The 51,390-nt window shown below is 52.3% G+C and overlaps 2 protein-coding genes across 2 annotated transcripts; one reads left to right on the forward strand and one right to left on the reverse strand.

Moving 5' to 3' along the window:
• Positions 1-825: 825 nt before the first annotated feature.
• On the forward strand, positions 826-12,678 carry GSS (glutathione synthetase). The gene is made up of 13 exons (XM_054644309.2): positions 826-934; positions 1,551-1,686; positions 2,796-2,941; positions 4,160-4,235; positions 5,041-5,180; positions 5,288-5,404; positions 5,624-5,704; positions 5,982-6,059; positions 7,551-7,617; positions 8,215-8,409; positions 9,195-9,276; positions 9,614-9,803; positions 11,066-12,678. Exons 2-13 carry the CDS (start codon positions 1,558-1,560, stop codon positions 11,187-11,189), a joined length of 1,425 nt encoding a protein of 474 aa, XP_054500284.2. The 5' UTR covers positions 826-934; positions 1,551-1,557; the 3' UTR covers positions 11,190-12,678.
• Positions 12,679-13,108: 430 nt separating this feature from the next.
• On the reverse strand, positions 13,109-45,261 carry ACSS2 (acyl-CoA synthetase short chain family member 2). Its single transcript, XM_054644606.2, has 18 exons — positions 45,081-45,261; positions 44,686-44,881; positions 28,068-28,159; positions 26,853-26,956; positions 26,500-26,572; positions 25,633-25,708; positions 24,639-24,753; positions 21,283-21,420; positions 20,868-21,038; positions 19,948-20,081; positions 19,580-19,712; positions 19,104-19,160; positions 18,759-18,839; positions 18,140-18,248; positions 17,931-17,999; positions 16,173-16,349; positions 15,364-15,438; positions 13,109-14,853 (listed from the first exon to the last, which is right to left on the reverse strand). Exons 1-18 carry the CDS (start codon positions 45,202-45,204, stop codon positions 14,726-14,728), a joined length of 2,052 nt encoding a protein of 683 aa, XP_054500581.2. The 5' UTR covers positions 45,205-45,261; the 3' UTR covers positions 13,109-14,725.
• Between the last annotated feature and the right edge of the window lie 6,129 nt (positions 45,262-51,390).

The raw sequence follows: 51,390 nt of genomic DNA on the forward strand, positions 1-51,390 counted from the left end.
CAAGCCCTGCTGCTAGGAAATGAATGTCCTGTAAGTACATGAAAGGGTTCTGAGACCTGCTCTCTCCCAGGCATCCCCAGGTGAAGAGGCCCAAAGAGCCCCAGCCTCGGCTCTGTGTGACACGAGGGCAGAGAGCACAAACCCGCAGTCACAGGGCCAGAAAAACCTCAGCACTGTGCCCCGGGGCACCCAGAACACTGCTGAGAACCTGGGAGCATCTCCCTGCATGGCACATGGCCGGGACATCCCCTGGGGACACCGGGGAGCACGGCACAGCTCCATGGGCACTGCAGGGGCCGTCTGGGGCTGCACCGCGAGCCCTCGGCCAGCCCTTCCCAGGGCAGTGCAGCAGAGGCACCTGCGTGAGGAACAGGGCAAGAAAAAGATAACGATATTCCAAATTCCTTTCCCTTCCTCAGGCAGGTCTGCAGTTCCTGCCCTCCCCAGGCTGCCATGGGTGAATTCAGCTCTCATGAGGGCAGCAATGGCGGTGAAGGTGAATTACGGGACCGCTGATGATGGAAGGGGCCTCTACGAACACAGGGCCAACCCCTTCCATGGCTCTGGGCTCCCAGCAGCTCTGGCCCCGAGCAGCCCCTGCACGCAGCAGTCGGATTTCACGAGCTGCAGCCTCAGCAGCTTCGTCGCCCTCATGATGTCGCGATATGACGTCACACCGCCGTGACACAGTCCGGCGCGTGCGCGCTGCGCGCTCTCGATGCACCTCCTCCTCCTCCCGCCCCCGCTGCGCGGCATCGCACACGAGGGGCGCTTTCACCATGCTGATTGGTTAATTGAGCTGCCAATCTGCGTGAGGGGCGGAGCGAGGGGCGCGGCCCGTCCAATCACGGGGCGGTCCGCAGCGCCCGCACCGAGCGGCCGGAGCGGGTCTGGGTCCGGGCGGCGGAACCAGGAGCGCCGGGAAGGACCGGGGGTCAGTGAGGGGCTGGGACGGACAGCGGGCTCAGGGGACAGCGATGTGCCGGGGGCTGAGGCTCAGGAAGCGGGGAGCGGGAGCCAGGAAGGGCCGGGGGTCGCGGACCAGGGTCGGGGGTCAGGGCGCACTGACGGTCTGGGGACAGGGAGCCGGCGAGGGGACAGGGGCTGGGGCTCAGGGTACAGGGGCTGGGGACAACCAGGGGCCGAGAGTCAGAGCACAGGGACTGGGGACAGCCGGGGCTCCGGGCACAGGGGCCGGGGACAGAGAGTGGGGCTCAGGGGACAGCCGGGTCCGGCTCAGAGCACAGGGGCTGGGGACAGCCGGGGGTCCGGGCACAGGGGCCGGGGACAGCCGGGGGCCGGGCTCAGGGCACAGGGGCTGGGGACAGCCGGGGGTCCGGGCACAGGGGCTGGGGACAGCCGGGTCCGGCTCAGGGCACAGGGGCCGGAGACAGCCGGGTCCGGCTCAGGGCACAGGGGCCGGGGACAGCCGGGGGCCGGGCTCAGGGCACAGGGGCTGGGGACAGCCGGGGGTCCGGGCTCAGGGGCCGGGGACAGCCGGGCCCGGCTCAGGCTGCAGGCCGGGAGGTGACGCTGTGCCGTGCCCGCAGCGCTGCCATGGCCGCGGCCTGGCAGGACGTGGTGCGGGACGCGGCGGCCGTGCGGGAGGCGGCGGCGGTGGCGGTGGACGCGGCGCTGCTGGCGGGGGTGCTGATGCGGACCGGGGAGCAGCCCAACGCCTCGGATGTGAGTGCACTGCGCAGGGAGGAGCCGCTCTGTGCCGGGGTTCCTGAGCCCTTGGCAAGGAGCGGCTCCCCAGGGGACAGCCTTCACTGGGGTGCAGCTCACAGCCCATCGCGGTGATGGCACAGCTCCCCAAGGGACAGCCTTCACTGGGGTGCAGCTCACAGCCCACCCCGGTGATGGCACAGCTCCCCAAGGGACAGCTCTGCCATACAGATTCCCTTTTCCAAGGAGAGGGATAGATCTGGGAAGGTTTAGGAAGTTGCCTCTTGTGGTGCTGGGAGTTGATCCTTTTCCCAGCCTCTCACCACCCATATGAACCTTTGAACCAGAGGAGAGTCTCACAGAGGGGCCTCTTTTGGCATGTTCCCAGCTACAGTCAGCCTTTGTCCCATAGCTGGGGTGAGGTGACAGGGGTGGAGGTGGCTGATGTGTGGGGTTTACTGGCTGATGGCTGGGAGGGCTCAGCCTGATGGAGCAGAATGCCATGAGGGGTCTCTGAGGAAGAAGTGCCCCTGTGCAGGAGGAGTGGGGCACCATTGGGGAAGGGTCCTTGAGGAGCCTGGGGGCAAGCAGGCAGCTGGCAGGGGTACAAGGAGGGAGGTGTTCACCACAGCACTGCTCCTTGGTGTCAGGTCAGGGCTCTGGGTGATCTCAAAGGGTGAGAGGAAGAGGGAGCCTGGGAGGGGAGGCCAAACACACTGCCAGTGTCCCTTATTTCATGTGAAAATCCAGGTGAATTGGAAACTTCTCTGTGGTGTAATATATGGACTGTGAGTGTGACCCCATGCGTGAGATGTGGGATGAGCCAGGGCTCTGGAGCAGGAATCAAAGGAAGTAACTGACAGCCAGAACTCAGGACTGGCAAATTAACTTTTTCTCTGCCCCTGAGAAGTTCTGGAGACAGTGCTGTCCACTGGAGCAGCAGTGCCCTGCTGGTGGTTCATAAGGCAGAACCCTCAGAAATGAGCAGTCAGCAGGGTTGAGGCCATCCATATGCCTGCCCTGCAGGGCTGGGGGTGCCTTCAGCCTTCAGCCAAGCAGAGGAAGCACCTCCTTAGCCCCTCTTGAGCTGCCCAGACCTGACTGCTGTGCTGCATCCCTGCCTGCAGGTGGTGAATTATGCCCCCTTCACGCTGCTCCCATCTGCGGTGCCACGGGCCTTGTTTGAACAAGCCTATGCTGTCCAGCAGGATTTCAACCTGCTGGTGGATGCTGTCAGTCAAAACAGAGAATTCCTGGAGCAAACTCTGGCCAGGTAACGTTTTTGCATGTTGCATTTTAATGAAATATTTTAAATGTAAAGCTTTATCACCCTTGTGGCATCCCTGCCTTTCTGAGTCCCAGAAAATGGGACATCTGCCCAAGACCTGATTCCCTGCTATCATCTTCAACTTTTTCAGGCTTGTGAATTCATACTTGTGAGCTTTTTAGCCCCTGGGCCTTAAATGCAAATCACTGGAGTCTTTGAGTCCTGATTTTAGGAGTCTCTTTTAGTCTTATTCTGCACCTGCCTGTGTCTGTCCAGTAGCCACGAGCTCTGCTGCAGCAGTGATGACAAGGAGGTGTCTGTTCTGTTTCCACACCCTCCCTCAGTCACCCCCTGCCCTCTTTCCCAGCCACAAGCTCTGGCTGCAGGAGGGCTGTCCAGCTCTGGCTCCTGGCTTCTGCTGAGTTGATCTGTGGCTGTTGCCCTGGGCTGGAGTGACCATCCCTGACTTTGTCACTCGTGACTGTGGGGCTGATGCTTCCACAAATCCCTCTTCCCTTCCCACTGCCTGTTCTGTGCTGCCTGTGCATGTTCTGCTGCCCCTGGCACTGGGACAGAGCAGAGGAGGCTGTTTTCCAGCATCCTTTTGTTCTGTTAAATCCTCACCCTTTGGAGCTGTTCCAGAGCTGCCTGCAGCCAGAGCTTGTGGGAACATGTTTGTAGCTGTGGTTAAAGAATGCAGCACCTGAGGCTTGTCTGTGCTAAAGTGCTTGCCCTGTGCCAGGGCAGCTCCCTGGAGGTGCTGTTCAGGATTTGGGGCCCTGAGGAAAAGCCAGATCTGCTCTAGCAGGGCCACAGTGTGTGGGATTTGGAGCCTGACAGGACAGAGGGATTGCATGAAGCTTCTCTGAACTGTGTGTGCAGGCCTAGAGAGACCTGTGGTTTCTGCCTGAACCTACAGAACTCTGTCCCATCTCTGCCCTGCCAGTGAGTCACCTCTGCACAGGGGGGCCTTTTGTGGAGAAGCTGTGCTTGGCAAGCTGGATTTGTGTTGTGGTTTTGCACTGAGCATTCATGGGGAGGTGTTTCACAGTGCTACAGCACTTGGCTGAGCCCCAGTTCAAACCCTAGAGATCCCCAGAGGACATGGTACTGCCCTTTGTGCTGGAGAATGCCCCTGCTAAGGGCTTTTTCTGCAGAAGAATTAATTTTCTTGTCCCTCTGTGCCAGCAGCAGGAGGCTGACATGGTCTGTGTTTCTCTCTAGCACCATCAAGGTCGATGACTTCACAGCTCGACTCTTCAGAATCTACAAGCAGGTTTTGGAGGAAGGCTTGGCTCAGGTACATGGGCAGGGGATCCCAGTGGTCTGTGCCCCTTGGCATTGTGGTGGGGATGCCTGGGCTCTGGCTGCAAGCTTTGGCACTGTGGACTCTGAGCTGTGCCAGGCTGGTCACTCCCTGCCCTGCAATGTCTTGTCACAGCTGCTGAGCTCAGGACCTTGCCCTGTTGAACAGCTGAGCTCTTTGGTTGGTGCTGCTGGAAACAGCCTGGCCTGGAGAGGGAGGAGTTCATGGGGTTTGTCTGTCCTCTGGGGTTTGTCTGTCCTCTGGGAGCCTCAGGGTGTGCAGGGATGTGTGTCCTCTTGGGACCTGCACTGGCCAGGCCACCCTGCAGATGCTCCTTTACTTTCAGGAGTGTTGGGAGCTACTCTGGAGCTCTGAGAGGGCTGTGGGCAGGGAGCAGAGCACCCAGGTGTGTGACCTGCATGGTGTGTATCAAACTGAGGATGACAGGACAAGAGGGAATGGATTCAAACTGACACTGAATTGGTTTAAATGAGATATTAGGAGATTTACTGTGCAGGTGGTGAGGTGCTGGCACACATTGCCCAGAGAAGCTGTGGCTGTCCCATCCCTGAAAATATTCAAGTCCAGGTTGGACAGGGCTTGGAGCAACTTGCTCTAGTGGAAGGTGTCCCTGCCAGCTGCAGGGGCTGGGGTGAGGTGGTGTTTAAAATCCCTTCCAACCCAACCCATTCTGGGATTCTCTGACCAGATCTGCCCTGGGAGGGTTCTGAAGCAAGGCCATCAAGGGATTTGCAGCTAAAGGCAACAGGAGACCCCAGCTCCCCTCCCTGTGTTGCAGACTGTGGTTTTGGGCATCAACCGCTCAGATTACATGTTTGACTGTGGGCTGGAAGGCACAGCAGCTCTGAGGCAGATAGAAATAAACACCATTGCTGCCAGCTTTGGGGGCCTCACCTCCCGCACTGCTGATGTCCACAGGTAAGGAGCACCTCCCACTGCAGCACTGCATGGCCCCTGTGCTCTCCAGGCTGCTCCCTTGCTCCTGCTGGGCATGGACGTAGCATTTACAGCTTTGTGTTCCACAGGTTGGTGTTGAAAGTGCTGGGAAAGAGTGAGGAGGCATCACAGCTGCTGCCCAACAACCCAGCAAAGGGGCTGGCCTTGGGAATTGCCAAAGCCTGGGAGCTCTACGGGTCCCAAAGGTAAGGAGCAGTGCAGGGAGCCTGAATCACAGAGATGGAAAGCTGTCCAGTTCAGGTGGAGTGATCTCAAAGGGTGAGAGGAAGAGGGAGCCTGGGAGGAGATACCAAACACACTGCCAGTGTCCCTTGTTTCATGTAAAAATCCAGGAAAGCTGGTGATGCAGCTAGGAGCATGTGGAGTGTTTGTGGGTTTAATGATGTCCTTGGTATCTCTTCCAGGGCTGTGGTGATGTTTCTGGTGGAGGAAGTCCAGAGGAATATTTTTGATCAGCGTTGTGTAGAAAATGAACTTTGGAACAGGTAAAGTTTGAATTTTCCTGGGATGGGAAAGGAAGGAGGAGATGGTTCAGTTTCTGGTATGGAAAGCTGAGCAAACAGCTGGCAGATCATAGGAAATGTAGGATGGCTTCCTAAAGAGGGAGTTTTTGGGATTTGTAGGATTTCTATGTTTTCTCTGGCTCCATAGCACAAAACCTGAGACCATTTGTGAAGGAACCTATAGATCCATGAACTCCAGCCCTGATCTGCAGCTCAGGTGCCTGTGGCCAGCCTGGTGACTCTGGCACTGCTCTTGCAGGAATATCCGTGTGGTGCGGAAGCGGTTCCGGGACGTGTTTGAGCAGGGCTCCCTGGATGCCAGCAGGAGGCTGTATATGTGAGTATGAGCCAAGGTGCGCACTCCTGCCGGCTCCTGGGCTCATGGGAGCCTGCAGCCAAGGCTGCCTGGAAGAAATGACTGAGCAAGCAGTTCTCTTCCCTGCTCCAGGCCTCCTCTTGGAGCTGAGATGGCTTTGTGTTCACAGTGGTGAGATTTTGCAGGCACATATCCATGCCTTAGAGCTGCAGTCATAATCTCCCTCCTTCAGGCTTCATCTTTCATTGCCCTGGGGCATCTCTACCTCCTCCACAAAGGTCTGCTTTGAGCAGCCCTGGCTCTCTGTTGAGAGCCATGTCCTGTTTGCTGTTCACATGCTGCTCTGCCAGGGGGAGCTGGGCTGGGTTGTTACTGCAGGAGGAGGAAGCATTCCATGTCCTTTGGGGATCTCTTGGGTTTGAACTCTCTGTGTCTTGCCTGCTCCCTGTGGAGACCAGGATGGGAGGATCACAGACTCCCAGCTGGTCCCAAGTGTGACGTTTGTCCTATTTCCAGGTAATGTGATGGGAGCTGTATGAACCTAACACGTGGTTTCATGACAATGATTTTTCTGTAGTGAGGCTGATTTTTCAACCTTTGAGGTCTGTGCTGTGTTTAATTAATGAATGTATTGTCGTGGCTGGATAGTTGAGGGGAAAGTGTGTCCCTTGTTCTTCCTCCTGAGCATCCTCCCCTGTCACTGCTAGATGCCTCCTGTTTGCCTGCCAGCCGCTCCCAGACCAAGTGCACAGTTTTGAGGCCAAAGCTTGGGCATGTGGTGCTACAGCTGTGCTGCCAGCCCAGCCCTGGCAGGCTGGTTTGGTGCCTCTCAGGTTGTTGAGTTGATGTCCTACCTTGAATTGCCAGAGAAGAAGAACTTTGTTCCTTCCAGCTTCAAGAATCACAGAGCTGTTAAGGCTCTGAGATCAAGTCCAGCCTGCAACCCAGCACCACTGAACACATCCCCAAGTGCCACAACCTCACATCTTCAGGTCCCTCCACTGCCCTGAGCCACCTGTCCTAGTGCTTGACCACCTTTTCAATGAAGAGATTTTCCCTCATCTCCAGTCTAAACCTCCCATGGTGCAACCTGAGGACATTTCCTCTTGTCCTGTCCCTGTTCCCTGGGAGCAGAGCCCGACCCCCCCTGGCTGTCCCCTCCTGTCAGGAGCTGTGCAGAGCCACAAGGTCCCCCCTGAGCCTCCTTTGCTCCAGGCTGAGTCTCCCAGGCCAGCATGGGGTTAAAAGCTGTTAAAAATGAGGTGCTTACCTCTCTGCAGAGCTGGGTGTCAGAATGATTGAGCCCTTGGTTAGAGCAGAAGCTGGGTGTCAGCTCCCTGACAGGCTGAGCTGTGGTTCAGTGGAGAGGAGCTTGCAGTGTTCAGCTTGCTGTGGCAGAGCCAGGCAGGAGCAGGAAGGTCAGAGGCCAAGGAGAAGGGGCAGGGGGCTGTGATCCCCCCCTTGGTGCTGGGACCTGGCTCTGTCTGTGAGTACTTGTGGTTTCCATTGCAGGGACGGCCAGGAGGTTGCAGTGGTGTATTACAGAGAGGGCTACGTGCCCCAGGTCTACGATGAGCAGGTCAGTACCCACCCCCCTGCCCCAGCAGCCACCAGCTGGGCACTGCCCAGGGAGCTCCAAATAACCCCAGGGGCAGCTACCCTGGCTGGAGTGGGGTCAGTCCTGCCTGCTGTGGCTGAGAGCATTGGGAGGCTGTGACTCCAAAGAGCAGGTGGGTGACCCTGCAGAAAAATGGGTGGCTTTCTTCTCCCGGGGGTCATCCCTTAGTGCAGCACTGAATTGTTTCTGTACAATAGGGGTTAACAGGGATGAGCACTTGCCTAAAGTTTTCAGACTTGGTCTACAGATCACTCAGTGCTCTCCTAGCATGATCAGGCTGCAGGTAATAATAGCATAGAGCACATCTTGCTGGTGTCTCGAGGTGGCAGCACTGGACAAGCTGGGGAAGGTGCTCACAGTGAATTAATTTCACTGTACCACCCAGAGGTGGCGGGAAATTCATGCCTGCTTTTCTCTGGAGTGCTACTCCCACCCCCTATCCCTGCCAGCAGGCAGGGAGGAGACAAACCATATGTTGAGAGCTGCACAGAAAAGAGCAGAGCAAACCTTTTGTGTGTTGTTTCCCCTCCCGGCGTGGCTGCTCCTGCTCTGCCTCAGAACTGGGAGGCGCGGCTGCTGCTGGAGCGCTCCCGGGCAGTGAAGTGCCCCGACATTGCCACGCAGCTGGCAGGCACCAAGAAGGTGCAGCAGGAGCTCAGCAGGCAGGGGACGCTGGAGAAGCTGCTGCCAGGCCACCCTGAGGCCATTGCTCGGATTAGAGCCACCTTTGCAGGACTCTACTCCCTGGATGAGGTGAGTGGGAGCGGGGCTGGGGCAGGGAGGGACACGCACTCCTGTGCTCTTAGCAAAGCCCTCTCTTCTTCTCAAGCAGGGGAAATTGGGGAATTTGTTGGTGCTTCTGCTCTGAGGGATCTGCTGAGGAGCCCCTGCTGCTCCCTGATGTTTTGCTGTTCACAGAATCATTTAGGTTGGAAGAGCCCTCCAAGATCAGAGTCCAACCTTTGACCAAACACCACATTATCAACTAGACCATGGCACTGAGTGCCACATCCCATCATGCCTTGAAACACCTCTGTCACGGACATATTTTATGAAAAATCCTTTTGCTAGGATTTTTTCTGCTGAGAGGCTGAAAGGCCTCAGAAATGAAATGTAAACAATGGTTATCTGCTGCTGTGGAATGCAACAGGTGCATCTTTGATTGGTCTCATGTGGTTGTTTTTTAATTAATGGCCAATCACAGTCCAGCTGTCTCAGACTCTCTGGTCAGTCACAAGATTTTATTATTATTCTATTCCTTTCTATTCCCTTCAAGCCTTCTGATGAAATCCTTTCTTCTATTCTTTTAGTATAGTTTTAATATATCATTTTCTTTTAATATATATCATAAAATAATATATCAGCCTTCTGAAACATGGAGTCAAGATTCTCATCTCTTCCCTTGTCCTGGGACCCCTGTGAGCACCACCACACCCCTCCAGGGGTGGTGACTCCATCCAGCTCATTCCCATGTGAAACCACCCTGTCCATGAAGAAATGATTCCTGGTGTCCACCTGTTTCCATCCTTTCCTGCCAGGGTGAAGAAGGTGACAGAATGGCTGCCACAGCCATCGCTGACCCCGACCGCTTCGTGCTGAAGCCTCAGCGTGAAGGTGGAGGTATGAGCTGGGCTCTGGAGGTGTGAGCTGGGCCCCTGGGGGTTTCCATTCTGGTTTGTGCTGTATTTAGGACAAGCAGGAGCTCTGTGCCAGCTCCTGGTCTTGTGCTGAGGGATAAAGGGTGGCTTGTGGCTATTCATAGCCATGGGGACTAGTCCTGCCACTAAGGCAGTTCTGCCCCTGGAGGAGCTCCCAAGGCCCTGGTACTGGATGTAGAGAGCCCAGGCAGCACCTGGGGAGACAAAGGCTGGGTTATTTGGGCTGCCAGGGCCACAGAGCTGGGGCCAGGGGCTTCTGCTGTCCTGGAAGGCCTTGATGTGCTGGTTTTGTTTGCCAGGTAACAACCTCTATGGTGAAGAGCTCAGGGAGGTCCTGGAGAAGATCAAAGACAGCCCTGAGAGAACCTCCTACATCTTGATGGATAAGATCAAACCCCAGCCAGCACTGAATTACCTGCTGAGGGCTCACAGTCCCCTCCAAGTGTCTGAGTGCATCTCTGAGCTTGGGATCTTTGGTGTCTATGTCAGGTGAGCAGTGTGCTTGTGTTCCAGGGCAGTTCCCTGCTCCTGATGTGGAGCAGGAGCATTTTGCCCTCTGTGCAGCCCAAGCACAGTCACAGCACAGATGTCTGAGGACATGCAGGTGCAGGGAACAGATGTGACCATTCAGTCTGTGCCCCTGGGAGCAGCTCTGAGCATGTGAGCTGCTGCTCTGAACCTGCTGCCAGATGAGCTGTTGGAAAACCACAGGGCTGGTGCTGGCAGTCACTGGTGCAATGGGATCATGGGTTCCATGTGTTTCATCCCTGATTTCTGGGGGCACTTCTTGGGTTCTGAATGCAGCCCCATGTGTGGCTTTTCAGAAGCCCTGGTGACCTCTGAATACCTGAAGGCCTAATGTCTGTTCAACTCTAATAAGAGCTGGTTTTGTTTAAAACCCTCTTAGTTCACGTTTCCATAGGGTACAAATGAAAGTCCTTTTCACACAGCTTTGGGAACAAAGGTGCTCTGGCAGCATTCAGCCCTTGGCAGTGCCCATTTGCAGAGTGGCCAGTGCAGCCACCACTGCAGGGCCCCCATGTTAGCCCTGGGCCTCTGCCCTGCCCTGTGTGCTGACAGGGAACAGCCAGAGAACAGCCAGGAGCTCAGTGCTGGGCAGGGGCTCAGTGCTCAGTGCTGGGCAGGGGCTCAGTGCTCAGTGCTGGGCAGGGGCTCAGTGCTCAGTGCTGGGCAGGGGCTCAGTGCTCTGTGCTGGGCAGGGGCTCTGTGCTGTGCAGGGCTCAGTGTCCCTCTCTCTGTGCTCAGTGTCCCTCTCTCTGCAGTGTCAGTGTCCCTCTCTCTGTGCTCAGTGTCCCTCTCTCTGCAGTGTCAGTGTCCCTCTCTCTGTGCTCAGTGTCCCTCTCTCAGTGCTCAGTGTCCCTCTCTGTGCTCAGTGTCCCTCTCTGTGCTGTGTCCCTCTCTCTCTGCTCAGTGCTCTGCAGTGTCAGTGTCCCTCTCTCTGTGCTCAGTGTCCCTTTCTGTGCTCAGTGTCCCTCTCTCTGTGTGCTCAGTGTCCCTCTCTCTGTGCTCAGTGTCCCTCTCTGTGTGCTCAGTGTCCCTCTCAGTGCTCAGTGTCCCTCTCTCAGTGCTCAGTGTCCCTCTCTCAGTGCTCAGTGTCCCTCTCAGTGCTCAGTGTCCCTCTCTGTGTGCTCAGTGTCCCTCTCTGTGTGCTCAGTGTCCCTCTCTCAGTGCTCAGTGTCCCTCTCAGTGCTCAGTGTCCCTCTCTGTGCTCAGTGTCCCTCTCTCTGCAGGCAGGGCAGGGAGCTGGTGCTGAACCAGGCCGCGGGGCACCTGCTGCGCACCAAGGCCATCGAGCACGCGGACGGCGGCGTGGCAGCCGGGGTGGCCGTGCTGGACACGCCGTACCTGGTGTGAGGAGCCACAGCCCAGCCTCCTCTCTCTGCTGCCTCAAGAGCTGATCTGCCCCAGGGATTCCTCCTCAGGGTGCTTGCCAAGGTGTGGCTGCTGAGGCTGTGAGGAGGGACTGTGTGGTGCAGCTGCTCAGAGGTCCTGGCTGCCAGCCCCAGCTGCTTCTGGTGGTTCCCCCTGCAGGAAGGATTCCCTTGCTCTGCCTGCTCAGGGACCCTGCCCTGGGCACAGCCCGGCTGTGACTCCCAGGACTGCAGGGTTCTGGGGGCAGGGGGATGCAGAGCAAAGGGTCAAGGTGCCACTACAGGCCTTGGTGCTGCTCCCACTTCTGAGCTCCTTACACTGCATGGTTTCTGGAGACATACACAGCCTAAGGAATGAGAGGAGAAAGGTGGATGGGCAAGTATCAGCCTTTATCTTTATGTGCCTCAGTGCTCTCCAGCTTAAAGAGGAGAGCCCAGCTCCACTCCCCATGGCCCCTCCAGCCCTCCTTCCCATGCTGCTGCTGTCCTGATTTCTGTTTTCCTCTGTGTCTGAGGATCCTCTGGGTTCCTGCACCAGGCACAGCTGCCCTGGGTAATTTACCCAAGGGCCTCTTGCTTTTGCTTTGCCCAACTCCTGTTTTATTGGACTGGGCTCCTCTGTGCCACACAGGGCAGGCAGCAGTGCAAGGTCCAGGGCAGACTCCCACTGCCTCCTGCAGCCCTTTCCAACAGATCTCCACAGGCTGGTGTAAGATTCCCTCAGAGATGGAGACAGCTCCCAAGGCAGCAGAGAATTGGAGCCTTGTGTGTGTTGATAAATCCCAAAGCAGCCTGGGTTTGGGCCAGTGCATCCCACTGCAAATCAAACCCTGAGCATCTTCCTGCCAGGGAGCCCCAGCCTTGGGAATGCCCCTGCTGAGACTGGGAGCTCTGTGGTGAGGAAGCAAAGGAATTGCAGGGGAGGCTGGGCAGCACAGCCCCAGCTCCCAGCACCTTACTCTGGGACCAGCACCAGCAAAGGGGGAGACTTGGCTCCCTCCAGGTTTTATGGATCAGTGGGAACAGCACAGCAGTGGAGGAGTGTGGGCTCTCCTGCTCAAGGTCTTCTGCCTCTTTCTCCAGCCCCTTCTCCTCCTCAGCCCTAAAAGCTGCACCTTTCTGGCAGCAAAGAGCTCAGGCAGCCTCAGCCCAGCCCTGTCAGTTACACAGAACCAGCACAGAGGCAGAATTCCTGCAGAATGGGATGTGCTGAGTGGCAGAACCAGCACAAAAGCAGAATTCCTGCAGAGTGGATGTGCTGAGTAACAGAAGCAGCACAAAAGCAGAATTCCTGCAGACTGGGTGTGCTGAGTGCCAGCCCTGCTGGCTCTTTGCTGCTGCAGCATCAATCACCAATCGGTCACCTGGGAAACTGCTCCATTCTCCAAGTGTGACTGAAACTGGGCTTCCTGGGTGTTTTGTTGGGGGATTGATTACCCCAAGCCAGAGATTAAAAGGAATGTGCAATCTGACTGCTGTTTGTGCCATGTTTGTCCGAGCCCAGGGGCACACCTGGCCAGGTGTGCAGAGAGCCATGGCTGTGCCTTGAAGGGGTGCCTGGGGTGGAGGTGAGGCAGCCCTGAGCTGTGCTGACAGCCCTGAGCCTCCTCACCCAGCTCTCTGCTGCATGAGGGGGTGGGTCCCATGTGGGTGTCACACTATCCTGTGCTTTCCATAAGCAGCACTGGCTGGAGAGCAGGGAGAAACTGAGGCACGGGCTGCAGCCCTGGAGCCAGCACAGCCAGCCACAGTGAATCCCAGTCCATGGAAAAACACCATGCTGGCAGGAACCTGCCCCTGCCCATCCCAAAATGCAGTCCTGGTTTCTGGCAAGGCCACTCCAACTGCACTGAGCACCCTGGACTCAGCACACAAGCACCACCCACACATACTCCAAGCCTGTTTCCATTTTGTTTTCTTGAATTTTATTCCATTCTGCATTAAATTCTTGCTGTTTTCCAGCCAAAATGACATAGCTGACAAAGAGTAGTAACAGGAGGAACGATGATGTAGGAATCCTTGTCACCAAGGTGGCACAATCCAGTGGTACAGAGCTGTGGGGGCACATGGGACACAGGCAGGCACCGAGGTTACAGGTGACACAGGTGCTGTGCCAGTGAGAGCAGCAGGTAACAAGTGAGATTTGGGACTTGGCCAACAGTGCAGCAGAGCACCCCAACACCTGCCCTGAGCAGCCTGACCCAGAGGCAGCTGCTCCTCCTTTCCAGCCCCAGGTCAGCTCAGGTTGCAGGTAATCCCTGGTCACTGGCACTCCCCAAAACAGCTGTTGCAGCAAGTTTTAAAGCCCAGCTCTCCTTTGGTTTAAGTGCAAAATCAAAGAGTTCACATGCAGGTTTCATAGACATTGCAAAGGAGGTATGAGCCCCAGCTCAGCCCTGGCTGGAGTTAAAGGACCTTCACTGGAGGAAGGATGGCTTTGGCAGGACCCTGGTGGTGGTCAAGGCTCTTGGGGAAAAGGGTTGTGGGCCTTTAGGTCTCATCATCCTTAAGTCAGGTCAGATTTAAGCAAACACTGACTTTAAACATCTCCCACCATTTTCTCCTGATGAGGAAATGAGTAGGACTCCCACAGCCCTGCCTGCCTTGGTTTCTCTGCTGTAGCAGTGCTCATGGTGCCATGAGAAAGGTGCCTCTGCCAGGCTCCATTTCCTCTCCATCTTCCCCCAGGACACCAAAGGAGCATCCAGCTGCTCCAGCTCTGCTTCAGCTATGAGCTGGTCCAGCAGGGCTGGAGAAACTGGGGCTCCATGGAAATGTCACACCAAGGCCTTTCCCTTGCTGGCTCCCTGTGGTGTCATGGCCAGTGAAGGACCCTGGACTGGGGACAATGCACCAGCTGGCACCACACAGTGAGGAGCAGCAGATCTTGGTATCAGATTGCCCCAAAAAACCTGTTTAAAGCCCAGAGCTCCCTGGAGCCTTGCCCCACTGCCCTGCAGGCTGCAGGAAGCTGTGCTAGCAGCAGGCCAGTGGATGCAGGGTGAGCACAGCCGTGCAGTGGTGGTGGGGCTGCTGCAGTGCTCCTGCAGCACTCCAAGCACAAAAGGAAGCTCAGCTGCTCTGTGGGCAGTGGTGGATGCCCCTCCCAGGCCTGCCTGCATTGAGTAACTCCAGCATCACTTCCCCTGCAACCCCCAAAGCTCCTTCCCACTGTGCACAAGGTGCCAGGGCCCCTCCAGACATAAGTAAATTAACACCCTCTCCCCGACCCCCCAAATTAAATTAAAATCAAGAACGAGGTGCTGAAAAAGGAGGAGGATGAGTCCCTCTGTGCACCAGGCTGACCCTCAGATGTGTGACATCCATCTGGAACATGACAGACACCTCATCCAGGGCATGGACACGGCCTCTCCAGAGCCAGACTCTCCTCGTTCCTACCATTGGTACATTCAATTCAACAGGTGAAGGTTTCCTTCCCGGGCAGGCAGTGGCTGTTGGAGGGACCTGCTCATCAGATGCCACTGCCACTGTTCTGCTCAGCAGGAACAGGTCCTGCTGCTACTGCTTAGTGTCACATCTGCTGTTGAAAAGCTGTGTGATGATGCCCGGGTCTGCCAAGGTGGAGATGTCCCCCAGATCTTGGTCATTTTTGGCAATCTTCCTCAATATCCGTCTGGTGATCTTTCCTGTAATGATAGCCAAGAAAGGGAAGCAGTCAGAATCCCTGGATGGTCTGGCTGGAAAAGACCTTAAAGATCATCTCTTTCCAAGCCCCTGCCATGGGCAGGAACAGCTTCCACTGTCCCAGGCTGCTCCAAGCCCCATCCAGCCTGGCCTTGGGCATTTCCAGGGATCCAGGAGCAGCCCCAGCTGCTCTGGGCACCTGTGCCAGGGCCTGCCCACCCTCACAGGGTACAATCCCTTCCTTATGTCTCTTTAATGTACACCTGCCTTCCACCAGTTGAAAACCATCACCCCTGGTCCTTCATTATCTGTCCATATAAGAAGTCCCTCTCCCCAGGAGTCAGGATCTCCAGCATCCTTAGCAGAAGTGGAAGTACCAGACCTGCACGTCCTGCTCACCCTGAGCTTGTACCTCCCCTCATCTGAGCAGCCCTGGACAAGCAGAGCAGGGCTGCTCAACTTCCACTGGCAGGAACTGTCCAGTCCTGCCCAGCACCAGCCCTGGAACTCACCTGAGCGGGTTTTGGGCAGGCTGGGGGCGTACTGGATGTAATCAGGTGTTGCTATGGGCCCAATTTTTTCTCTGACTGCAAAAAAAAGAAGAGATTTTCATTGTAGGGATGAAGAGAAGCCACACATCCTTTCCATGACAGAAGGTTAAAGACACAAAGCCCAGCTCCTGGGACACCTGGCAGGGCAGTGCCTGGGGCTGCTGCACCTGAGCCTCCACACAGTGGGAGGGGACAAGAAGACCTGCAATGCCAACAGAGCCAAAAGCACATCTCCCCAACACTGAGAGTACTCATTTCTTCAGTCCCTCCATCTTCCAGAGACCTCCCTAACAGTTACAACCAACACCATGATCATTTTGACAGAGCAAGGATTGATTCAAATTCACTCTTGGGTTCCTCCAGAGAAGAAGCTGCCATGGGTCTGTTTGGTGTATTCAACGCTGCAGTGTGCAGTGAAACAGCTCCTTGAGAGCAGAGCACAAACACCCAGAGCAGCACCCTAAAGCAACCCCATAATCCTCTCAGGATGTCCCAGTCTGCCAGGGAAAGCCCTGCTGCAGACAAAAGCCTGCTGAGCACCCCAGGTCCTCACAGGGCTGCCAGCTCCCACGAGGCAGAGATGGCATCACATGAGCAGCCAAAGGCTGGAAGAACTAATTTTAGTCTTTGTCAGCCTGCTGTGTAATCAAGAGGCACCTTGTGGCACTTGTCCACGCTGCATTCCCCAGACACAGGCAAGCACCCAAGCCTTTAACCCCTCCAGCACCTGTCCTCCCCCTCCCTGCTCCCCAGTATTTGCCTGTTGCTACCTTGTTTTTTGAGCTCATCTGTGAGGTTCTTGCTGAACTCGTAGCCCTCTCTCAGGGTCACAAAGCAGTAGAGGCACTCTCCCTTCAGGGGGTGGGGGTGGCTGACCACGGCAGCCTCGGCCACCGCCGGGTGCTCCACCAGGGCTGACTCCACCTCCGCCGTGCTCAGCAAGTGGCCTGCAAACAAGGGGGGGACAAAGCTTTACAGACCTGCAAACAAGGGGGAGACAAAGCTTTACAGACCTGCAAACAAGGGGGGGACAAAGCTTTACAGACCTGCAAACAAGGGGGGGACAAAGCTTTACAGACCTGCAAACAAGGGGGAGACAAAGCTTTACAGACCTGCAAACAAGGGGGGGACAAAGCTTTACAGACCTGCAAACAAGGGGGGGACAAAGCTTTACAGACCTGCAAACAAGGGGGGGGACAAAGCTTTACAGACCTGCAAACAAGGGGGGGACAAAGCTTTACAGACCTGCAAACAAGGGGGGGACAAAGCTTTACAGACCTGCAAACAAGGGGGGGACAAAGCTTTACAGACCTGCAAACAAGGGGGGGACAAAGCTTTACAGACCTGCAAACAAGGGGGGGACAAAGCTTTACAGACCTGCAAACAAGGGGGGGACAAAGCTTTACAGACCTGCAAACAAGGGGGGGACAAAGCTTTACAGACCTGCAGCAAGAGGCCTGAGGCTGTAAAAGGCCCTAAACTACAGATCTGAGAGCATCAGTTTGACGTGCTTGGGAAAGGCCAACAGTGACACTCATTTCCACAGTGCTCTGGAAGCTGCCAGGTGTCACCCACCTGCAGAGAGCACCTCCCTTGGCTGTTCCCCCTCCCACCTTTAGGCTTCTTTCTGGAACAGATCATCAACAGTTCACAGTGATGCCTTTCCAAGGCACAGGCTGAGGAGGAGCTGGATTTGGCAAGAGGAGACCTGCCCACATGGTCAGCTGGAGGTGCAGAGGAAGAGGTTGGATCTGCAGAGTCCAGGCTCCAGCCCAGTGCTGTGGGGAGGGGCAGTGACACTCCACATCCTGGGGCAGGGGCACAGCTCAGTCCTGCACACCTCTGCTCCTGTACCTGTGCTCTGACCTTCCACCCCAGCACTGCTGCCACAGAAAGCTACAGCAAAGTGGTCAACTCCCAGAATGAGATCAGTTGGTGGAGAATCAGGCACTGCTGGTCAGGTGAAAGGATCTAATTTGACCCAGGGACAAGTAAAGCAGCACCTCAGAGCCAGCAGGACATCCATCCCTGGAGGATACAGGTTCCAGGAAAGGAGGGAGGGAGCTATAAACAGATGACATGGAAAATGATGGGCTGAGAAGCAGCTGAATCTCAAAGACTCAGCTGAGAGAGGTGGGAGAATCTTCAGAGCTCTGAGCAGCCTGATCCAGCTTTGAAGTGAGCCCTCCATGGAGCAGCAGGTTGGATTAGCAACCCCATGGTCCTGCCCAAACTCTGTGATTCCCTCTGGCCCTAAATCCTTCAGCAAGGTGTCCTGGCTGGTTACAGAAAGTTCCTTCCTTCCAAGGCTTTGTCTCCAGGGAAAATGGTGCAGGAAGTTACCAAGTCTCAGGCTTGTGTATGTCCCTGAAATAACCCTGACCCAGAAACTGGATCCACCTTGAGGACAAGCTGCTGAGCAGAATCACAGGTGCAGAACCATCCCCATAAAGAAGGTGGCTTTTGAAATGGATGCAGAAGTGTCACAAAGCACATTGGTCCCCACTGAAGACAAAACTCTTTCTTACCAGAAACATTCAACATGTCATCAATTCGCCCTGTGATCCAGTAATAACCATCTTTATCTCTTCTGCAACCTAAAAATAGCCAGAAATGAGTGTGAGGCAGCAGTGCCAGCCCTCAGAGCAACTGATAAGGGACTCTGAGGGCAGGACAGGGCAAGATTCCCACTGCTGTCCCCAGGCCCCTGTGACCACAGCAGCCTGGAGCCCCTTACCATCTCCTGTCACGTAGTACCCAGGGAACTTCTGGAAGTAAATGGTTTCAAACTGCTGGTGCTTTCCGTAGAGCGTGCGCATGATCCCTGGCCAGGGCTGCTTAAACACCTGGGGTGAGACACACACAGCTGGGCAGTGGCAGCCACAGCAACAACCCAGGCTTGCACCACGGGGAGAGAGATGTCAGGCAGCCATCAACAGCACTCAGACACTTGCTGGCAGTGCTGATCCACTGGGAAAGTCCCACCAGCTTTGGCCAGGGGGAAGGAGCTTGGCTGAGCTGTTGTTCCCATCCTCCTGCCTTGCCCACATGTGTATTTAGTGATCAGCTGCAAAAGCTCCCATAGTTATGGCCTTGGAGGGAGTTCCCACCACCCAAGGGTGTGGGGACCAGAGTTAGTGGAGGCAGAATCACAAATTTTTTAAGGTTGGAAAAGTCCAACCATCACCCACATTCACCATGTCCTCAAGTGCCACTTCCACACATTTTCTGAACACTTCCAGGGATGGAGACTCTACCCCTTCCCTGGGCCAAAAGATGTGGGTATTCTACCAGGAATGTCCCAGAGCTCACAGGGAATGGACAAAGGAGGGTGGGGAAGATCAGCCCTTCCTTACCAGGTAACCTTCTGCTTCTCCTTCCAGCTCTTCCCCCGAATCGCTCAGGATGGCAGGGACCACACCAAAAAAGGGGAATGTCTGCCATGAGGACCAGGGAGAAAGGAGAGATGGAGATGAATCCCTGCATTAGACCCCCATTAACCAGAGGGAGTGGGAGGCAGGGCAAGGGCAGCTTTGGAGAGCTGTGGTACATGGGGCCTGGGATTTTGGGTGGTGGTCACCTCCCCCATAGGAACCACTGTCCCCCCAGCCCTGGCAGGCTGCAACCACCCAGCCATGGCACAGCCATGGCACAGCCAGGGCCCTGCTGAGGCTCCTGGGGAGGAGAACACAAGTACTCACGGCAGAGCCTGGCTTCATGGGGGTGGCAGCAGGAAGGGGTGTCAGCATGTGGCCTCCCTGCAAAGAGAGACAAAACCCAGTGAGTTTGGGCCATGCCAGCCCATCCCACAGCTGTGCCATCAGCTCTGGGAACAGCACATCCCAGGCAGGGCTACTCAAGAGAGGTGTGGGCCCTGGGAAGGATATGGCAGTGGATGGGGAATCTGGGCACAGATTTAGAGCTGATGGAGGGAGAGAGAGAGAGAGGAAAGAGAGCAGTGGCCAGAGCAGAGTCAGGAAGAGACCTTTGAGATAGGAAGGTTTCTCCTTTTGGAGCCTACCTGAGCTGCAGGATAGGAAGAGAAGGAGCACATTAGGAGTTTCCTGGGCAGACCAAACAAACAGACCCCACAGACCCCACTATGGGAAAGCTGCAAGGAGGCCCTGCAGGGAGCACAAGGGACAGAGAGGTGCCAGGGACACCAGCAAGGACTCACCGTCTCTGTCTGCCAGAAGGTGTCCACAATGGGGCACCTCTCCTCTCCCACCACACGGTAGTACCACAGCCAGGCCTCAGGGTTGATGGGCTCACCCACGGTCCCCAGCACCTTCAGGGACTTCCTGCTGTGCCTGCAGAGAGGAGGGGGCTGGCAGGGGCTCAGCAGGTTATGGAGCTGTGAGCCTGCTGCACAGCAGAGCCTGGAGGAACCCCTGGGCTACCCAAAATGCACCTTCCAGGTACAGGTCAGAGATTTCTCAGCAATGTTCCACAGGGGAGGAGAGGAGACCTGGGTCATTTTGGCATCTCCCAGTCAAGCCTGCTGTGCAAAGCCAACATCCTCCTTCCCCTGGGACTGGCACTCACTTTTTGACGGGCTCCTCGCCGTACTTCATCAGCAGGCGGATGGCCGTGGGTGCTGTGTAGAACTTGGTCACCTTGTACTTGTCAATGATGCTCCACATCCTGCCAACATCTGGGTAGGTGGGGACGCCTTCAAACTGAGCAGGAGACAGAGCAGTGACACAGCTGTTCCTCACTGCTCCCCACCTGCAGCACCTGCTCAAGCAGGAGGAGCCAAACAGCAGCTGGACCCAGCATGTGCTTATAGGGGTACACAGTGAAACCAGCCCGGGTCCAGAATCCCTCACTGGGCAGATGGCATCCCCCCTCAGCCTAGCAGATGTCCCCTGACACCCCCTTGCAGCACAGGCACTTGGGTGGCCACCACAGTGACACAGTCCCACCAGCCCAACTGACCCTGCCCTCGTGGCAAAGGGCAAGAGATCCAAACACTGTGACAGAATCACAACCCAAAGTACCAAGAACCCCCAAAAGGCCTCCCCCAACATAACAGTGATTTTCCTGCTTGCATTTCCCTGGGGATTCTTGGGCACAGGTCTCTGGCTCCCTGATCTGTTACACTGCCAAGAGAGATACAGGCACAGGAGTTAAACAACAAGTTGTCAAATCAGCGTCAGCAGGGAAAACATCACTCCCTGATTGAGTTTTTGCATTAAGTCAGAGCAGCCCTGACTTCATTGGTACACAAGGCTTGTACTTTTATGGGAAAGAAACAGGGGAGCAGTTTGACACAGTTTGAAAAACTACAGAAATGTTTGTAGAAAAAGCCCCACACAAACTACTCCCCCGAGAAGTCATCATGCCCTCCCTGGAGAGCACCACCCTTCCTCACAGAGCCCTCACAGAGCAACGCAGGGGTGCAGCTCAGCACCACCAGCTCCCTTTTCCTGGAGTGGCAGCCCCCAGGGGCACAGGGCACTCACCAGCACGCTGGTGGCCCCGTTGGCCAGGGGGCCGTAGGTGAGGTAGGAATGGCCCGTTATCCACCCGATGTCAGCCGTGCACCAGTACACATCCTCAGGCTGGTAATCAAACACGTACTTGAAGGAGGTGGCAGCAAAAATCATGTACCCACCCACGGTGTGCAGCACACCCTGCAAGGAGAAGGCACAGAAAAGTCAGGGTGAGTGAGCTCCCACCATCACCCTCACACTGCCAGGCCCAGCTGAGCATCGCTGACTCCAACAGCAGCTGAGCAGGAATGACCAGCACAGCCCTTTTCTGAGACCTCCGTGTCTCCTCCTTGTGCTGGGGCCTCCCAGCTCCCCCCACACCAGTTCCCCCAGCTGAGGGGTCCCCAGGGCTCAGCCTGAGCCGTGCAGGGAGCTGGGAGCACACCTTGGGTTTTCCAGTGGAGCCACTCGTGTAGAGGATGAAGAGCTCGTCCTCGGCGTCACACCACTCGGGCTCACACTCTGTGCTGGCACCACCCACCAGCTCATGCCACCACGTGTCCATGGCTGGGTTCCAGGGCGTCTGAGGAAAGCACAAGATTGGGAACAGGCTTGTCCAAAAACAAGAGAGGGGGGATCAGGAGCACAGCCCAAACCTTGCCCCCATCACAGGCCATGGAGGGGGATGTTCACAACACAGCCTGCTGCAAACCATGCACCAGAGCTGCAGCTCCCATTCCCAAAGCTCCTTTTCACAGCCCACTGCCACAAGGGAAACCTTCAAATACAGTCTGGCTGCAAGGCCGTGTCTGAAGCAGTGTCCAGACCACAGGTGATGGTGATGAACCCCCGTGGGTGGCAGCAGCAGCCAGGAGAGGCTGTTCCCACTGCCAGGCTCCTCTGCCCTGTGGGGCTGCCCTGAGCTGCAGCCCTACAGCCAAGCAGCAAGCACAGCCACCTGTCCCACAGCCACCTGTCCCACAGCCACCTGTCCCACAGGCCTTGTGGGGACCCTGATGGCAGCATGGACCGAGCTGAACAGCAGCACCGTGGGCTCACACTGCTTGGCCCTGCAGGCCCCCAAAAATATCTGTTTTCTGGGTTTTTAGGTAATAACTACCCAGCTAAGAAGTGACTGCACCAATGCAGAGCCATCCAGCACTGCTGACTGAAGATGCCAGAGCTGTGACAGAGCCACCAAGCCTGTGGCTGATGGGCAGAGGTCACCCTGAGGGTTGTTCTGGCTCCCCACCTCTCCAGGGTGGTGGCACAGCTCAGGGCAAGATTTAACTTCCCCTGACCTTCTCACCTTTCCTCAGAGAAGCCTGGGGGAAGCTGGGCAGGGAACAAGCCCCAGCCTCACCTCAGACCTCCACTTCTCACATCTCTGTGAGGGCAGGACCTGACCCAGAACCCTGCACATTTCCTCCTCACAAAACCAGGCTCACCACAGCTCCCTCAGCTGGGGTGCACAGAGAGCAGCCCCATGGTGACTCTCTGCAGCCCTAAAGATGTTCTTGAGACATCTGGAGGCACTGGGACCCCACAGCTCCCGCACACATGGGCAGGGGAAACCAGCTGCTTGACAGTTTGGCACAACTGAGCACACTTGGAAAGTTTTCATGGACCCTCAGGCTCCTGGTTTTACCTGGCAAAGCAATTGCCACAATTCTGTGCCACCAGCAAGCTCCCAGCAAGGCACCAGGTAAACAAGCCCAAGGCTATCCAGCAGTTTTCTCTTGCATCCCTCCTTGAAGGATCCCTGATTTAGCACCCAGACCCCAGGGAGGAGGTCAGAGCATGGCACTGTGAGTCTCTGCCTGCCTGCTCTGGGGGTCACAGCTCCTTGGATGAGGCAGGAGATCAGATGCTGGCTCTGGAGATGCAGGTTTGCTGCAGGTGCCCCTGCCAGGCTCCTCACGAAGGGAAGATCATTGTGAGAGCTGCTTTTGAAAGGCAGACAGACAAAGCCTGGCCTGGATGCTGGCATCCCAGTGGCTCTGCACTCCCAGGGGTCACCCATGTGGGTGTTTCTGAGGCACTGCTGGCACTGCACTCACGCCCAGGGCCTGGGCAGCTCTGCCAAGCTGGGTGGGCTCTGTCACTGCCATGCAGCTGCTGGCACCACGGTTAGGAGGGCACGTGTGGCTGGGCAGCCAGAGCAGTTAAGGGAGGTGGGGAGCTGCATGGGAAGCAGAAGGGAGGTGCCAAAAAGAGGAAGGCAGTGCTGTGTGTAAATACCTTGGGATGGAGTCTCTGTGAGCTTTCAGTCTTTTTTTCCTGTTAAAAATCCACAAAGAGGGTGTGAAACCTGGGAAGGGGAGGATCCATACTGGGCTTTGCAGGCAGGGAGCTGGAAGCCCACAGGCCTGGATGCTGGAAAGGCTGGAAAATCACCACCTGGCAGGCTGGAAAATGCTCAGGTCCAGGGCCAGGCCAGGAGATGCCTTCTGAGCAGAAGCCTGCCCATTTCCATCACCTTCCCAGGGTACCAGCTGCCCCCAGGGCAGGTCCCCAAGGCCACCCCCTGCACATGGCTGGCTGGGAACAGAGGCACAGAGCCAGCACACAGCCCACAGACCATCCAATAGCCTCACACAAGCCAATGGAACTGTAAAAATGCACCCACGAGGGAAAGAATCCTTAATAAAGTATGGAAACAAGGGGAGTAAAGAGAGCCAAAGGGTAAGAGACACCCTGCAGCCTCCCCCAGAACATTCTGCACAAAAACCTCACCTCACCTACTGGAACCAGCACAGGGACAGGCTGCCCTGCAATCACCCTGCCAGGGAAACCTCACACAGAAAGGCTGGTCTGCTCCAGTTTTCCCATTCATTGCATCTACCCTGCTCTCACAAGAGAAAGGGCAGAGCAGGCCAAGGAACATGGCCAGGCTGTCAAACAGAGAGCAACACCCCAATAAAATGAACACAGCTGAACGAGGGAAAATAACTCAAAGGTAGAGAATCTGATGGACTTCTTGTTCCAGGGATGTGCACAGACCACTCCTCCTGAAAGCAGAGTCTAAAGCTCAAATACTCCCCAAACACAACCCATTTCTGAGCCAGCAGCAGCCTGGGGATAACTCAGTGCAAATAATCACCCAACACAGAGGGACAGAAGACAACGTGGCAAGATTTGGAGCTGTGGGGTAGCTGAAAGTAACCTCTGGAGCAGGTAAGGGCTGGGCACAGCAGGGCTGCTCAGCAGTCTCAGCAAGCAGCCACAGCCCCAAGACCTCCTCCTTCCACCCCTGTCTCACCACATGCCTCTGGCCCACATCCTTTCATCTCTAGCTGCAAATGAAAGCCCCAGCCTGAGAGCTGACAGAGTCCCTGTGGCAGCTGCACAGCCCCTGCACTGCTCTCAGCAGAGGATTGCTGCCCTGAGCTCACACCATGAGCACAAATCTCCTGGGTGTCCTCTCCTGCTGCCACTGTGACAGCTGCAGTGCAGCACAGCATTGGGCTCTGCACACAAGGGGAGAGAGACAAAGGGTTAGGAAGGAAAAGCCTTGTACTGGGCAGAGGAAAATGGCCATCTTGTCCCTAGTGGCTTTGGAAGATGTACCCAGGGGTCCTGTGGGCTGGCAGCTTGTGAAGGAGTTAAAGGAAGCAGCAGGGAGAAGATCTTGGTAAGGAAACCAAAATTTTTCAACCACTCACACAGCAACGTCAGCAAGGAGGGGTGAAAACAGGACAGGAGTGTCCAGGGAATCACTGAGGTGGCTTTGCACTGATCAATTTGCTGGTCTCTGGCCTGTGGTAATAAAACCCCCCTCTCATGCCACCAGGAACACACCTGCACTTCCTGGCACAGCCTTTTCAGAGGGGGAGACTTGCTGCAGGTCCCGTCCACTGCTACCTCTTCCCTGCCCAGGTGCTTCACCACAATGCACTTTTTCAGAGAGGATCCCCTGCAAAAAGAAGGAGCTGTCACACTGGGCTGCTCAGGGGCTGAGCCAGCCCTTCCTGGGATTCACAGGCAGCACTGGAGGCAGGGCAGGGGCCTGGAGCTCCTTTTGTCGGGCTGGAGCATTTGCTGCCATGCAAACTCCAGGTACTCCATGAATTTCCAATGACACCAGCCACAGGAACAGCTCAGACAGCAAAAACAGTCTGAGCTTACTGGGGATTTATCAGGTGTGACTCCTGGGGGTCCCACAAGTCTCTCTCTGTGGACACTGCTGTGGAGATTCCTTACAAATCCCAAATTTGCCTGCCTGTGACCAGGAACAAGCCCTCCCACCAAGAGATGTTAGTGGCTGCTCCAGCCCCTAGGCATGACTGACTGCCTCAGAGGGAGGAAAAGCTTCCAAAGCCTGATTATACCTCAAGGAAAGTGTAGGTGTTTGCCCCCTTCTGAGGGAAAAGACAGCCTACAGAACACTGACAGAATGATCTTATTTCCCTTCAACCCTGTTCAGGGTATCAACATGGTCTCCATCAGTTAACTCCCAGCTTCAGGATCACTTCTGTCCTCCCAGGTACCTATTTTACAGACAAAGACCTATGTTTTCTTAAAGAGTTTGAATTTGTAATGTGCAGACTATCTGCCCTGAATTTCCATGTTTGATCTAACACACAAACCCACGTTCAGTCTCACACAAGCTACACAGATGCTGTGTCTGTAAGCTTGGCAAAGTCATTTCAGCAGGATTATTTCCCTTTCTGTAACATCTGATGACTGTTTGTGTCAGACCTGCTGCAGAGTCTGCCCACCTTTGACAACTCCCACTTGTGCAGGAGCAGATTCTGGCAGCAATGCCCTTTTCTAGAAGGGAATCCAAACTTACTTGTCTATACATTTCCGGATGGCTTCGTCTGCAATCTGCTTCAAGTTGACCAGTTTGTCCCCTCGATAAAAAGCATCTGCAAAACGGTGAGGAAAATGTCAGAAGGATTTCCCAGCCAAGGCAGCCTGAGGCAGCTGGAGCAACAAGCAGTTTCAGGAGGGCAGAGTTTCAGACTCATGCACTGGAGTGAGGGGAAGCAGACAAACAGCTGATGGGAAAGCTCTCCTAATGCACCCTTTTATTAGCCCAGAGAAACAGATGCCAAAAGACACGGTGGAATTCCTTCCCTGGGAGAGGTCCCAGTTTGACCTGGCAAATCTCTTGGGAATATTCTGTGGGAAATAATCCAATGCATCCAGAATACAGACTGCAGTTTAGTGGGTCCTTTTCATCCATGGGAATTAATAAAAACACTGTTTCTTGCACTTTTGGAAAAAACAGCTGGGGATATGCAGTGGCTTACATGCAACTACTGCCACACTCTTGATCCTTTGCTTTACAAGGCCGGGAGCTGCAGCAGAAATGTCCTTAAAACTGGGAAGGGTGGGAATTCTTACATTAGGCCTCCCTCATGATACATCTTGCAAACATCTGGCTGATTTTCAGGAGAAGCATGGATGAGAAGTGTTTGGAAACATTCTATTAGCAGCTGGTGACATCCAGCTTTACAGGACAAACTGAGGGGCTGCTCAAAGGCTTCACCACGTGTGTGGAGTGGGAAGCAGCATTTGGGCACAGCTACAGCACTGCACCCGCTTTGGGAGGCTCAGCTGAGGCACTGGCTTTCTCTCTTCCACTTCCAGGCTTTTAAAATAAAGATCTTTCAGGCAGGTAACAGGAAGAGAGTTGCTCAGACATGTGTTTTACCTGCTGTGATGAGGAGAGAGCAACCGCAGTCCAGGATCCGCTCGCAAAGGGAGTCAGCAGAGAAACCTGCGAACTGCCAGAGAGCACACAGCAGAGTCAGCAAGGACACACAGAAAGCCAGCCCACAGCCCTCAGCTCCTGTGCTGTTCACCCAAGGCAAATGATTCACCACAGGCACTGATGGAGAGAGCTAAAGGAGCTCATAGCACAGCTAATGCAGGCAAACAGCAGCATCTTAATTGAGCTTCCTTCCATCTCATGGTCAGCACTCATCTTTCCAGCTCCTCTCCCGAACCAAGAGCTGCTCCCCTCAGAGCTCAGCACCAAGGGCAGCACAAAGAGCTTGTTCCTACCACAACAGAGTGCAGAGCTCCAATCCTGGCACAGGCAAGCATGGCTACGACCAGCTCCAGGATCATTGGCAGGTAGATGGAAACCCGGTCTCCTTTCTTCACCCCTATGGAGGGAAAGTGAACGTGGAATTTGTCAAAATGAACACATTATATGGCAAAAGAACAGGATATAGAAATAAATCGATTTAATTCCACATTTATATGCACACAATAAAGCTTCAGCTGCAATTAGAGCTGAAGCAGCCATGGGTTTTGCCCTTCAAGCACTCTCAGGATCTCTGCTGCTCACAGTGACCCCCAGATGTGTCACAAAGTCTCTTTTCCCAGCCCGGTGGTCAAAGAAGGAGTCAGAGCTCTTCAGTTCTCGTTCTCAAGGTTGTTTATTGTGTCTTATCTATAAAATTCTTTCTCCTGTCCAGCCGAGGTCTGCTCAGCAAGACAGTCCAAGGTACTCTGCCCATCTCAGAGGCAGTGTTATCTTGTTAAACTAAAAACTACATGTACAATGTTTACAATTACTTTCCAATACCTATCACCTATGTTAGACAGTGAGCTTCTACTCTAAACTAATCTAAAAGTGCCAACATCACAGCAGAAGATGGAGGCCAAGAAGAAGAAGGAGAAAGGCTGGACACACCCAGATTCTTCCATCTTGCCTCCTGAACCTTCATTCTAAAAACCTCAAAAATCTATTTTTCACCCTGTGATAAATTCACTATTATTCTACTTAAACTTTCATGGCTTGTAATTCTTCATACAAGGTTGGTAATTATTTTTTCCAAGGGCTAAATCAAAGGCACAGGGGTCTTGGGCTCTGTGCCAAGGTTTCTGAGCTCCCTGACAGGATTTCAAGTCCTCCAGGGCAGCCAGAGGAATTTCCTGGGTTCTGACAAAGCACTATGGCTCTTGAAAGATGATGACTAACAGTCCATGTTCTCATCTACCTCCCTGAAGGGAACAGGAAAGTAACCAGAGCCCACTGCTTGTTGGAAAACCCCAGAGCATCATTAAACACTGATTTCTTCCTTGTACAGCTGATATGACCGGCACTGATCAGTTTTCACAGACAGAGCCAGGAATGAATCTGTGCATTGCAGAACAAATTGATGAGAATTACTCAACAGATTGGCAAGCACACAAGCAGTGACCCCAATCCCCAAAGCCTTGGCCAAATGCCTCCCCAGCATCCAGTGCTCTGCTGGCCCAGCTGTGTACCTTGGCTGCGGAGGACGTTGGCAAACTGGCACACTTTGTGCAGCAGCTCACGGTAGGTGATCTTCGTGGAATCCCCAGGTTCATTCCCTTCCCTGGAAAAGCAAGACAATCTCTGTTACTGTGCAGCAGTTCAAGGTAAGAGTGACACTGAAAACTGCTCTGGCCAATAGATATGTCCTCACCTGCCCTTCTGAGCACAGAGTAACCAAACTCCAGAAATCCAGTTCTGAACTAAAGTTCTCTAATAGTAGGAAAATCAAGTCCAAAGTGCCCAGCCCTGTGTAGATCACTACTGAAAGCAAGTGAATGTGTGAAATGGAAATACTGGCACTTTCAGAGAGGCAAGAAGAATCCAAAGCTCAGCAAAGAACCAAAGCTAAGAGTGCACAGGCTCAGGAGCACTCTGGGGTTTATGGCATGGCTCCCTCTCTCCTGGGTGCTCATGCCTGCAGATATCTCAGTATGAAACACAGCCCAACGTGCAGCAACAGCCAGCCCCCAAATACCTGACATCTGATGGGCTGTGATGGGATGCCAAGGCCTGTCTTGTTTTCCAAGGTCATATATAAATACACCCATGGGTGTTTGTCCAGTGTCATGCCTGCTCTGCCTTATTCTCCCTGTGCTCCTCTCTGAACCAAATCCAAGCTCCTGCAGCCCAGGAGAGCCAAGGGACAGGAATGTCACATCCCCAGTGAAATGACTTGCTACTGAAGTAAAACCCCACTAATTTTAATGTGACTCAACACTTCAGCCATGCAAATCAGGTGGCACTCCCAAAGTATCAGGAGATTCATAAAGATTTTGACATGACTTCACAGTGGAGAAACAGCAGTCTCCTACACACTGGAAGGACACAGACACTTTTGCAGGTCTCTCCAAGGCAGCCAGCACAGAAACTCCAGTGATCCACAGATGAACAGGGGTATCACATCACTCTCAGCTGCCAGTGCTTCTGGAAAGGTGTCCCCTTAGTGTGTGCAGCCAAATGAAAAGCACCACTGGTGCTGGGGAGAGGCCAGGAAGCACCTCCATCACATGTGCTCCCTCAGGATTGCAGCCAGGCTCTGCCTAGCTCTGAAACAGAAACTTCACCACTTCAACATTTCAAACAGAGCACTCCAAAACTAAGTATGGAATTCTAGCAAAAACCAACCACTTCTCCCAGCAACACAAGCAGTGGGAAGGCTTCTGGGATGCAGAAATGCATACAGCAACACCCTAATTTCCCAAGTAGTGCTGTAAATAATGTGATTCACACCAGTGACCACATGCTCCAATGGCAGACATGGCTCTGGTGAAGAAACCACAAGAGCTGGGAGAGTCCCTCTGGTACAAGCTCTGCTCCTGCCCCATGTAGAACAGGGGTTCCAAAATCGGTGGCTACACCTGAATCATCATTTGTGGCTCTGCTGCTTACATACTTGCCTTATCCCTCTTGATACCCAGCTACACTCCTGGCTTCCACGTTGCTCTGCAGCAACTGGAACCATGGACACCTGCACTGACACAGGACAGGGAATCTTTTCACCTCTGGCTGCTGGAAGGGTGATTCCCTGCTTGATATTTTATGCAAGTTTGGCCCCTTCTAAGAGCAAAGGAGAGAGACACAAGAATACAAAGCTAGAGCAAAGTGTGGGAATGTGAACCAGTGTCCAAGGCAGGCAGCTCAGCCTTGACATCCCAGCATTTTCCTCTCTTTTTCCCATCACAGCCAGAAGCACCACTTTGAGCTAAATGACATGTGGAACTATTAGTCAAGGTCCTTACAGCAGGACTCTCAGCTAGGAAAGGGAAACCAGGCAATCAGTTTCCCTTTTTCATTCTGTTACTTGAGGTCAAAGATGCAAGAGCTGATTCCAGTGCTGGGCTGAGCAGCTGTAACTGATCTGGCTCACAGGAACAGCATCTGCTTCTGCTGTGTCTGGCTGCACACTGAGTGCCTTCCCTCATCATCCAGCTTTTCCTTTGTGCACCTACATCAAGGCTGGTGCTGTGCAAACCTGCTTGTGTCCAGATGTACAGGACCACTGTGTGCAGCTCTCCCCTCAGCCACAAGCCTTGCTATGGAAGAGCTCTTAAAAGGCAATTAGAATGCTTCCAAATGCAAGCTGGAGCATTCCCACTAATCCCTCACCTGAAGGTCACTGGGGTCTGCTGGGCACCACAGGCAGGCCCTGTGTAAGCCAGCCCCAGCTCAACAAACAGGGCAGGGAGGAAGGATGTCCCTTTGTCTGTGCTCTGGCCCAGCAAAGGGATCGAATCACAACCTTTACTCAGAGAGGAGCACATTAGGAGGAAAGGCTATCACAGGCTGCCCAGTGTGCTATTTGGGGGCTGGGCAGCCAAGGGGAGAGGCAGGCAGGTCAGCCAAGCTGGGGTTCTCAGGGGAGCTGCCCTGCACACGGTGCCCATGAGGGACACAGAGCTGCCCTGAGCCACCGGCACGAGGCACGGCTGGGACATTCCTGCTCTCCCTGCACAGGAGAGGCACATCTCAAACACGCCAGGTCCTCCTCCTTGGCAGGATTTTGGAGGGACATTCAGGCCAAGGAATGTACCCAGACTCAGGATAAGGCCTCTTGCATAAGGCGCTGCAGGAAAAGCACAGAGCAGAGTCAAAGAGAAGTTAAAACTTTTGCAAGGATTTTCAGGGGTTTTTCAAAGTCTTTTCCACCCATTTGCGTGACTGCAAAGCAGCTCCTCTACCATCAGCAGGGCAAACCTCAGGCTTCAGATTTTAAGAAGACCTTTTGTTCAATGGGAAACAAATCATGTCCTTGTTTCTACAGGACAAGATGCCTCCTTTCAATGCATCTCCAGCCAAGGCCTCGAGCAGTCTCCCAAGAGCAGGCAATTGCTTTACATATCCAGGACTCTGAAAATAGTCTGGAGTGCCCACAGCTGTACTCAGTGGGCTACAGCAGCACTCAGACTGCTCAGGACTCTGCTCTGGCACAAAAGCCCACTGAAAGATGGATTTTTAGACAGGGCATTTAAAGAAATGCCCACTTGCATGCTATTGAGTACTCTCTGCATCAAAACTGAGCCTGTAAACTCATGGCATCCATCTTCTGCCAGCAGCAGCTTCCCAACAATGCCCTTCTGACATAAGCAAGAGCTGTCAGCCCTGAGTGCCCCACATGGGCTCCCCTGTCCAAATTGAACTGAAAAAGAAATAAAACTGCAAAAATAAACCTCACTCTTCTGAAAAAGTGCCACCTCCGCAGTTCTAACCCCACCAAATCCAACACTCCCCAAATACATATATTTTTTTTAAGATCTATTGGTGAAAATAGGTGGCAGCAGCACTGCTGTGATTGTTCATGTGCAATCTGTGCTCTAACAGCAAGGCTTCTTCTGAAAGGAAAATCCAATTCTCAGCTCCCCAACCATCCCAGACACATCATTAGATGAAATACATGGCGAAGCACAGTGAGTCTGACATTTTTTTCATCTTCAAACCAAGTCCTACATTTAGCAACTGTAATCCAAAATTTTGCAGCATCATCTGGCTCATGGCAGGAATGCATTTGAGATTTTTAGCACTTGAGAAGCCTGTGTTTTACATATTGCATGTTGTGTGAATTCTCAGCTGGAAAAGACAAGTTTGGCCATATGGAATACATAAGAAAGAAATTGTTCCCTGTGAGGTGCTGAGGCCCTGGCACAGGTGCCCAGAGCAGCTGTGGCTGCCCCTGGATCCCTGGAGGTGTCCCAGGCCAGGCTGGACAGGGCTTGGAGCACCCTGGGATGGTGGAAGGTGTTCCTGCCCATGGCAGGGAGTAGAACTAGATGACCTCTAAGGTCCCTTCCAACCCAACCCATTGTGACTCTAAGATCTCCACTGAACCAGCCACTGACTCAGTGAATGCAAGTTCTTCAACTAAACACACAGATGCACAACTGGAGCCCCTCTGAGGCAGATCTTCTCCTAGAAATTGTGATTTGTTAGAAAAGTTAAGTTTCCTGCAAAGAGGAGAATTTAGTACCTGCCTGCAGCCAATCCTTGTCAGGGCCAGATACCCCAAGGGCATCAGGCACCACCACCACTGCAGTGTGCAGGGTGGCAGTGTCCAGCCCTGCTCAAAACAGATCCCTGTCAACACATGAAAGGCAGCCCAGGCTCTGCAGAGCTCTTACCTTCCTGCTCCCTTCTGCCAGCAGTTAAAACAAGGAGCTGCCCACTTTAGAGCAGATGCTGTGACACACACAATGCCCATGGCACAGACCCTGCCAGCATCCGAGCAGAGAACTGCAAGGACAAGCCACACAGGCAGGGGAGGAAGAAAACACCAGGTGGGAAAGCTGAACACTTGTCACCTCTGTGGCACTGCCACACTTACAGGGGGCTCACAGACTGCCTGCTCAGCTGGGAGTTTGACCTTGGAGCTGCAGAGCCACAGAGCTGTTTCACCTGATGCCCAGGTAGTAAATCAAGGTTAAGCTTCCCTGTTAGAGCCACCATGCAGGTGAGCAAGTGATTTACTGCTGTACATACACAGTGTAGCAGGCAAGGTGGTCTGTGGGAGCAGGCCAGCATTTCTGCAGAGCCCCTTTAGCTCCAGCACTGAGCCTGTGGAGCAGTCAGGGATGCAGAGCAGCAGTGTGGGAGAGGGACCCTGTGCCCAGATGCTCTCCTGGATATTTGCACCAAAGCGGGCTAAGAAGTTATTGTGCTCTGCCAAGCACCACAGCTGACTCCAGGACTTTGCAAAGCATGGTCTGCTTCACCCACCCATCCCCTAACCAAGTGAGCTGAGCCCATCTCAGCTGCAGGGTGACAAACACAAGGGAGGCACAGGAACTCAATGGCCATGGGGAGACACTTCCCAGAGCAAACAGACCCAAACAGACCAAGCAAAGCTGACCTGGAAATGAATCACCAACACTGTTTGGTTCTTCTCTTTCACCACATTTCTAAAGAAAAGTTATTTGCATTACTTGTTTGAGTAACAGATGATTACAACTCCCTAGGCAAAGCTGCCCCAGCGTTGGCACAGAGCAGCAGGAAGCACAGGCTGCATCAGTGGCAATTACAGTTTTCAAAGGAATTGAGGATCATTATTGTGCTTTACAAGGGCAACAACACCATGGAGAAGGTGAGGTACAGGGGAAAAAGAGGAAATGAAGCCAAGCAAGTGAAGTGTTCAAAGTTTTCAAGATCTGCCAGACCATCTGCAGATCTGTACAGTCAAAACCAGAAAATCACTGACCAAACCAACCTAAGGACAAAGCCAAAGCCTTCCTGATCCCTGGAAGTGCTCCCACTGAGGACCAAAGTGGCTGCAGATCATTTAAGTTTCTCCTCTAAGCTCCTGTGAACACACCACTCACTCCCTTTTTGCAAATGACAATGGCTTTAAACTGAAAGAGAATAGGTTTAGATGGGATATTAGGAAGAAATTCTTCCCTGTGAGGATGGGAGCCTGGACAGGGTGCCCAGAGAAGCTGGGGCTGCTCCATCCCTGGGAGTGTCCATGGCCAGGCTGGACAGGGCTGGGAGCACCCTGGGATAGTGGAAGGTGTCCCTGCCATGGCAGGGGTGGGACTGGATGGGCTTTAAAGTCTCTTTCAACCCAAACCATTCTGTGATTGAGTAAAAGCAGTAACCCAAAGTTACCAAGCACAGGTGGGGACACCTGAAAGATAAATTTTCAGAGCACAGCAAACCATCTCAAAGCTACCACCTCTCATTTTCTGACTGGCACAGATGTGATGGCAGCCCACAAAACAATTTTTCATAATGCAGGACAAAGGTTCTGCATTTTACCAACTGGAAAGCACCCTTAAGAAAACACCGATTCCCAGTTTGGAAAAGGTGTTGTAAGAGGGAAAGAAGCCTTTATCAGATGATGCCATGTCACAGGAACAATTTACACAGTGGGGAACCACAGAGGGACTCAATGATCTCAAAGGTCTTCTCCAGTGTAGTTAATTGTGTGATTCTGTGACTCCAGCAGAGCAGAGGTGGGGACTGTGGGAATGTCTGCCATAGAACATCTCTGTTGCTATCTAAACTAAAACATGCTCAGAGCCCAAAATCCCTTCTAAACATGGAACCAAATGCATCATGAGAGATCTCCAGCTCCTGCTTCAACAGCAGCCTGTCCCCAGAGCAGGGTACAGGGCAAAGGAAGGAATTTTCCTGCTGTGGTGACAGCTCTTCACGTGCAAGGTCACCAGGGGCGGCCAGGAGGGCTCTTGGGCTTCCTGATCCGTTCCAGATCCAGAATTAGAGCAGCCAAAATGCCAGGCAGAGCTGGGCCAGCCAGGTTCCTGCCATGTGGGGAATGTGCTCACGTGTGAGCCGCATGGGCAGCGAGAGCCCCCGGCGTGCTCGGCCACCGTGGTGTCAGCTGCTCACACACCTCCTGCCACGGCTGCTCCTAGGACAGCCCCAAAAACTGCTGCCTGAAAAGGGCCTGCCTGGACACATCTTGGTTTCTCAGGAACAACAACAGCAGGCAAAACTGAAAAATAAATAGGATTTCTCCCTATGCCGCAGCCTTGCTTATGTCATTTGAGAGAGGAATGGCACTTGAGTAAGGACAGCCTTTAAAATCTGTTTTTGAGAAAATAGATTACATTGAAACGTGAAGTTTGAGGAGAGCAGCTGTGCAAGATAATCAGAAAAAGACACCCTTTCACCAGGAAAAAATTATGGTATTTGCATGGATTGTTCAATATGGAAATGCTCTTAACTGCACAAACAGATGGGTCTGCAGCAGGTCTGCAAAAAAACCTCCATGAGAACATTTCATAATAATGAGACAGACTGCCCAGCCCTGCCCATGCTTAACGTCACCATCTCCCATTGCAGTAATGCAGAATTCCCAAAGGAGTGCTGGGAAGCCTGAGGTTTCTTGAGCAGCAAGTTTACCAGCAAGTTCAACCCCACCATCACCACGCTTAAATCCTCTTGCATCACAACACGGATCAAGAAAGAAGAAGTTGCGTAATGACAGAGCTCAGCTTGGGAGGGGCTGGTGAAAAGGTTTTCCCAGTGTGTCCAGAAATATTTGGCAGCACTGAGAGAACATTGTTGAGAAAACCTGGGGACAGAAAGCCCAGAGAAAAGCAGAATCTTACCAGTTTAATGCCATCACTTCCTAAATCCACACAATTGACTCTGACCACTGCATTAGAACCATCCATCAGTTTTCCCCTCCAGTGTCCCTCATACACTTAGGCAGGGCCTAACAAAGCTCTGCTCTCAAATCAATCTCTGAGCCAAACCATCCCAGCCTAAAGTTGATCATGTATCTGGCATGAATGGGCTCCTATTGCTGTTAAGAAACTCAAACCAGCTCTGTCAAAGCAGGAGCCCTGTGCTCTGCAGGGAACAATGTTCTGTGTTCAGCCCCAAGCCCATCCCCTGCAGCCCAACTGACTCTGAAACAGGCACTATTATTTTACAGAACAGCCAAAATGGAGCTTATTTCCACAGGGATACTGGTTCACCATTTGCTCTTTGATCAAGGAATCAATCCTTTACTCACCTTTAAAAACAGCTATATGGACACACAGCCTACAAAGCAAACACCCAACACCCTGCATTGTTGTTACTGTCCCATAGGAAAACCACATCCATCTTGCTGTCCTTCCTTCTCATTAAATACATTCCCAGCTGCTCTTTGTATCTGCAGCCTTTCAGAAGCTGAACAAATACCAGATGCATCTAAAGAAATAATATTTATCTTGTGCAGCCCAACCACTGTTCACTCTGCCATATCCTGAGTGATCCTACACCACAGAGCCCAGCTGGAGGTGGACACTGCTCCAAAACCACTCTTTCTTTATCAACCTGACAAAATTCCCTCCAGTTATCCTACTCATGCCAGGCTATGCCCTAAAATCTACTTCAAGCCCCTTTCTTCAGGCAGTGGGATGCTCAGACATCTCTAAAGGAATCAACACCTCCCAGTGCTGCTGGTTCATCAGCCAACATGGGCAAGTGAACTCAGTGCCATGGGATTTGTACACTCTGCTCACACCTGAGAGCCAGAACACTCCAGGGAAGTGTTTTGGGGAACACAGGATCAACAGCAGCCAGGAAATCCCTCTTCAAGAGAAATGTACTCTCACCCTGACTCATTTGACAAGATAAGTCATTTTATAAGTCATATAGACCACATGTAAATACCCTGGTGACAGTGTCAGCAGCCCCTCGGTGCTGATGGGCTCAGCAAGGAGAATTTGCTCTCTGTGGCTTCATAATTTTCCTACTTGCTTGATACTGAGTAACCACCAAGTCAAGAGAAAAAGCATTAACTCTTACTTTTTGAAGTACTTTAAAACACAAGAAAACAACTAGTGGAGAAAAACAACTTTTTGCCTATTTTATTTAGGGGAGAGGTTTTTTCAAGCAAATTTTAATTACTTTTTAAAAAAACAAAATAATCATATAGCGTTGCAACAGAGATCATGTGCAAGACTGACCCAGCACATCAGAGTTTGGCTGCCCTCAGCCAGCACTTGTAACCCTATCAACCAAAACCACTGAATGCTGCAGAAGAATAGTGAGTTTGACATGAGAGGAAACATTTTAGATGTTTACCATCAGTTGAGTTTTCAAAGGAGCATGGACTATTTTTACCAGTCCAGTGGGAGTAAGGCCTATATTCAGTACAAAACAGTTGATTGCTTGTTTAAACAATTTACAGTTGGGCTGTTGAACAGACCCTGGATGAAGCTTCTGTAAGTAAAATGATCAACAAGCTGCCTGCCGCTGGGAAATGCCCCATTTTGGGAAATAGATGCATCACTGGTGGGAACATTCTGCCAAATTTTGTAGAGCTTCTAGAAACACAGAAAGCCAGGCAAGGCAATTTCAATGGAGGTTCAAACAATATCCATGAAGGGCACGGGAGGAAATGAAGCTTTTCATCAGATTTTTGGTGGACATTTCAATTTCATGCATCATAAACCTCCAGAGGTGGAGGCCAGGTGTCACCTGCTGGAATGTCGTTTAGGGAACATCTCTTAGAAGATGGTCAGTGGCAACAGGAATGGAAAACATGCTTCACTATCACTGAATGAATCATAAAATGAATGGTCTGGGTTGGAAGAGACCTTAAAGACAACCTGGCTCCATGGGCATGGACATCTTCCACTAGACCAGGTTGCTACAAGCTCTGGCCAACCTGGCCTTGACCCCAGGAATGGGACAGCCACAGTTTCTTTGGGCACTATCAGGTAGCCAGGAGTGACAAAGCAAACAGGAAAGCCCTCAACTTCCTTGAGGGATTCCCCTGAAGAAGGGAGGTGACATCTATGAAAATGTATTAATGGCAAACTGCCAGGGTTCACAACTTCCTACCACACCTCATTTCAACATTTCCAAGTGGTGTGCAGAAATGCAAACAGAGAACTGAAACCCTGCTCCAAAAGGGGGGAGGTGAGAGCTCTTGTGAAACCACTGCCTATCAACACTTCAGCCCAGGAGCTCTGGGCACAGCACGTGCAGCAGCCCACCAAAAAATGCCATGCTTTGAAGGAGCACCCACTCACACCTCTTTTGGCAAAGCCTAAGCATTTTGTCCCCTACTTGGAGCAAGTCTCACCCACGTGTAGCTGGAGTCCTTGTCCACTGCTCCTCCATTCAGGGTGCCAAGGGAGAACACACAAGCCATTCACACAGCTAAAATAATCAGGTTTTCTAGTCCAATGAGCAAACTGAAGGCTCTGATCTTCCGTGTCCTGAATCCATACAGAAGTTCACCATCCTCTCTGTCCATGAACTCCACTTATCCACCACAAGTTTCAAATCTCCAGCCAATATTTGTAATATGCCATCGCTGCACAACCACAGTGCTCCTCCCTAAAGCAACCAAGTATTTTTAAAACACATCCAGTTGTTTGTAATAGCTGCCAGCAGAACAAGACAAAAGTTTCACAGACATGAGAAAATCCAGGTGCCATTGTCTGTGCACACCCACCCCTCATACTGCCCCAGGTAGTTATTGTAACAACCACACCCCAGAACCATGCAGAAAGGCAGCATTGCACAGGGTATAAACCAACATTTTCAGCTAGGGCTCTATATTCAGCACAAATTATTAAATCCCTCATGCTGAATCTAGAGAGCTGTCAGAGCAGTGAGGAGGATGAGGAAAAAGTACTAAGTAAGAACATAAAAACTGTCACTGGTGTCATTTACACAGCAGCACTGCACTTGTGCTCACAGCAGCTCAGCCAAGAGCCTCTCAGACTAAACTAAAGGAACATGTTGGGTCAGAACCATGGCTGATGTTTGACCTCCAGGTGCAACAGCAGCACGAGATGCTGTTTCTGGAGCACATCAGCCTGGCCACCACCAGCAATTCTGTTCCAACATTGCCCTTGGCAGTCCTGCTGCTGACCTTGAAAAGTGTCCAGTGAAAGTGAGGAAGCAAAGGGCAAGGCTGAAGCAGCTCCACAAAAACACTGTTCTTACAGGCACACTTAAATTCCTTTCCTGAACAATTTTTTGTGGGAAATGCCCCCAAGGTGGTGTGAAAAGAGCCATCTCTGCACGCTCAGTGCCACCAGCCTCGTGCTCCAGCAGTCTGCCAGCAGCTCCCCCACCTCTTCCAGTGACCCTGTCCCACTGCACCCCCAGGGATACAAGGCAGATTTACTGGTTCCCAGGACCCTCTGCATTGCCCTCTCTGGGCTAAGGGGGACTGGCAACCTCCCAGCCCTTGGCACTGCAGCATTTTGTAAATACCACCAGTATACCCTGGCCAGCAACTCTGCAATTCCACATTCAAGTTCCTGCCCCTATCTGGGGCACATGCCATCTAATCCTGGGCACTTACTGACATCCCACTTGTTTATCTGGTCCAATACTTCCTGGATAATCCCTTGGATTTATATGGATGGATGCTGTATCCCTGCCAGAAGCAGCTACCAAAGGTTTCTGAGCAAAAGGCTGGAAAGAAACAGATCCAACAAAACTCAAATGAAAGCTGCTCCCTTGATTCAAGGCAGCTGAGCTGCTCTCCCAGGCAGGACAGGTTAAACACCCCCTGTCCTCACAGCTTTGCCATGGAGCAAGCACCCAAGTGCTACCTGAGTGCCTTCCCTCTTAACAGATTTGATTTAACAGAGAAGAAAAATCCCACTCTGTCTCCAGGAGCAGGATTATGTGTTATTTGAGCTCAGTAAAAACTGCTTCCAGAGAAAATCTTCAAAAATGTGGAATGCCCTCCCATGGAGGGGTCCAGGGGTGCTTCTGAATGGGCAAAACCACAGGAGACCACAGACACTGGGTAATCAAGTGTCACCAACCTTTAATATCTGTCCCTTTCCTTCCTTGCACTGCAGAGCAGAACAGTGTGAGGCTGAGAGCATTTGCCAGCTCCCTGCTCCTGCCCTGCCTGGCATTCTGGGATGGAAGAGGCTCTGCAAAGCAGGAATGGGGCTTGAGATCTCCAAAACATCAAACTTATCACCCTTCCCTGCATCTCCCTGCAAACCAGCAAGTGTACCTGACAGGGATGAGTCAAGCTCTGCTTTCAAGTCAGTCCTTGCAATGGAAAAACAACTTCCAGTGACTCTGAGCATGCCAAGTGCCTGAGCACCACGGTGCTCAATCTGCTGACTCACAGCATCCAGGAAAGCACACCCCACATGTGCCTGAAGGAGGCAGTTTGCTGTTCTCAGATATTTATCTCATCCCTTTGGCACAACCACTCACCTGGGAACTACCTTGGAGATTTCACAAGTAATGAGCAGAACGGAGGATGCAGCACATGAGTACAACAGAAACACCTGGGACAGAAGGACCTCAAGATATGACAGGGCAAAATGGGTCACAGGAAACACACACAAAGCCCTTGGTTACAAGTTTTAGATCACAATCCCTGTGTTTTCCTGCCCCTCAGGCCAAAGTGACAACCTCAAACCCTTAAGCAGCATCACCATGCTGCCCTGGAGCAGCATCATCTTTGTATCTCATCTGTACCCTAGAGCAGGGAATTCAGAGCAGTTATATGAAATCAGTTAATTTTAAACCCATCATGACCTTGCTCCAAATAGCCACAGCCAAAGTTAGAGACTCCATCCACCTATGGAGAAAGGTCAGGGAGCTACACCTGGGGAGAAGCTGGGAGTCCCTCCTGTCCCAGCCTGTACTTCATAAATGAGTGTCCAAAGACAGTGGCTGCTTGCACTACCACACCAAGCTGCTTGGTGACTGCCCAGATCTGGGGGAGGAAAAATTTCAAAGAAGCCAGGAAAACACATGACTTGACATGCCTGAGGTACTACACTACTCCCTGTTTTAATATCCCATGTTTCTATTGATGCTCCCCCCACTCCTGCACTACCCACACATCTCAGTCATCCCCACAACACGGGGATATTCCCTTTTGGAGGGATGAGAAATGCTGTCTGAAACTCTCAGTTTTGTCACTCTCTCCCACACTGGCAGATTTCAAAGCCCACCAGAAAAGAACTACACTTTCTGTGATGGAATCTACAACTATCATTGCCCTTGAAGAAGGTACAAGATTTACAGCTTCATAAAATACTAATGCATTCAATGGAATTTATTACCTATTTTAGGTGCCTGATTTCCAGAAGCAGAGCATTGTACTGTTCAGCAGTGCTTCCAAAATAATTAATATCTGCCAAAACTCTATCCCTCCCCATACACAACAGGGAGATGACACAGATTGCTGGGGAGGCACCTCAGAAAGGGCTGAGGGGGACACCCCTTTTCCCATGGAGAATCCCCATCAGGAAAGGAGCTGTGCTGAGCCTGGGTAGTGCTGTGGGTATGAACCAAGCCATGCACACCCCTGCAAATGTGGATCAGTAAAAGGAACCTTCCCAGGGGTGAGTTTTGTTCTTTAAACAAACTGTGATTTAGGGATTTGCTCTCATCACCAGAAGAGCATTGAAAGAGGCTGCATCACTGGAAGGGTAACAAGTCATCCAGGAAGTTACCAAAGAATTGAATGGTCAGTTTGACACAGGATGATCCAAAATCCTGGAGCCAGTGGGAGCAGCAGAGCCAACTGCATCATGAAGAAGTCCTTGGAAAGGCTGGATGTTAACAGCCAGCACCCTCTGCCACAGCATCTGTGCCTATGACAGATGTGTGAGGCTGGTTTGTATCTTTTATTTTTTTTTAAGCAGGCTCTCATAGTTGTTTAGTTTTTTCTTCTAGAAAGTTTTATTGGAACAAACCTCAAGGCTACAAGGCCCTAAATCCATGATTACATTTTAAAGTCAAATCATATAAAGAAACTCAAACCAAACAAACCACACCTCCTAATTCTATATTTGCATGTCCTGCTTGTTCTAGGCCCAGAAGAGGAACCATAGGCACTTATTATTTTGTTAAACAAAGTTCCAATAAGCTCTGGCAGCCTTTACTATCTTTATTGCTCCTTTCTAGATGTAATATCATATACCAGTATAAATAAAAGCAGAAGGTGAATACATTCTCCCAGAGATGGCAGAAGCCAGGAGCACTGGCCAAGCCCTATCTCCTTGGCTAGAGGGACTCTAAAAACAAAGCTCTACCTCCTGCCTCTGCCCCTGGTCTCACCAGGCACTACCAACACTGCAGCTGGGATAACTGGTTTGAGAAACAGAGGCACAGGTTACACATAAGACAGGCCTCATCCAAGCACTTTCACACCCCAGGGTCTAATTAGAGAGTTTTGCAATAGGTGGTGGGTTTTTTTTAATTCCCTCATGGTTATATTTTTACCTCCACAGCCTGCCCAGGCTGAAGTTTAGATGAGATTATTAACAACACTTCAGCACAGAACTAAGGGCTGTCCAAGTGACTTAGGCATGTCTACAGCAGGGGAAAGAATTCTGTGCCCCTGCCCTAATTAACCACCCCTCACAAAGTCTCAGCACTGCTGCAAGTCCCCTTGATGTCCCACTAGCTGGTCCAGTCCATTTCCCCTGCAAAGCCCAGCACAGGTACCCACCTGCACAGCAACCACTGCTACTGACCTCAGCCTTTACACCATTATGAAAGAGATTTGACTTTTGAGAGCAGCACTTTATCAGAAGCATTTCCTGGAACTTCTGTTCCTTTTTTTAGGCCACATCACCAATATTAAGCAGAGAAAGAGGAATCAGAAGCAGGGAAACCAGAAATATTTGTAATGTTCACAAGCAGCCTGAGATATCCTAGTGAAGGAGAAAACAGGGGAAAATCCATGTTTCCTACCACCTCAGGATGGCCATTTGGAACTACACAGTCCTAACAGCACCATGAGGATGCCACCATGACAGCAAACACCACCTATGTACAAGTTCTGCAGCATTGGGCAATCCCATGTACTGCTCTTTGTGCTGAAAATGCAATTCCATGTGGCTTGGGATTACACCCTCTGAGTGGAGCCAACTGGGGCAGTCCTGGGCTGCTGGTGGTGCAGGAACCTTTAGTGCAGCTTGGCCCTAACCAACCCAGATGAGCTGCTCACTCCTTCCCATCCAAGCAGCACTGGAGACAGCCACAGGCAGCAGTTCTGAGTTTTCTAAGGACATGTGGCTTCTCAGCAATGCCTCCAAACACTATTCAACTTTTCCCTAATCTCCTCCTCTCTGAAAGCAAAAGCCATAGTCCTGTATCTTTGCAGAGCTCTCAGAGCTGGGCAGTCAAGCAAACTTTGGTATAAATTCAGCACCTCTCCCATCTAGCAGGGTACAGACTTTCTTAGGTGCAATCTAGTGGCTCAGGTGTTTAAAAATAAAAAAAACCTCTTCACCTTTCAAAGGTTTTAATTTCTTTTTTGACCTTTCATGCAATATGATAAGTCTTAAGTATTTCAGAGAGTCAGGCTCATTCCAGAGTGTTACAACACAAAATGTGAGAAGACAAAATGAGAGAAATTAATTATTGTTTTGTTTGAAGAAAAGCACATGCCCAGAGAGGAGTAATTTTATGAGTTGCAACCCTCAGCCCTGCTTCCCCAAGCCCTCAGTGCCACAGGTTTGTCACAGTGTGCCTCTTCATTGCTCCTACCAGCATTTCTAGCTGATAGCTCCACACTACAGTGCCTGCTCACCTGTGACAAGCCATGCTAAGAAAGTCCGGGGAAACTCTCTGCTTAGGAGGAAGAGATTTTATTTTTTAGCACTGTGAGCACCACAACTGACAGCCACCCACCATTTTCATATCCACCCCAAGCTTTTCTCAGCATCACAAATACCCCCACAAAGGCTGCCAGAATAACCAACAAGAAAAATGTTCACCAAGCCCAAATTAAAAGTGTGAGCAGCTGCCTGACTGTCACACAAAGATTTATGTGCATGAAGAACCCAGTCCCTCAACAAACCCCAGTACAGGGCCAGCACTGGCTGCCAAATGGCTTTGTTTGCTTTACATCTTTACCTGCAGGAGTTTACAAAGGAGTTTTCATTCAGAAGCTGCAATCATCTTACAGCAGAGTCAGCTATAGAATCTATTAACTAGCAGGGAAGTAAACACTTTCCAGCATTTCACCTGTGCCTTATCAATATGATTAACTACTAGGCAGTGTGTGCAATTCTTTCACTGAAACAAAAGGGCTATGGATAGAAACTGCAGAAACTCTGTGAAGCAAATTTGACAGCCACAGCCAGAGCCACACTGGTATAACCATGTTCCTTTCAGCAGTGGGGTGGCTCCCCAGTCAACTTTACACCAGGGACTCAGGGGGACCTTCAGCTGCACAATAAATCACTTAGACTAGCTGATATTTTTATTGCAATGACAGTAAGATTTCTCCATCTGCTCTGCTGTGCTCAAGGGACTCACCATATCCCAACGAGTTACTGCATGCCTACCATGGGGTACATCTAATTGTGCTTCTGCCCTGTCACATACAGTCATGGCCAGGTTACATCAATACAAGCTCAAGGGAAACAGCAAAATGCACAGGAGAGCCAGGCAGAGCTCTGTCTGAGGACACAGCTGCCAGCTGAGATAGTTCAGCAGGAGTGCATTACTTCTGGAGCTTGGACATCACAAGTGAAACCTACTTTGCATCAATATGAAAAGTAAGTTTTACATGGATTTTAACACTAGTAACTACTCTGGTAAAAAACCAGAAACATACTTCAGATAAGGTTGGAAGCAACTTTTCTTCCTAAAGGTTGTCTGAAAGTACCTCACATTCAAGTGCAAGGAATCCACATATAAACTCAGGTATTAAGAGAACCTTTCTGACACAGGAGTGGAAACTCGCCAGCCCACAAAACATAAACACGGCAGATAATGGGGCTCATTAGCTTTTAGCCGTCGGATGTTGGCTGCTGCTCTATCCACATCTCCCTCCTTCCCCGGGCAGTTGCGGCACCTGCCTCGCTCCAGTCTGACCGCTCGGAGCTCTCGGCAGGTGCAGCGGCGGAGGCAGAGCTGGGAGTCAGGCGCTCCCCACTGCCATGCCGGGCACCTCCGTGCATCCCAGGAAGGGCAGAGAAGCTTCCCGGGAAGGGCAGAGAAGCTTCCCGGCACAGCTCTTCCCAAGGACACTGCAAGCAAACACGTGCTGAACCCATCTAAGGATTAGCCCCTCTCAGGTTTTACGTTTTCATTCACCTCAGTTGAAAGTGACACTGTTTGTACACTTTAGGGTGCAATTTGCACATCCTCTCCACCACAATAAAAACAGAAACTTACCAGTAAAAAGCAACTTTGTCCCCAAGCTTCTTCTCGTTGACATTTCTGTCCAGAAGGTTGTAGCAGATGTTGGTGGTCGCTCCTTTCATCCACTCGATGAAGATCTTCCCCTTGGTCACATCGAAGTTGTACTTCAGGAAGGGTCCCGTGTGCTGACGCTTCCAGTAGAACTCTTTAGCGATGTCCCCCCAAAATTCTGCAAAGGCAACGGGCACCGGAGCCCGTGAGCGGGAAACAGGGATGAGGGAAGGGGGATGAGGCAGGTAACGTCTGCGGGGACACGAGGGGCACCCCCGAGCACCCCACAGCCGGGGGTTCGCGGAGGGCTCCCCGCGCTCCCCACAGCCCCCGGAGGGCTCGGGCAGCCGCCGCCCCGCCGCGCCGGCCCCGCTCACCGTGCGGCTCCTCCACGGAGCGCTGGTACAGGCGCTGGTAGTGGGGCAGCGAGGGGACGTGGGCCGCGGGCAGCAGCTCGGGCCGCGGCGGGTAGAGCCGGGCCTGCTCCCCCGGCTGCACCATGGCGAGGCACCGGGGCTGTGCGCGGGCGGGGGCCGCCCAGCCCCGCTCCGCCGCCGCGCCGAGCCGGGGGCGGGCACGGCGGGCACGGCCCGCCCTCACGGCGGAGCGGGGCGGCGGCCATGTTCCAGAGCCTGTGCTGGTGGCGCCGTGGCTCTGCTGTGCCGCTGTCAGTGGTGTCAGCCTCCCTGCAGTGTCCCTGTGTCAGTGGTGTCCCCTTGTTTGCTTTGTTCTTTCTGTCAGCGGTGTCCCCCTGTCAGCCGTGTCCTTGTTTCAGTGCTGTCCCGTGGCAGTGGTGGCGCCCTGTCAGCCAAGTCCCCCTGCAGCTATGTATCCTACCCACTGTGCCCCCTCTGTCACCAGTGTGTCCCTCTCCAGTGGCGTTTCACTGTCACTCGTGGTCCTTCTGTCAGTGGTGTCCCCCTGCCGGCCAAATCCCCATGACCAGCGATGGCCTCTGTCATCAGTGGCCCCTGTCAGTGGTGTCCCCCTGACAGCCATGTCCCCACGACCATCGATGGCCCCTGTCAGCAGTGGCCCCTGTCAGTGGTGTCCCTGTGCCAGCCATGTCCCCACGATCTGTGGTGGCCCCTGTCAGCAGTGTCCCCTGTCAGCCACGTCCCCGTGATCAGCGGAGACCCCTGCCACTGGTGTCCCCCTGACAGCCATGTCCCGCTCTCAGTGGTGTCCCCTGTCTGTCACTGGTGTCCCCCTGACAGCCATGTCCCGCTCTCAGTGGTGTCCCCTGTCTGTCACTGGTGTCCCCCTGACAGCCATGTCCCACTCTCAGTGGTGTCCCCTGCCACTGGTGTCCCCCTGACAGCCATGTCCCGCTCTCAGTGGTGTCCCCTGCCACTGGTGTCCCCCTGACAGCCATGTCCCGCTCTCAGTGGTGTCCCCTGTCATCCCACAGCCCCCTGTCCTCACCATCAGCCCTGTCCCCCATGCCAGCAGTGTCCCCATTTAACAGCCCAGCCCTGTCAGCCACCTCTCCCCTGCCAGCAGGAGTTGTGTCCCCTCTGGGCCTGTCCCTGCCACTTTGCCAGGCAGAGGGATTGAGATCCATGAGCTCCTCTTTCACCAGCCCCAGTGCAGGCCAGCAGGTATGGCCACACTCTGTGCCTTGTCCCCATGCAGAAAACAACTTTTCTGTGGATCCATGGCCCTCCACTTTTCCTCCACTGAGCTGTGTGCACACAGCAAGCTGTGGCAGTCCACTGAGCACCTTCCTCCTGCAAAAACTTTGTACAGATCTCCCGAGGTAGTGAGAAATTAAGCATTTTTTTCCCACTGCTTTTCACCAAGAAGGCAGCTAAATGCTGGAACAGGAGCCCAAAGTCGGAGCAGGGTCACAGTCCTTAGACACAGACAAAATTCAAGATAGGCTCCTGAGCAGCCATGCCCATTGGAGCAGGAGGCTGGAGCTGGGGTTTCCTAAGAACCAACATGATTCCAAGAGTCTGGTCTCAGAGCAGAAGTTGCCTGTGGTTGTACCTCCTGCAGCAAACCCCCTGTCACCCCAATCCTTAACATCCCCTGCGTTGAGCCCAACTGCCCCAACAGCATTGCCTGCCCCTATGACATTGCCTACCAAGAAGATATTTCTTAGGAAGGCTGCCAAAACCTCAAATTCCTTTTCTCCACTGGGGAACTCACCCCTTGGAGCAAAGCACTGCCGTGCCCAGGCAGCCACCTGCCCTGGGAATTTCTTGCTGCTTTGGGCCAGGGCCAAGGAGCGCTCAAAAGATTAAAGTGCATAAAGTTGGCACAGTGTCAGTGAGCAGGTACAGCCTACTCTGGTATCCTTGGGTTTTCCCAAGTGCTTTTGTGCACTCCCTGGGAGTGTTGCCCTGCTCTAGACTGTAGGAGGCACAAACCTGTGGATTGGTGAGCACTGTCTGCCACTCCAAGCAATGTTCTCATCAGCAAAGAGGCCAGAAACAGTTCTGTACACAAAAGCAGCAGCGCTGGTGTGTATTTTTCATTAAGGATGTTCCCTAGTTGTGAAGGGCACAGCTGTGCTGCAGCTCCCTGCTCTGGTGTCAGTTTGCTGCCTGCCCACACTGCTTCAGGGCAAAGGTTCTTCTGTGACCCCTTGTGGGAGGACACAGCTGGTTTACTCCGAGGTGAAACCCAGGAGTAGTTCAGGTGATACCTCCCTCCATGGACTGTGTCCTATGGGCAGTATCACTCCAGAGATACTCTCCACACATTTCCAACATGAGCTCAGCAGGATTTACATCCCAAATCTGTCAGCCACCCTCACACCATGCTGTAGCCCATGTAATAACAAAGCTTCCTCAGCCAGATAATATAAAATCCCTGTCCTGGAAAGCTACAGTGTGGCCTTATATTATTCATTTTATTATATATATATATATATATATATATATATATATATATATATATATATATATATATATATATATAAAATATATATTCACATAATATATATTCACATAATATATATTCACATAATATATATTATATATTATATAAAATATATATTTATATAATATATATTTGTATATTATTATAGCTAATATAATTTATATATTATATAATTTAAATATAAATAAATAGTATATAATATGTAATATAGAATATATTTTTATATAATATATTTATATAATTTTTATAGTTTTATTATATATTATTTATTTATTTATTTTATTTAACCAAAAATATTAAATTTTTTAAAAAAATCACAGGAAGATCAGTGTGCAGAGTCACAATCTCTATCACATGGATGAAGGTGAAGTCTCCAACACAATTCCAATGCCCAGTTTTAGCCCATTCCTTTTTGGGCTTTCAGCCTGGGATCAGCAGTTTCTGAGCCCAGGCCTTCTCTGTGGGTAAACCAGTAAGGATACAGCCAAATCTTGCAAGAAATTTCCCTTGACCAGCCAGTGGTATCCTTACCTCCAAGTTCCCAATTACAAAAGGTGGGGTATTTTTAAGAAAAAGTCATTTTGGCTCTGCAGCCTGGGCCCTTGGACAGGGGTATTTTTGAAGCTCCTCAGGAGCTATGGGAATTACACTCCAGCACTCTCCTTGGATTCATGGTCTGGGAACAGCTCCATGAATTTCTGGATACACTTGGCACATCATTTAACCCCAGCTGGAAACCACTCTGATCCTCTCCTGAGAAGTGGGACAAACCCTACACCTCTAATGGCCTTCACAAGCCACCTCAAGCTGATAATTTTCTGTTATGAGTTGCTAACCTTCAGTTCCAGCAGCCTGTGTCCCAGGGATTTTGCATTTACCAGCAGCTCTCCAACAAACCCTCTATCCCCCTAGGTGCCAGGAAGGGGCTGTCACTCACCCCACTGCTGGGAAAGGGCTTTGTCACTCTTTTTGTCACAGGACAGAGCCCCAGAACCAGTGAAGAGGTGGTTTGCAGATCTGGGAGGTGCCCTCTCCTTCCCTTCTCATTGGCCTTTTGCTTTCAGTGATTTGGCCAGCTGGAATCCCCCAGCAGCCTCAGTGACAGCATGATTTCTGTCCAGCAACTGTTGCCTGTGTGTGTAGGGCATTCTGAGCCATGAGCCACAGCTGTCCTTCATCCAACATTGTCCGGCCTGGGCTGCTGCAGCCAGGGAATTTTGTTCTTGTGCTGCAGTTGTCCAGCCCAAGAAGCTGCCTGATGGAGAGAGGGTGCATCTCCTCTCAGAAAGCACCTGCAAAGCAGAAAATTCCAAATAGCCTCCTATTGTTTTCCCCAGCTCTCTCATGTTCCAGTAAATCTCCAAGCAGCTGTGTGCAGGGTTGGGAATCACAGAGGTGGTACCATCAGTCAGACCCCCATGGCACAAACACAGCCCTCCTCACCTTTTCATTTCAGTGTCTCACAGCTGGAAAACCACAGAATCATGGAATGCTTTGAGTTGGAAGAGAACTTAAAGCTCATCTCATTCCAACTCCCTGCCATGGCAGAGACACCTTCCATTAGGCCAGTTTGTTCCAGGCCCCATCCAACCTGGCCTTGGACACTTTGTGGGTATGCCCAGGCTTCCCTTGGTGATTTTACAGGATCCAGGAAAGGGGCTCCTGCTGTGTGACCTTGCTTTGTTGATCCAGTTCTTCCACCCCAGGGCAGTTTGCATCCAGCTGGGCTCCTGCCCGGGGGGCTGGTGTGTGCTGGAGCTGGATGCTGCAGGGTTTGCTCTGAGCTCTCCTAACTCACCAGGCAGTCCTGGAAAATCACCTGCATGTTAGACTCTGTATTACCTTTTCTTGTAAAGGAATAAAAGTACTTAAAGGGTATATGCTATTGAAATTACTTAGTGTATATGTTAATGTATAGATCTCTTGAAGAGATTCAGAGGGTCAAAAAAAAAAAAAGATACTGGCCAGGATATGTGGTATCTTGCTCAAACTCTGCTTTGGATACTCTGGAAATTTGGGATACTCTGGAAACAGCCTCTCTAGTGCAGCACCCCTAGCAGCTCAGCAGCTGTGGTGGGACCCTTCACTGCATCTTCCCTGACATGAAAGATCTCAGTCCTGGAGATGCTGGGGGTGGGAGAAAGAAACTGGAAAGTGTGAACTGGTTTGTACACCTCAGACCTCCTGGTCCTGGTGGGCTGAGCAGGAGGCAGCCTCACATGGGAAACTTGTGCTAATTTGGGCAAAGTACTTGTCCAGGTGAGCAGGTGACTTACCTGGGGGTCCAAGAGGGGTCACAGGGCATTGCCTTCTGGCCTTATTGCCAATAAAATTGGGAATCACATCCCCATTCATGCAATCACTGAGAGGATCAGGCAGGAAGGATGCAACCCACAGCACTGGAGGAAGGAACCCAGGAAGGCACAGAGGAGTCTGAGCTATACCAAGGCACCAGTGTGATGGCTGAGCCTCATGGGCTTGTCTGGAGGAGGACAGCAAGCCACTTTCTCTCCCACTGCCTGTCCACTCCTCCAGAGCATCTCCTGGGCAGGGCAGCCTGGACCAGGGTCTGGTGAGGCAAACTCAGCAGCTTGGTGTAACACCTGTCAGTGATGCAAATCAGAGAAGGCATCTTTTTATCATAGATCTTACTCTTGGTGAACTTATCACAACAAGTTTGTGCCTTGCATGGCCGTGCCAGAGGTGCTGGGAGTCTTTATCAGAATATCCCAAAGTGGGAAGGGAAAGATTTCTTTAACCACAGGCAAGGGCAGAGAACTGAGGGGCAGAACAAAAGACTAAAGGGTCTGGAAGGAATCACAAGTGCCACCAGCAAAAACTCCTGGGACCTGCAGATCAGGGGTGAGATGGAGTGGGAGGCACAGGAGATGGAGTGAGAGGATATGACCAGGCTGTGGATCTTCCTGCTGGGGCTTTCTGGGCTAATTTTCAGCACACAGCCAGGCTGTGCAGCCCTTCACTTGTGCTGGATGAATCAGCAACTCAGCAGCAGCAGGGTTAAACACCCGGTTCTTCTGTCTCCCCACTGAGGACACTCCCCCTCGTCGCTGGCTGCAGAGGAAATTTTAATCAGCACCGTGATAAGAGCCCTTCAGTCCTGCAGGGAGTTATCAGCTCCTTTGTTTGTAAATGTAACTGCTCAATACCAATACACTTGGCTCTGTGTTCCTGCACTTCCCTGCTCCACAGCCCTTTGGCTCAGGCTGCTCTCTTCCCTCCAGCCCCCCTTAATCAGGGTGTTAAAACAGCCCAGGTTGTGCTGAAAACACAGATCAACCCTGAGCTGTTTCCTTTCTACCCCTGCTGTCACTGGGAGAGAGGGTTCTGAATTTGAGGCGTTGTAAGCTTCAAGGAGTAGCTGATGAATATCAGAGCCTGGTAATTTAGCCCTCTGCAGGGTACAGACAATATATTCATAATCATTCTATATGGAGATGAGCTAGTAATGCAATCAGGCTTATAAATCAAACCCAGGAGACATGTTAGTGCTGTTTGCCTGAGCTTCTCGAGCGATCTATCCACAGGAAAATGTCTGTCTGACTCTTAGATGGGGCCAATTAACTTATAAAGATGCTCTCTCCTCTCACAGTGGCTCATTTGTTTACTTGGGCTCTGCCAGCTGGTGCTATTTTCATTCTGGGAGAGAGGGCCTGGTCGGTGAGAGACTTCTTGGAAGCCTGGGCTGCAGAGAAGGGAAACTGCCTCTCCTGTGGCAGTGCCTTCATCAGCAGCACAGCAAGGAGACTGGGGTTTAATAAACAGCTTCCCTGTGTGAGC

Source organism: Agelaius phoeniceus, chromosome 17, assembly GCF_051311805.1.
Source record: "Agelaius phoeniceus isolate bAgePho1 chromosome 17, bAgePho1.hap1, whole genome shotgun sequence".
Taxonomy (NCBI): Eukaryota; Metazoa; Chordata; class Aves; order Passeriformes; family Icteridae; genus Agelaius; species Agelaius phoeniceus.

Excerpts from the sequence above, each read along its gene's own strand:
- GSS (XM_054644309.2), top strand. The coding sequence starts at position 1,558 with ATGGCCGCGGCCTGGCAGGACGTGGTGCGGGACGCGGCGGCCGTGCGG. Across the intron at positions 5,181-5,287 it reads CGCACTGCTGATGTCCACAG|GTTGGTGTTGAAAGTGCTGG; the intron begins GTAAGGAGCACC and ends TGTGTTCCACAG. Across the intron at positions 5,705-5,981 it reads GAAAATGAACTTTGGAACAG|GAATATCCGTGTGGTGCGGA; the intron begins GTAAAGTTTGAA and ends CTGCTCTTGCAG.
- ACSS2 (XM_054644606.2), bottom strand. The coding sequence starts at position 45,204 with ATGGTGCAGCCGGGGGAGCAGGCCCGGCTCTACCCGCCGCGGCCCGAG. Across the intron at positions 26,957-28,067 it reads CAACGTCCTCCGCAGCCAAG|GGGTGAAGAAAGGAGACCGG; the intron begins GTACACAGCTGG and ends TTCCCTCCATAG. Across the intron at positions 18,000-18,139 it reads GTACTACGTGACAGGAGATG|GTTGCAGAAGAGATAAAGAT; the intron begins GTAAGGGGCTCC and ends GGCTATTTTTAG.